Source organism: Pinus tabuliformis, chromosome X (genome assembly GCF_031772625.1).
Source record: "Pinus tabuliformis cultivar Carrire ecotype Pingquan chromosome X, CPIR1, whole genome shotgun sequence".
In the NCBI taxonomy this organism is placed as follows: Eukaryota; Viridiplantae; Streptophyta; class Pinopsida; order Pinales; family Pinaceae; genus Pinus; species Pinus tabuliformis.
Window position 1 is genome coordinate 984,998,271 of NC_142308.1, and position 72,089 is coordinate 985,070,359.

Below are 72,089 nucleotides of genomic sequence, written 5' to 3' on the forward strand. Positions count from 1 at the left end.
ACAAAATAATTTTTCGTTTGCTCCTCCATTGGTGACTTGACTCAAGTGCCAAGTGATATGACAAAATCACAACATGAACATGCGGTAGAAATTGGAAAGACCCAGAAAGCTATGGAGCTCTATGAGAGTGGTTGGAGCTGGCCAATCCAGAATGACTTGGATCTTTGCTAGATCCACATGTACCCCCCCATTCGTCAATAATGTATCACAAATAGTGAAATTGGGTCATGTCAAAAGTTCCTTTCTCCAAATTGGCACATAACTTGTGTTGCTGCAATGTTTGGAGAACTTGTCGGATGTGATGGAGGTGCTCTTCCCAACTTTGGTTGAAGATCAAGATGTCATCCAAGTATACCATTACAAATGAATTGGTGAATGGCTGCAATATGTCATCCATCAGCCTCATGAAGGTTGCAGGAGCATTCGTCAACTGAAAGGCATAACCAACCATTCAAAAAGCCCCTCCTTGGATTTGAAGGCATTTTTCCACACATCATAGGGTTCAATTGGTACCTGGTGATATCCTGACTTCAAGTAAATCTCGCTGAAATATTTTGCCCCCGTCAGTTAGTCCAGAAGGTCATCAATTCATGAGATTGGGTACCTATTCTAGATAGTGATCTTGTTCAGCGCCTAATAGTCAATACAATGTCTCCAAGTCCCATCCTTCTTTTGTACCAACATGATCGGGCTCCCATAGGGCAATGAACTTGGTCATATGTGAAATTTCTACAACAGTTCTTGAATCTTCCTTTTAATTTCATCATTCTCTAGAATGGAGCACCGATAGATTATTTCATTGGGTAGTGGTGCACCTGGGGTCAGATCGATGGAGTGCTTGACCTAGAATTGCAGAAGCACCCTTGTGGGGGAGGTGAATATGTCCTCGTACTCCTCCATGACCTTGTTCATCTGTTGTTGTAATGCAGAGGGGCCCTGTCTGGAGGTTGTGGCCACCATCTTCTTCTTTCCTTGAGGGGTATCATGAGGAAAACAAATTTCCCAATTTTGGAAATGGGCTTACTACATTATTTTGTAGTGATCGAAGAGATGGAAGTAGGCGGTGCTACCTATGGTATCATGTACAACTTATTTCCAAAAGTAACAATAACAACACAAGGCCTTGACTCATACATAGCATGTCGCTTCCACAAGTATTGTTGGCCAAATAATACATCACAAACATTAAGCAGAGAAATGTCACACAATACCTCATCCGTGAAGGGCTTGATTTTATATGGAAAGCGACATTGCTGGCTCACGCAAAGATCTCATCCTTGGTGAAGCCACCTGATGGTTTATGGTTGTGGATGTGCTGTGGCCTATAAACCCAGCCTCTTCACAACCTCTACCAAAATGAGGTTCTTTTGGCTCCCACTGTCGACAATGAACTATAGCAAGCAATACTTTACCCACATCTGGGAGTGGAAGAGGCGCTCCTCCTCCTATGGATCTTCAGGTTCCTCTTTCTAGATCTTCGTCGTGGCAACAGTGGCATTGGGCTTCGCACCGATAATATTCTTCCCTTTGTCATTCCCCTTATCAAGTTTTGACTCAGAGTCAGAACATGCATCTGATTCTGAAGACTTTAGCTCGGCCACCAGTGACTGCTGGGCCCGACACTCACTTGTGTTGTGAGTGGAGCTCTTATGGAACTCACACCACTTTCCCATGTCCTTCTTTGGCTTCGCGGTGTTGTTCTTTGCTTGTGGCTTTGGCAAGTTTTCCAAGGCCACCTCGCATTGACTTTATCCTTTATTTAGTGGCTTGGGGGCACCTTTCCCTTGCTTCAGATTTGCAAATCCAAAGTCTCACTTCTTCCATTTAAACTTCTTCTCGATCTTGACAGCATATCAGTACACCGTGCCAAGCGAAGAGATTTCTAGGAACTCCATCTTGTCCTAGATGTACCTATGTAGGAAGTTGCAGTATTTGAGTACCAAATGCAACTCAGAATCCTTAATACAAAAATTTGTGCAAAGGGTATGAAAAATATTAGTAAACTCCAGCATGTCTTAGTCCCTTCCCTGCCACAGCGTGGTCCACTTTATGTATTTATCCTTATAGCTTCTAACAGGGTAGTACTGCTCATTGATGGCATTCCAAAATGAATTCCAAGTGGGTGTACCTAAAAACAGTGAGGCCATACCTTTATCCTTCTACTCGCAGTTGGTTTTCCACTAGTCCTTAATGTGGGGAGTGGCTTTGAGAGGAGAGAAATTAGTATTTTCCCGTGTGGAAAAATCATGGACAAAAAAATACCCTTCTAGTAGATTTAACCATTTATCTACAACATTTGCATCTAACTGACCCTCAAATATTGGAATGTCAAAGTTAAATCATACCTTAAAGGGTGTGGCGCTTCCAGAGTAGCTGTTGGAAGTAGATGTGTCGCCCCTGGGTAGTCACTGAAGGATCCGGGCAAAGTTGTCCATCATCGCATTCCTTTGTCCCTCAAGGGCCTCTTCGAGCAAGATTTTGATAGGATATCCTTCACCCTCATCTTTCTTTTCATCTTCCATGGGAGGACATTGGGATTTGTGAGGTTGTTGTTGCAAAGGTTCGACTAGCTCAAGCCCTAACTCCTTATATCCCAACCTCGTTGGGGACATGCAAATAAAAACAGAGGAAGAGCAGACTGCTCTGATACCACTTATCTAGATTTACACATGAAAGAAACAAATTATAGATATAACCATAAATACAGAGAGGCAACAGAAATAATACTTCATTTCATTGATGTAAAATATTGAAATATGCTTAGAAACAGAAATGGAAATAAACTAGCTGGGGCGATGGTAGCTTATCTCTGAGAAGAGATGTGGTGCCTACATGCCTATGAGTTGTCTTACAATGAGGCTCGAAGGCCTATTTGTTGTTGAGAAACAATGAAAAACCATAAACATCCAAAAACACAACCCTAGGAGATGAAGTGCCAGACTATGGGCCCCGTTTTGGGTAAATTCGTACATCAACTTCCCCAGGTCGTAACTTTGGCATACGATCTCTGTTTGACACACACAATGCCTCATTAGAAAGATCTATCCAAGGACTACAAAATTTGGGTGAGGAACATTGGGCCATGGAGTCATGTTACTCCTAGTTTTCCCAAAAAACATCATTTAGGGCCTCAAAACGGCTCCGAAAGTTTAGGACCTGAAACACTACCAAAAAATAGTAAATTGTGCTACAAATAAAGAAAATGAAAAACTAAAAGAAACAATGGTGAAGGTCCAAGTGGAATAGGCAAGTCGCCACCAATATCCACCTAGATCATGTGCATTCATTTGTATGTTTATATCTTGAATTTTACACAAAATGTCCATCATACTAAATATGATGAAAAGTGCACTTTTCATAGATCCACAGTGAGCAGATGAGGGAAGGTTATAAAAAATAAATAGAGAAATGTTATTTTTCAATATGTGTACCTATCCTATTCCAAAATCAATTTTCCATAATAATTTCATAACAGGGGTTGGCTTGAATTTTTATTAAACTAAGGGGATATATCTCGGATACAAGATAATATTTAGGTGTTTTTTTATCAACATGAACCTTTTTAGCCAAAATTGAAAAATTAGGTGTATATTTAGGTGGAAAATAGTAGAAAAAACAATTTTCAATTGAAATCACTTAGAAATAAGGAAGAATGAGGATACGGCAGACATTTTTCTGAGCTGGGTAAAACTAGGTTAAAAAATGAAAAATTGTAATTTTGTCAAATCAATTGCAAGAAATAGACACATAATTTGAGGAATGTGAAAGAGGCTTTTATCATAACTAAATTGGTATTAACCCTTGTAGGATTACATCCAATTAATGAGATTTTTATAGTCTTCGACGGGTATATTTGTAAGCCTCGTTTTATACATTTTCACTTTTTTCTTGACAGAACAATTGAAGAACTTAAGTCATTAGTTTTGAATTTTGGCCAAGATACTTACAAATTGTGTACAAGTATTAAATAAATAATTCACTCAAATATAATTGTGTAACCTTGGCATGATTTTCTATGTTTATTGTTTTCATTTTAGACCAAATGTCCATCATTGTAACAATTGTTAAAAGAGCACATTTCATAGATCGATTGTGAGCAGATCAGGGAAGGTTATAAAAAATAAATAGAGGAATGTTCTTTGTCAATATGTGTACCTATCCCATTCCAAAGTCCTTATAATATAATAATTTGATAATAGGGGCTAACTTTCCTTTTTATTAAACTAAGGGGATATCTCATGAATACAAGACAAACCTAAAGGTGTTTTTACTCAACATGCGCCTTTTTAGCCCAAATTGAAAAACCAAGTGTACGTGCACTAGAAAATATTAGGAAAAACCATTTTACGCTGAAATCACTAAGAAAGAAGGAAGAATGAGGGTAGGACATGCACTTTTTTGACCTGGGTAAAATTCAGTTAAAAATAGAAAATTGTCATTTTGTCAAATCAATTGCAAGAAATAGATACAAAATATGAGGAATGTGAAAGAGATTTTTGTCAAAAATACATCTATGTTGAGTCCTATAGGATTTCTTCTAATTATTAACATTATATAGTCTATGGTGAACCATTTTCGAAGCCCAATTTGAACTTTTTCTCTCTGTTGTTGATAGAAGAATTCATGAAATTGAATCATTAGTTTTGTATTTTTACCAAAAAATTACAAATTGTGCACAAGTGTTAATAAATAATTCATTCAAATATTATTGTACATTCCTTATGCTCATTTATCTATTTATGGTTTTCATTTTACACTTAATGTCCATCATAGTAAAAATTGTTAAAAGTGCAATTTTCATAGATCCACTGTGAGAAGATGAGGGAAGGCTATAAAATGTCAATAGAGGAATGTTATTTTGAAATATATGTACCTACCCCATTCCAAAATCCGTTTAGTATAATCATTTCATAACAATGGCTGGATTGAATTTTTATTAAAATAAGGGGATATCTTATTAATACAAGACAAACCTTAGGTGTTTTTGCTCAAAAGGAACGTTTTTAGTCCAAATTGAAAAATTGGGTGTATAGTGAGGTGGAAAATGGTATAGAATGCAATTTTGAATTAAAATCACTTAGAAATAAGGAAGAATGAGGTTATGGAGAGTCTTTTTTTGAGTTGGGTAAAACTAAGTTAAAAACAGAAAAAATGTTATTTTTTCAAATAAATTGTAAGAAATAGACAAAATTTGTGGAATGTGAAAGATGTTTTTGTCACACATACATATGTCTTAATCCCCACAGGCTTATTTCCAATTATTAACATTTGTACAATCATCAAAGGGAATTTTTCTAAGCCCAATTTTCTACATTTGCACTTTGTTCTTGAGACAAGAATTTAGGAGCTTAAGTCATTAGTTTTGAATTTTGATCAATATACTTACAAATTGTGGACAAGAATTAACAAATCATTTATTCAAATATGATTTTGCAATCAATGCATTCATTTGTGTGTTTACAATTTGCATTTTACAGAAAATTTTCATCATAGTAATTGTTTTCTAAATGCCACCTTTCATAGTTCTATTGTGAGCAGATGAGGGAAGGATATAAAAATCAACAGAGGATTTTTATTTCCATATATGTTCACCTGTCCCATTCCCAAATTCATTTAGTATAATTGTTTCATAATAGGGTCCGACTTGCATTTTTAATAAACTAAAGGGACATCTCATGAATAAAAGACAACCCGTATGTGTTTTTGCTCAACAGGCGGCTTTTTAGCCCAAATTTAAAAACCTGGTGTATAGTGAGGTGGAAAATAGTATGAAAACCCATTTCCAACTGAAATAACTCAAAATTAAGGATGAAGGTATGGTAGGTATTTTTCGGAGCTCGGTAAAAATTGGTTAAAAACTAAAAAGTTGCCATTTTTTCAAATGAATTGCAAGAAACAAACACATAATTTGAGGAATATAAAAGAATATTTTGTCAAAAATACATATGCCTTTATCACCATCAGCTTATTTGCAATTAATTAAATTTGTATAGTATTTGGCAGACTTTTTTCTAATCCCATATTTGTATATTTTCAATATGTTATTGACAGACAAATTCAAGAACTTAGGTCATTAGTTTTCAATTTTGACCAATATACATACAAATTGTGCACAAGTGTTAATATATCATTCATTAGAATATGATCACACAATATCTTCCTGCATTTGAATGTTTATGGCTTGCATTTTAAACCGAATGTCTATCATAGTTAAAATTGTTAAAACTTCCATTTTAATAGATCAACTGTGAGGAGATGAGGGGAGGTTATAAAAAATCAACCGAGGAATGATTTTTCCCAATATGTGTACCTATTCCATTTCCAAATCCATTTACTATAATAATTTCATAATAAGGGTTGGATTACATTTTTATTAAACTAAGGGGACATCTCATGAATACAAATACCATTGAGATGTTTTTGCTCAATAGGAAACTTTTTAGCCCACCATTTTAGGAAATTATTTTTCTTTTTATTTGACACATTTGTTTACTTTTACTTTTCTAATTTTTGATTAAAAAAAACCCATTGTGTAAGGAAAATAGAAGGTTACCTTCTAAAGGTGAAATCACCACGTAGTTGACTAAAATGCAACCATGAGTTTTATCCTTGGGTATTTCTAAGTGTTGTCAGTTGTATAGAATATTTTTCCTCCTCCCATGGTCTTAAACAAGTCCAAATTTGTATAATAACATTTGCATGAAGTCCATAACTTTATCTATTTTCCTAATAACTATACAAATGGGCTTAGAAAAATTCTAGCCACGAGCTTTATAGAGGAATTTTTTAAAACATAAGAGAATATACCTAAAGGTATATAGGTACTTGACAAAAACATCCTTACTAATTTTAAAATTCCTTATAACTTGTTTGAAGGAGTGTTTTCAAAATTTGTATTCCTCAGTTTTTCACTGAATTTGATTAGCTCAATAAAATGCATATCCAACCCTCATTCTTGAGTATTTTTTAGTGATCAAAACTGGAAATTATTTTTCTTTTAATTTGACACATTTGTTTACTTCCAGTTTCCTAATTTTGGATTTAAAAATCAGGTTGTGTAAATACACTACAAGGTTACCTTCTAAATGTGAAATACTCGATCAATTGACTAAAATGGAAGCTTCAGTTCTTTCCTTAGGTTTTTTTTAAGTACTTTCAGTTGTAGAAAATATGTTTCATCCTCCCATAGTATTAAACAATTCCATATTTGTTTAACCGCATTTTTCATGAAGTCCATAAATTTATCGATTTGTCTAATAACTATAAAAATGGGCTTAGAAAAATGTTAACCATGAGATTTATAGAAACATTCTTTAAAACATAAGAGAATATACATGGATTTATATATGTATTGGAATAAAATATCTTTCAAAATTTTGAAAATCATTCCAAGTTTTATGCAAGAATGATCTCAAAATTTGTATTCCTTAGCTTTTAACTGAATTTGACTAGTTCAGTAAAATGCATGCCCAACCCTCATTCTTGAGTATTTTTAAGTGATCCTAGTGATGGAATTTTTCTTTTAAGACACATTCATCTACTTTTTTATAATTTTGGATTTAAAAATTCATGTTGTGTACATACACTACAATGTTATCCTTTAAATCCAAGATTCATAGTAGATTCAACATGACATCATCTCACATTTCCTACCATATTTAGCATGATTTCATCCAATATTCCTTCCAGATTCGTTCTCACATGTGTAGCAACTAAACAAGTTTCAATGGAGTTTGGGGACCCATTTTTGGCATTTTTTACAAGTCACTATACAGTTCGTCCCTCATGCACCATAGAAACTAATTTTCTAAATTAACCAAATTTTGAGCCCAAATGTCATAACTTAAACGAATGAAGTGTTTCCTATTATTGATTCGCTAGAAAATACCAAGGCAAAACTCTTTTGGGCCAAGGATCACATCAAGGGAATAAAAAATGAATTGGAGCTTTTGAAGATAGAGCACACCAACAAACCTTCCCATAAGGAAATCAAGAAAATTATGGGGACGAATAATAAAGATAGTAAGTAAGCATTGGAATCAATCAAAACTCATCCAAGAACTTATCCAAACCATTAGAATATACCATTGTGAAATGGAAGCCATAGTAGCACTATTAGTGAGTCTCCCTTTAAGACATAATTGATTATAGACTTTATTAATAGAGTTCCTAAGGAAGAGGTGGTGAGGGTAAACTTTAAGAGGTGGTGAGGTGGTGAGGGATAGCCAAATGATGATAAAGAAGGAGTTGTTGATGATGGTCAAGGATGAGATAGATGCAATAATAGAGGAAATAGATGGTTTCAAAGAGAAATGCAAAGTGGTCTATGGAAAGGGATTTCTAGCCTTGTTAGATAATGATGGAGACCTATATCCCAAGGAAGATTTCATACAAAGCTTGATTGCAGTAAATTAAGATCACAAGGGATTTGGAGAAAAAGGATGTGCCTTTCACAGAAAGTAAATAATGAAATGGTACAAGGATAATCTTGAAATTTTATTTATACTGAATAATATTTTCAAGGAGCAAGGAAGAGTTCATTAGGATGTCATCAGTAACCTAGAAGGAAACATAATAGATGTATGGTCCTGTGATGTTCCTCATTTTAAGGAATGGAGGATTTTTATGAATTTATATGAATGGACTAGTCACAGTGGAATTCCACCAGTGACACAGATGGCATCAAAAAATGTTGGTTCTAGCTCAAAGCCTCCACCACAACAACATGCGCAGTCATAGGTGCAACCTCAATAGTCGGCACTAGAATTGGCATGACCATTAGCACCACCATGACCATCAACAACTTAGCTAAGGTAGCACGTAACTCTGGTAGTTCCCAATGAGGAGAGACAAGCCCCAACATACATTCAATCGAGAGAGGGATAACCTAGTATAACAAAATTCAAAAGGTCCCACCCTATAGATAGAATATCTTTCAAGAATATTCTCGAAGAAGTTTTTAGAATAGAACCAATATTTTTTAAATATTCTTGGTAGTTTTTCAAAATGCCACTAGTGGTTTAGGAGAGGGTCTTTGAATTAGACTACCTATATATTGGTCTCATTTTTTATTTTCAAGGGTGAGATTGTGGGTTGTAGGTTAAATGCTGCTAGACTTTTGTCAAAATTTGTTGGGATTTTTGAAGCTTTTGAGGAAGGAATTTCATGAACCCACCTTTTGTTTTGAAACTTTGCTAAATATAACAACAATTTCAAATAATTTTCATGGAATATTGTGTTGTGAACTTGATTTATTGTGATGATGAAATGTAATTTTCAAACTAAAGTGAATTCTACATAAGTATGATGGTTTACTTAGTTTTTCCAAAATTAATCAAAGTTTTTTGAAGAGTATCATGGCTTCTTTGATGTTGTAAACTCATCCATAAATATTTCCAGACAATCATTCACCATATCAGAAAACATTTGTAACACTTCTAGCTGAAAGGTTGTAGGTTCATTACAAATTCCAAAGAATAGGACCTACTATCCACCAAAAGTGGGTGACCCCATAGGCGAATGTTTCCTCCTATACTTGTCATCAACCCACATTTAGCAACCCCTAATAGTCACCAGTGTAGCCGATGTATTGTGCCATTTCGTATATACTCCCTAAGACACTCATATTTTCTCTCACCCATCTATTACTATCATATGTTTCAAGGTGGGATTTCCAGTCGTGAAGGTATGTTTTTCATTGTGTAATCTCGCACTTATGCTTATCTTTTCTTGGGCACTTTTGGCATGGATTATTCGATGCATTGGAAGAAGGAAGGGTTTTGACTGTAGTTTTGTTCCTTCACCTTAAATGGTGGGTTAATCCTCAATTATAGTCATGTGGGATCTCAATTATTGTCTCATAGCTTCAAGAAGTGCAGTACTTGGGAAACCATGATTTTGGAAGTGCAGTCCTATTTTCCCATTTCATATCTTTCACTCCTCTCCACAAATTGCAAGCCCTATTTCATCATATTCCTTGTTTAGGTCCAAAAAATGATGGGGTCCATAAGGAACTGATACACCCCCGTCCCCTTGTCCACATGTGTGGGTTGGGTCTAGAAAGCTTGCCTTGGAGGTTGACAAATTTCCCCACCTTTAACGGGGTAATAATTTCCTATATCACACACAACATTCTCTCATATCTTGAAACCCTAAATAGTAATATGAAGAAAAATAATGATAGTAAAAAGGATTGGAAAAGCACACGCTAGTGTAACTTGTAACCACTCCCCATCTTAAACACTGATGAAGAGTGTTCAGTTATTAGTCCAATCTCCCTTGTTTAGTTAGAGAGATGGGATAGTAAACCATTTCCTTTCTTTTATCTATAAAACTTAAAATGAATGTCACCATTGTATTTGTCATGTTGAAATGTCCCTGATGATATTAAATTTTACCCCGACCTAACCTCTAAATTGAGAGTTGTGATGATTTGAATTTATAATGAATTTGATGTGCCACATCATCGTCTTGCCATGTGGTGCCCTTGTGGTCATCCTAGATAGCCTTCTTATGCCACTTGGCAGTGTCTCATTAGCTAATAACCTATTCGTTAGTGGGTTCCATAATCTCGTGCTATGCACTAATGTATGGTCATATATATATTCGAGTTATCTCAAAAAAATCCTTACTAAGGAAAATCACCGATTAAGTCGGGAGGTCAATCCCATCCTCAACTCACTCAATAAAGCAATAAGATCAACCTGAAGTCCTCGACCCAACCATTGCTTATGAGCATTCAGTCATGTGTCCTTTCACGAGGGCTAGAGGAAAGAGAATCAGTAAAGAAAGGGTTTCATATAAAGGAACTTCTAGGCGTTCCTTATATGATACCTCACGATCGTCTATTGAGAGGACCTTTGAGACATTCCATCTTTCGCTAGATTGGATTAGATGAGGCATAATTGGAACATGCACTTAGCCCCTTCCATGTAAACACTTTGTGAAGACTACCAGATAAGGTATATGAATAATATTCCAAGGTTGATCCTCACACCTATGTCCACAGAGAGACCATTCAAAATCAAACTTCATCTAAAGATTGACTATGATAGTTGTACCTAGGACTTCGTCTATGAGAGATACAATCATGATTGGATCAAATGGTTCTCATAGAGAATTTCTCCCACTCTAAGTTATGCACTCTTTACAAAATAATTCAAACATTGCTTGGTTGTTGTGGTTTTACGAATGTTTGGACATGCGCCAGAGTCCAATCATGACCACTAGGATCTTATGAGAATGTTCTAGTGTTATCACTCCTAATATTTCAATGAGGTCACCCTCTCTGAGTATGCAGTGACTGTAAAGAGGAATATTGAAAAAATACTTCTCTGTTCAAGCTAGAGACTTACCAATTAAGTCGTCATAGTTTAGTAGTCCCTTCAATATTTCATACCTTACATGAGATAGATAGGTCTTAGCCCAAAAATCCAAAGGATGTTCTTGAATCCAAGCACAATGAGCTTATAAGAGCTTGTAGATAGTATAAGGTGCCAAAAAGGACACAAGGAGATTAACACTCTCCAAATCATTAGGAATCCTTCCTTATAAGGAAAATCAAAGGCATACACAATAGATATAAATACATGAGAGACAATATTAAGATCCTATAATAATTTCATTATTTTAGACAGAAATTGTAGGCATGTGGCGCACAAGTTTCTGTTACACACACCTTTCTATAAACTTGGTGACTCTTGAAGAGCCTCCAATACTCATACCGCTCACCATACTTCTTCCCAATGCGTACTACAACCACACAGGCGGAGCACTAATCAGGTTGAGCACCATAGATATAACTAACCTTTCAAGCAAGGAGTTTCCATGTCATATCAACACTCGTACAACATAGAGAATATGGCTCCTAGCCCTAAGATGTTCAACATCAATGCATACATAGTAGAGATGTAACTTTACTGGAATGTATCGATATTTTATGTCATTGTACCTTGGAAAGTAGGAAGTGTTGACAAAGGGCTGTTCTTTATTGGTGATTTTACCTGGAGATTTACAATAGGGAACCAAAAAGTAGTAACCAAGCTACTTACCATTTTGTTCTGCCTAAAATCTTGAGGGTTTTGTGTAGCTATTAGAGGCCTATTTTTTTGTGATTTTTGGTTAAGTAGATGGTTGCATATAAGGATAGAGGAGCATATCCTACGGACTAATTTTGACTAAGAGTTCAGGCAAATGAGAGGGACATAAAGAACCATGTGACGGGAACTACATGGGAAGAGTGTAGAGATGATCATCCTCAGTATACTAATGATATCTAAAGTGAAAGAAAACAAACAAAACCACCAACAAAAAAAACCTTGGCTATAGGAAGAAGCACACGAACAATCAACTTGATCCATGGGATTTCGGGAAACTAGAATAATGATAAATGTAGAAGACAAAGCTTGTATTCTATCTTATTGAACTAGACTGGAGAGGGATTTCAAATCCATTTGGTGTAGAGGTGTATCAATTTGAATCTACAAGTCATGATGAAGAAGCTGGCATGATGAACAACTAACAAGTAGGAACATAGGATGTGAAAGTTTATCAATTACTAGCCTTGGGATGAAGTTTGGTATAAGAAACAATAGAGAAGAATCCGCAATGTATGAGAGCACAGGAGAATAAAGTAACTTATGAGATAGATAAGATAAGTAATAGGAGGATGGTTTTGGCTATTGGAGCTATCATGATATATTGATAAATAGAGTTGAGGATCTGTAGAGAGGAGGCATCCATGTTGCTAGCCATTGCAAGGTGACATGGCTATTGAGGAAAAGACTACGTTGGAAAAACTCTAGATAGAGGGAGGATAATTGGATAATTCACTCATGGGGATGGTCGCATTGTGCTAGGTCACTTGGATAAGGGAGGGCCCATTTTTCTCAGAAGAGTGGTTTACATGGTAGATTATAGTTGCAACCTTTTTTTTAATCATACACAAATTATGAAATGGACATGCGGCCATATATAATAGATCAGCATTGGTACAGTCCCCATCATGGGTGTTGTAACAAATGGAGGACAACTTGTCTCTATGCATGATGGGGTGGGACAGACATACCCACGGAAGAACACTATTGTGGTGGGTAGAAAAACTCGAACTAGTCGCACATGCAGGGGGACACAGGTGGGGCACAACCTCCCCTGTTTGGAGGTTCTAGGGGGGCAGTAGCCCCTCTGCACGAGCTCTGGGGCTATGGCCCGAGAATTTTTTTTGGACACTATACTAGGTGAGCAGAACTACCTATGATTTTGTGCATGGGTTTTGCACATGGTTTTCGACATGATGGTTTTTTGTCCATAGTATTTTGTAGATCCACTCAAGGGAACTATGGCTATGTTCTAATCTAGGGCCAATGGATTGGGGTCTATGAATGCTTCCGCATGTATACATATGTATTGTAACATTGAAAAAAATATAATGAAAGATCAAATTGGTAGTACCAGTTTTGGGATCCAGGGGAAAATCTCTGTGTATATTGTTTAATGTTTTATTTTCTCGCCATTGTTTATTTTATTTTTTTTAGAATTCATCTGTAGTTAATTTATGTATATGATTTAAACCTACATTTGGTATCAGAGTTGTTTTAGCTTCAAGGGGGTGCATTTTCTACTGAGGGGTTTCGCTCGGGCATAAAGTAGACACTATTCAGTGGGAGATCTGGGGGATCGATCCTTGTGGTGAAAAAAGATGGTGAGAAGTGGAAAGATAGAGATCAAGAAATTTAATGGTCAGAGTTTTGAGTTGTGGAAGCTCAATATGGAGGATCTCCTGGTGGATAAAGATTAGTGGATCATAGTAGATTTGGGTTCCAAACCAACGACAATGTTAGCATAAGACTGGTCGAAGTTGGATCACAAGGAAAAGAGCATAATACGGTTGTGTGTCTCAGATTCAGTATCGTTGAATGTATTATGGGAAGCTACAACGAAGGGTTTATGGGTAAATTTAGGGACTTTGTACCAATCTAAGTTTTTGGTGAAGAACTTGTTCCTGCAGAAAATGTTGTATAACTTGAGGATGAAGGATGGAGAATTAGTGGTAGGGCATCTAAACACGTTTATTATTGTGGTAATATAGTTTTTATCTCTTGATATAAAAAATTTAGATGAATATAACTGCATCAGTTTGTTGTGTTCTCTACCAGATTCGTGGGATAGTTTGGTTTTTTCAATAGGTAGAAATACAACTACCTTGAAGTTTGATGAAATAGTAGCATCCTTGTTGATGGAGGATATGAGATGAAAAAATATGGAGATCTGGAATGGAGATGCCTTGTTTGTACGAGGATGGTCCCAAAATAGAAACAAGAATAAGTCCCCAAGTGGGAGATCTCTATCTAGAGAAAAATCTAAATCTTTAGGAAAACCTGTAAAGGTATGTTGGAAATGTGGAAAGGAAGGGCACTACAAAAAGCAATGTAGATCTAAAGCTCTAAAGAAAGGAAAGGGATCTGATGATGCTCCTTCTAGAGAGGGAAAAACTACCTCCGATGAAGGTGAGGATTGGTACTTGGCTTCTTCTTCAAGTACACATGTAGATCATGAGGCATGGTTGATTGACTCAGGTGCATCCTTTCACTTCACTCCCCATAGGAAGTGGTTCTACGAGTATGAGAAATATGATGATGGTGGGTATGAAAATAAGGTTTGAATCATCAGACATGAAAAATTAAAGATGACATTTCAAGATGGAAGGATTAGAACAGTTCTTAGTGTTTTGCATATTGTGACATTGGCTAGAAATATGAATTCTGTAAGAAAGATGGATGATACAATTGTAAAAATAGTGTTTGAGAAAGATAACTATAAGATGGTTCACAAAGCACTGGTATTAATGTGGGGAGTTGAGACTATAACTTTGTACAAGCTTCTCAGTAATACTGTTATTGATGGGGGCAACAATTTTGTGGTTCTTGAAAGTGGAGTAGAAAATCTCGTGGTCTCTAGAGAAAAGACCATACTATGGAATCAAAGGCTTCAAAATATTAGAGAGAAGGGTATTTGAATACTTAATGGTAATGGTATCTTAGATGCTATGTCTAATTTCTCTATGGATTTCAATTTTTGTGAATATTGTGTATATTGGAAACAGAATCAGGTGAGTTTCCCCTCTAGTTCTAAGAGGGTGAAAGGGATATTAGAGCTTGTGCACAATGATGTGTTTGGACTTGTTAGAGTCCTATAAGTTATAGGATCTCAAGGTAATTGAGTATTGTATCTTATGAATCATATTTTGTAAATACTTGTCAATCTGCCAATGATTTCCAAATAAAAGAAAAGAATAGATAAAAAATGAAAAGAGGTTATAAATAAGAAAAATAGAAAAAGAAGAATATTGAAAAAGAAGAAAAGATTGAACCCCACCAAAAGAAAGAAAAATAAAAAAAATGAATAATGTTGAAAGTGTTGCAAGTTTAAGTGCTGCCAACGATAGTTATTTTTCTTCATTATTGTTAAAATAAAGGTTGTGTGTAGCTTGTTCAAAATTCCACAATCACTAGATTTTGGTTTAATCATATAGTGTAATCATGATTAAACTCCTTTCAATTGTTGTAAATTAGGTTAGTGAATAAAGATTTTCCCAACAGTTTAATCTAGGTAAATCAATAGTTAGATAGAAAATGACATTGATTCAACTATTCAATTTGGATCAACTGGAGAAATAAGGGATAAGCTAGATAGTTTGTCATTCTGTAACAAAAGAAAATAAAGTGGGTTTGCTAGTTTCATTGCACCCTAGAGAAAAAAATAAAATGTTAGTTTAGTTATGGGTAGGTAAAATAGTTGGTTTTGTAAATATTTGCTTATTTTATTTTTATCCTAAAGTTTTAAGGATATGGTGAAAAGGGCCAGATATGTGCCATGGGATAAAGAACTTTCATATATTTCATTATTTATCCTTATCCTAAGTTCAAAAAATGAAAAGTGAGAAGTGTAGGGCAATAAAGTTCTTTTGTCATTTTCGATTAAAGCATGGCGTAGTTGAAGCATCGATATTCACTCCTAGTCCTCATCCACAGCCATCATCTACCTTCACGCCCCCATCTCAGTCCCGCCTTTACCGTAGGATGGGGGGTCAGAAAATTTGTTTCTCCAGCTAGGGCCCATCCCTACGTGTCATGCTATCATGTTTTCACACCCCCCTGGCCATTCCCTCTTACCGTTTCCTACCCCCTCCGAAACTGTCATCCCCTCGCCCGCTTTACCATGCCACACCATGAATCCTCCACCTCTCTCCTCCTGCCATGTTGCATAACCTTTGGACAATTGACTTCCCTCCCAGAAGATAATCATTCGACATTAATTTTATTATCCTAGGTAACCGTTCGAAAACTAACGGTCCCACTCCATTTTCAATGGAAACTTCCTGGTGTTCAAAACCTGTTGAACCCATAACTCTCCTTTCTTTACTGCTCATCCTATCACTCTCTTTCTTTTTAGTGTTTGTTTTATGTTATTGATAGTTTTGCATAGTGATCACTCTTAGAGCTATTCTATGACCAGAACATGACAGAAAACTAACAGATCCCTTTTCTTTCACCTGACAGTTCATTATCCAAACTCTTTCCCAGTAAGCTCATCTGATTAGTTTCTTCTTATCTTTCACTGATACACTCATTCCTGTGAAGACTAAGATTGAAGATAAGCCTTTTAATCCTTTGATTCCCCCTTCTATAGATTTAGATCATATACATTTAGCCGATAGGGATTACAGGATTAATGAAGCCTAATGTGACTTTGATTTTCTTGAATTATATTGCTAGTTATAAGTTCAACATCTAGATAAGACGAATGAAGTTGGGATTTTGGAGTCCAATCTTCCCCATTACACTTTCCCCGTGACATTCCAAGCACGATATTTTCCCAGAAGGTGTCAAGAATGTTATGTCCTTGCTCAAAGAGATATCATCGCCCTTACAGGTGACATTCTCTTCACAATTACTGCCCAAAAGGGAAAATTTTAAGCATAGAAAATTATCTTGAAGTTTAAAAATATTGGTGAATCTCACTAGTCTGTAATATGCACACTATAAAATTTTTATTGATATATTTGTAAGCTTTATTCAATTTTATAATGACTTTGTATATAGTCTCTATATAAGGTTGACGATTTTTAAGGTAAAATAATTTTTTATTGTACAATTTAGGCGAATTGTTTAAAAAAAAAAAATGGAAATTAGTGAATCTTCTTTTTGAAAAAATCATGGAAAATTAGCCCACTTGCGAATATTAGCCCCTGAGATTTTCCATGCTGCCCAATCCATTGAGCAAATGATGTTGCCTCTCACTGTGGAAAATACTTCTTCTTTCTCCCTAAAGGCCCTCACCCAGCATTATCAGAAGCTAGATTTCACCACCAGAGTCAGAATCTTTGATATCTTCTTGCCTGAGAATGCCCAATTGCCTAAAAATAATCCTCCAAATCCTTCCTCTATCTTTCTTGATCAAACCAAACAAATTATATCCACGATTTCCTATATTTTAGGTTATTTTTCTAATCAATGGATAGATGAGCACATTTTAGGATTCCTCTCCATATTTTCCACAGATAACAAGCCTTCCATTGTGTTCAATTTCAGATAATTATTGGTTGAAACTATTCATGAATAATTCATAAAGTTTCCCACATAATAGGTGTTTAATTACACCTCCATTTTGATTTACATGTTCCTTTACTGTCAGTTAGACAAATTCAGTTTTGCAATGCAGAATCTTGATGATGTAGGAAATCAACAGCTAGTGATCTTTTGGACCTCATTGGTTATCAAGGAACAACATGAGTTTTATTATAAGAAGTTCATTGCATGTTTTGTTCACCCAATGATGAATATTTTGAACAGTGCAGTACAGCCCAGGATTAGTGAAGAAATCAAGAGAATTCTGCACCTAATAGATCAAGAAAAGATTGGATATTGGTATTTATACCAAAATATATAGAGGTATGGTTGTGAATTGGCACCCTACAAGCTCCCCAAATATCTCTAAATGGTGATTTTTTCCCTGGAGTACATTAAAGATATGCTAAATTTGAATGATATCCATTTTGTAGTGGCTAAGAAGAAATCATAGTTCAGAATAAATATGTGGGTGGGCCCATTTGTATGTAACACAAGGACAACAAGTGAAGAAGGAGATATAATGCTTAAAGAAATGAAGCTAAATCTAAGATTTACATGGTCATATGACCCTTGTGGAATTGTTTCAAAGCTTAGAGTGGAGAATAAAAGTTCTCCTTACATTAATACTTCAAGGCCTGAAATAGAGAAGTATGCCAATCAGCTGGAATGGATAGAAAACATGTTACAGGAAGATGAAGAACAACCATTTTCCACTTCCAGTTTGGAGACTCCTACTCCTCAGGGAAAATCAAGCAAAAGATAGATGGAGGAAGGATATTCATCAATGACTATGGGTGAAGCCAAAGACTTCACGATTAGCTACAGGAAGAGGACAAAGTTGACTCTTGGAGTAGAGTTGGACAAAGAGAAAGAGGAGTAGGTTTCCATCATAATCACAGATTCACCACTTGCAACCAACAAATTCACAACATCTCCTACTAGACCTTCATATTCAGAGGGTCACAAGGAAACTAAGCTAGAATCACAGAATGTCCAAACAGAAAAGGAGAAGACAGTTTTTGATAGGTACAGGGAGATTAAGCTTAGAAATGAGATTCTAAAAAATAGTACCTATAATCAATTATGGAAGAGGATCTCCAGCTCACAGAGTAGGTTGTTGTCAGTCTTTGACACAGAGCATGGAAAATGCAGATGGCCTTTCTTGAGGCCCAAATTCCACAGCTAAAATTAGCAGCAAACTACAGGAGCACTACTTTTGAATTCAACACTAAAGAAATAAGTCCCATTGATCAAATGGAGATGAAAAAGAAATATGGTGAAATGATATCCTGCACTTTGACTAACACTGCTATGTCACTCTCTAAATTGCAAGTTTCATTTGCCAATGTTCAGTCACAGTTGAAAATGGAAAATGTGTCCTCCTTAGGCAAAGATAATAGGATCAAGTCTTTGGAAGACTTGGTGGTTAAGATAGGATATGATCAAAAACATGTCAATGTTTCTGAGGAGGTTATTAAAAATAAGAATCTAGACATTGTAGCCTTGAGAAGGAAGCTCAAGTTGCCATCTACAGAGGATCCATTGACCAAGGACATTGAAGAAATTGAAGCACAAAATGCAAACATGATGAAGTAGATCATAAAGTAGAATATACAAATTAGGCAGATGGAGGTAAGCATGAAGAAAATGATAAAGGAGAAAGAAGAGAGTCAGAAGATGGACATTGTACCCCTAGATTCCATAATCATTTCTTAGCTTCCAGCAATAGGAACAACCACTGGAGCCACTTTTTTCACTCAGAATGTGAGTGTTGAACAAGTAAAAAAGGCACTAGAGAACATGTCACTCTAGTCAAAGGAGATTGAGACTTTGCAGGGCCAACTCAAAAATTTAGAAGTGAAGAAATGCTAAAGTTGAAGTTGCTCAGGTTACTGAAATGAAAAAATCTAAGAGATTGTTGGAGAAGTTGCAGAAGGTAGAGAGAGACACTTCAAATGGTCAAAATTTGGCCCAAGCCAAGGAAACCATTTGGATGAATTTACTAGACTCTATGAATTAGATTTGGCCTTCTATCCAAATCATCTTTGAGCAGAAGGATCTCATAGAAAATTTATAGACACTATTTTTCACGGAAGAGAGAAGCTTGGAGAGATGCCCACAGAAGCCTGCAACACTATTAGGTACTTGAACTCTAAGTCCAAGTATGAGATTGAAGAAGTAGGGATCAATGACCAGACTGCTACTATTTTAGAAGTCAAGAAAGTCTTGATTGATCAGTTGGAAGAAAGATGTGAAACCTTGGCGCTGCAAGTAAACATGTTCACTAATAGAATTGAAGCATTGATCCATAAGGGACTGCCCAGTATTTATTTAATAAATGACAAATTAATCACTCGGGAAGACTATGTCCTAAAGATGAAATAAATGGATAGAATTTGTATCATAGTTAGTGGAATAAAGGGTAGTATGACATCAAGGTCGTTTTTGGAAACCATGTCAAATGCTTTCTACATATGGAATGAGGTAAAACAAATTTTTACTGTGAAGCTGAATTTTTCCAAATACATAGAGGTAGATGAAATTTACCATAGGGTAACAAAATTGACCATACCAAATGAAAAGAGACCGGAAGAACTAGTCAATTTACTTGATTGAAGGGAAATTTAGAAACAGTGAAATAATTTCCAGTGTAGCATTGAGCATGACAATCAGTTTAGCAATGCAACACCATTTCAAGTTGACTCAGCAACTGAAACCATCAAAACAAGGCCAACTTTCCTTTTCACCTGTCTATGGCCTATTCTTCTGCCAGGATTAGATCATATTGTTTTTAATTAGGTTAATAATAAAATGTCGCTTTGACAACAATTTTGTAAAGGATTTTTGTAATTATCAGTATATATACTTCATTGTTTCAACTATTAAGGGTTGATTTTTCTAAATACAATTTCTTCTGCATATTGTATTTTTCAAAGTAGTGGAGCATCAATAATACAAGGACATTTTACAGTGTTGGGTGTGGACCCTGATTATCTTCTATATTCAAAGGTATCACCACATTGGACCCTATTTCGTAATGAGGCGGCAATGCCGCCCGTAAAATATTCATTGTAGGGGGGTTCCAGGGGGGCGGCTGCTAAAAATAGATGTAAAATGGCCTTGTAAAATGTTGTAATTTCATAGTCAATCTAGGCTGTTCATTAGGTGGAGATCTAACGGTAGAAGTTATGTTTAATTTAGGGTTTTTTTCCCTAGAAAGCAACTGCTCGCTATATATGAGGGAATTGTATTGCGTCTATGTAGATCTATATTCTGAGTGAAGAAGAGAGAGAATATTGAGAGCAAAGAGGGAATTAGAGCAGATCTGCTGTAGGTTGCATCTCTTTAGTTTGCTAGATAATATAAAAAGAAGTACTGGTTGTTTCTCCATGGACGTAGCCCAAACTCGGTGAACCACGTATATCTGTGTCTCTCTTGTTTTATGTGTTTTCTATGTTTATATTTCTGCAATATTTTATGTGTTTCATCGCTCTGTAATATATAATTTTCTAACAACTGGTATTAGAGCCGAAGGTCTATTTGGCTGATATTCTCGCAGAAGAGAAGGGTTCTTGGTTCGAGTGAGAGCACTAGTAGAAGATGGTAGGTTTAGGGTCAAAAACTTTAACGACCAAAACTACGAGCTGTGGAAGATGCAGATGGAAGATTATCTGTATCAGACAGATTTGTACCAACCATTGAGTGGAAAGGAAAAGAAATCAATGTGTATGACAGACACAGAATGGGATCTTCTCGACAGAAAGGTACTTGGAACAATACGACTGTGCCTAGCGACGTCGGTAGCATTTAATATTTATAAGGAAACGACAATAGAGGGTTTAATGTCGACATAAGCCAAACTATATGAAAAACCCTCGGCCTCAAATAAGGTATTTATTATGAACCGTTTATTTACTATGAAAATGTTAGAAGGTGGATCTGTTGCTGATCATTTAAATGAATTTAATACAGTTACCAATTAGTTAAGTTCTGTAGGGGTAACTTTTGATGATGAAGTTAGGGCTCTGTTATTTATGTGCTCATTTCCAGACAGTTGGAATGGTTTAGTTATGGCCATTAGTAACTCTGTCTATGGATATAGTACTTTAAAGTTTTATGATGTTGCCTGTGCAATCCTTAGCAAGGAAATGCGATGGAAAAGCTCCAATGAGATATCAGGGAATGATTTCACTGCAAAGACTAGAGGAAGAAAAATGGAAAGAGGAAAAAGCCCAGGATATCGTAGTAAGTCAAGGAAAGGCATATCCAAGTCCAGATCGGGGATAGTGTGCTAGAAATGCATGAAGAAAGGACACCTGAAGAAATATTGCAAGTCTCAGAAGGGAAAATAAGGAGACACACAACAAGAAAACAATCATGGAGTGAACGTGACAGGTGATGTGTTGCAAGATGCTTTGATTCTTTATTTAGAAAATATTATTTATGCCTGGGTGGTAGATTCAAGGGCCTCATTCCATGCCACACCTGATAGGAAACATTTTCATGATTATGTTCAAGGAGATTTTGGACAGGTTTGATTGGGTGATGATAAACCTTGTAAAATCATTAGAATGGGTACAGTTTTCATAAAATAGAAGAATGGAAATCAATGGTTATTGAAGTAGGTAAGGCATGTTCCAGATCTGAAAAAAATCTTATTTCAACAAGGCAGTTAGGAGGTGAAGGTTGCATAACTACTTTCACAAATAAAACTTATAAGGTCACTAAATGAGCCCTCGTAATAGCAAAAGGAGATAAGGTTGTTACATTGTATTTATGCAATGGTATTTCTAATTATGTTAATGCTTTAACCTCTACAGGAGAAGATACGAAATTGTGGCATCATAGGCTTGGGCACATGAGTGATAAGGGGATTCATATTCTTCACTCAAGAAGTTTGTTGCCAGGTTTGAAGCATGTTGATTTAAAATTTTGTAAGAATTGTGTTTATGGAAAACAGAAGAGAGTCAGATTCCTTAGAGTTGGGAAAGAAAAGCAGAGTGAAAAATTAGAGCTTGTGCATAAAGATGTATGGGGACCTACTCAGGTATCTTCTATTGGTCGCTCTAGTTATTATGTTACTTTTATTGATGATGCAACCAAAAAAACCTAGATTTATTGTATTCGAAATAAACCTGATGTATTTGATACTTTCAAGAAATGGAAAGCTTTTGTTGAAAATGAGACAGGAAAAAGCTTGAAGTGTCTTAGATCAAACAATGGAGGTGAATATTGCAACAAAGAGTTTGATAGGTACTATTCAAAGAATGAAATTTGCAGAGAGAAGAGAGTTCCAGGAACACCACAAGAAAATGGTGTGTCAAAAAGGATGAACAAGACAATCATGGAGTGTGCAAGGTGCATGAGATTGCATGTAGGATTTCCTTTACAGTTTTGGGCAGATGTTTTAGATACTGTTGTTTATCTAATAAATAGAGGGCCTTCAAGTTGCTTGGATTGTGGTATTCCAGAGGAGGCATGGATAGGTAAAAAGATAAACTACTCTTTTTTAAAGACTTTTGGTTGTGAAGCTTTTGTCCACATTAATAAATAAAATAGAACAAATATTGAGGCAAAATCAAAGAAATGTACCTTTATTGGATATGGTGTTAGTGATTTTGGTTATCACTTTTATGATTATGACAAACAAAAAATCATTAGGAGCATAGATGTCATATCCAATGAGAAGGTTTTGTATAAGGATCAACTATAGGAAAGGAAAAAGAAAACAGAGAATACACAGTGCTTGACGAGATCACAAAAAAGGTGATGGTGCCTGAAAATCATAATGATCAACATCCAGAACAACAACCACCACAGCAACAAGCACCTCAAACACCTGAAAGTGGTGTTAGAAGATCTACCAGGATAGGTAGACCCCCTAAACGATACTCTCCTTCATTATATTATGTATTGTTGTCTGATTCTAGTGAACTAGAATGTTATGAAGAAGCAGTACATGTAGAAACCAAGAAGATGTGGGAGCAAGCCATGAAAGAAGAGATGGACTTCTTAGCACATAACCAGACTTGGGACTTATTCAGGCTGCCTGCAAGTAAAACAACGTTGCACAATAAATGGGTTTACAAGTTGAAGGAAGAAGATGGAGGTAGAAAAAGGTATAAAGCTAGACTTGTGGTGAAGGGTTTGCACAGAAAACTGGTATAGAATTTGATGACATATTTTCTCCTATTATTAAAATGACTCAATCAAAACTATTTTAAGTCTAGTAGCAGCTGAAGGTTTGCATCTTGAGTAGTTAGATGTAAAGATAGCCTTTGTGCATGGGGATTTTGAGGAAGAGATATATATGCAACAACCACAAGGATATGAGGTAAAAGGGCAGGAGAAACTAGTGTCCAGGTTGAAGAAGAGCTTGCGTGGCTTAAAACATGCTCCAAGGCAGTGGTATCTAAAATTGGACAGGTTTATGTCTGAACAAGGTTATACTAGATGTCACTCTGATAATTGTGTTTATCTCAAAAGGCAAAATGATGGAAACTATATTATATTTTTATTTTATGTAGATGACATGCTTGTTGCAAGTTCTAACATGTAGGAAATAAATGTGCTCAAAAGAAAATTGGCGAACTCATTTGCAATGAAGGATTTGGGTGTTGCAAAACAAATCGTTGGTATGAGAATAACTAGAGACAGGAAGAATCACAAATTAACATTGTCTCAAAGTGAGTAGATAGAAAAGGTGTTGAAAAGGTTTAATATGCAGAATGAAAAACCGGTTAGTATAACTTTGGCTAGCCCTTTCAAATTAAGTAAGGAGGAGTGTCCCAAGACTCAGGAAGAAATGGCTCATATGTCTTAATTTCCATACGCATCAGCATTTGGAAGCTTAATGTATGCAATCGTCTGCACAAGTCCTCATATTGCACATGCAGTGGGAGTTGTAAGCAGGTACATGAATAATCCAAGAAAAGAACATTGGATGGAGGGGAAACGGATTCTCATGTATTTGAGAGGTACCACAAATCAAGCATCATACTTTGGTTGTTTAAACATTACTCTCTAGGGATATGTTGATGCAGATATGGTAGGCGATAGAGACAACAGAAGGAGCACAATAGGGTATGTGTTTACTATAGGTGGAATAGTTGTCAATTTGGTTTCAAAAATGAAAATTTTTGTTGCAATCTCAACAACATAAGCAGAGTATGTTGCTGATACAGAGGCTAGTAAAGAAATGATTTGGTTACAAAGGTTTTTGGATGAATTGGGTAAGAAACAGGAGTTGGGCAGGTTATATAGTGATAGCCAGAGTGCCATACATGTTGCAAAGAACTCTGCATTTCATTCCAAGACTAAACATATACAGATTAAGTACCATTTCATACAGTCAGCGTTGGAAGATGGACAGTTGAAGCTGGAAAAGGTACACACTAGCTAGAATCATGCAAATATGTTAACAAAAGTTGTAACCATGGAGAAACTGAGAATATGCTTAGTTTCAATTGGTCTTCAAGTGTGATGAAGAAGATGAGAAATAACCATGTCCAAAGTGGAGTGATTGTCCAGCAAATGAAGTAGTGCTGGAGTTGCTATAATCAGTCTCCAAGTGGGATATTGTTGGGTGTGGAGCCTGATTATCTTCTGTATTCAAAGGTATCACCAGATTGGACCCTAGTTCGTAATGGGGTGGTAATGCCACCCATAAAATATTCGCTACAGGGGGGTGGATGCTAAAAATAGATGTAAAATTGCCTTGTAAAATGTTGTAATTTCGTAGTCAATTTGGGTCGTTCATTAGGCGGAGTTCTGATGGTAGAAGTTATGTTTAATTTAGGATTTTTTTCCCTAGAAGGCAACCCCCCACTATATATCAGGGAATTGTATTGTGTCTATGTAGATTTGTATTCTTAGTGAAGAAGAGAGAGGAGATTAAGAGCGAAGACGGAATTACATCATATTTGCTCTAGGTTGTATATCTTCAGTTTGCTGGATAATATAAAAGGAAGGACTGGCTATTTCTCCGTTGACATAGCCAAAAATGGGTGAACCATGTATATCTGTGTCTCTCTTGTTTTATGTGTTTTTTGTGTTTATATTTCTACAATATTTTATGTGTTCCATTGCTCTGTAATATATAATTTTCTAACACACATGATTCATGTGGTGTACAAAACAATCATGTGTCTCTTCTGTTTATTTGTTTAAATATTGCTTTTCTTTCTTTGTTATCCTAAATATCTTAATTATTCAACAAAAATTGTTATAAATAGGATTTGTTATTTAGAACACCCTATTTTGGCTATTGGTAATTTTAATGTTTTTTATTGAAGTTAGATCAAGGAATTCTTAATTGCTCCTTTATTTCTACTGAACCTTACACTTCTGCTATTTCACCATCCATTTAATTTTTGAATAGATCAAAACAGTGCAACCTAGCTTGCCCTATGAGAACTCCTCTATAAATTGATGCGAAATCCAGTTTAATTTATAGACTCCATAGCCCAATGGAATTATAACACTCACATCAGCCAAACCTTTCAAATAAAAAAAAACAAGTACAATCATAAGTAGCTTAAATTTCACATAAAACAAAGCTAAATTAAATAGAGAGATCCCTCTCTGAAGCTGGAAGGGCTAGATCCAAGCTTCCAAAGTGGTTTTAATGCTGTCGTATGTATCTACTCCCTCAACCTCAAAAATATAGGACGACAACAGAGTGGCGACCATATTGGAAAAAAAAACTCTTTAGATTGAAAAATCTTATTCCCTCGTATTTAATCGGTATTTCTATAAATCAAAGCTTATTTATCATTATGAAATACATGATTTGAGGTTGTTATTTTGTAAATATTTTAGTGTGTAATTTATTTTGATTTTTATTCGTGTGATGATTTTTAATAGAGATGGCTCCCAAAAGAATTTTCACTCCAACTCACCCTAATCCCAACCTTGTTGAATTTGTAGATAATCTAGAAAAATTGATGAGAAAGAGAAGTCTTACAGAGAGTCAAGGTAGTAATAGTCCTTTATCTAGATTAGATTCTCTTCCTGAGAATAGTCATTTTTCAAGGTCTAACTCTCTTCCAGAGAAATTTGAGACTATTCAGGATATAGAGTTTGATTTTCCTTTCCAGCATAGTTTGTTTAGAACAAAATCTAAGACTTTGGTAGATCAGACTGTCATTGGTAAAGCCCGATTGCAACCAAGCACACCCCAAACCCAACTTCTTGAAATAGATCTTGATCTAGAATCCCTACGACAATTTGACAAATTACAAGGTCGAGTTTAAGTTTTGGACCAAGCTATTGAAGAAGCTTATATTCAACAATCTATTGAATTTTCCTCTTTAACAGTTGCAGCAACCTCTTTGTCTACCCAATATTCCTAGTTTGTCCATCTACAACCTCCTAGTCCTACTCATTCCATTGTCTCAACTTCCTCACTTGTGATATCTCAAATTGTTATTCCTACTATCCCTGTACTTATCACAACTACACCTACATCAGGTCCATCTTCCAGTCAATCTTCCAGACAAGTTATGGAAGGTAGGTATGCACCTTTGGTGTTACCAGGCAAGCTAAATGTTATGCCTGGATATTACCAACCTAAAATTTTGACCTCTGATAACACTAGTTCTCATATTGCTCAGAAGCACGTGGATAGAATGAATGATATGTTTGACCTTTAAGAAGTAGATGAAGCCAATGCTAAAATGAGATTGTTTTCTCAAAGTTTAGGAAGTGATGTCAAAAAATGGTTTAGGAGTTTACCTGCAGGAAGTATAGCCAATCTTGATGCATTCCATCAAATTCTCTTAGCTATATGGGAGATCAAGAAAAATCTGCTTCAACTCCAAAATGAATATGAAATACTGAAAAGGAAATTGTTACACAAAAATATCGTCACCATGATTATTTGCAGTCAGTATGGGTCTATCATCACTTGTACTATCCTCCTAAGCAAGTCTCAGACCTCAGCTCTTCAAATCAAGCTTTGGAAATGAGAGAAAGACATTAAAAATCAATATAACTCTGGTTCTGCACTTTCTCTCATGGTCACCTGTGGTCCCGCACCTTCTGTGTACAAAACCTGCGGACCTGCCCGCTCTGTCCGTAACGGTGTAGGTGCGGACCCCTGTGAAAGTCAAAAGGCACAAGTTTTATCTTAAAAAACTCACTTTGGGTTAATTCTAGAGGTTTCTAGAAGGAATTTTGAGGTGGATTGTGTTTGGTCAATTTAGTGTATTCTAAATTGCTATTTAAAATGTCAATCCGGGATTCGTAAACTAACGAAGTGAAGTGTACTATATGTACTAGATAACCATTTCCTTAGTCCTTTGTCGTTTTTTTGAGTTTTTTAGTTTATTTTTGGATTTAACTTTTCCTAATGTGTGATAGCAAAAATGAAAGTTAAGTGTGGATGGTGATGGTGATTTCTATGGTGATTTCCCCAAACTTAAAAGTGATCAAAAAGAAAGCTTTAAAACAACTGTAATGAAATCAATTCTTAAGACGAAGTAAATGTATCAAATAGTGAGCTAATGACAATGGCCCAGTATCCTTGCTGCTGAATGAAAAGAAAGTAAAAACAGAACTTAAAGCAACTCAAATTAAAAGCAAAGCAACTAATTCACACTACTTCAACTCTTCAGATCCTTTACCCTTCAGCTCAATCTACCTTGTGGGAAGCAATCATGAACAAGTCAAGTAATATGATATCTAAATGGAAAGAAATTAAATTGCATAAAGGAAGCTAATCACACTACTTCAACTCTTCAGATCCTTTACCCTTCAGCTCAATCTACCTTGTGGGAATCAATCATGAATAAGTCTAAGCAATATGATAACTAAGTGGCAAGAAATTAAATTGCATAAAGGAAATTAATCACACTACTTCAACTCTTCAGATCCTTTAGCCTTCAGCTCAATCTACCTTGTGGGAAGCAATCATGAACAAGTTTAAGCAATATGATAACTAAATCACACTACAATAAGTAATATTCTGATTCCTTACTAATAGAGTCACTTGACTATAGAAAGAAACCATAAACAAATGAGTAGTATGATGTCTATGTAGCAGAAAAAGAAATAAGCAAATCACAACTTGGAAAAGGACAGTGCTGGAATTAAACTTCAGAAAATGGAAATTAGCAGGAAGGACAAGATGATCTCATATGTCAATAGTTATCAAAAAGATGAAAATTTGCCCAGGCTGCCTAAGAAAACCTGCAGAAAAACGTTGATCAGCTGACCGCTATAAGAAAATAGAAGTGAAAATGTAAACAACAGTGAATTAGAAACATCAAAACAGCATGTTATATACAAGCTAGTAATTATAAAAACAGAAACATAATAAAATCAAATGACAACTATACAGGGCTTTAGTGCGCAGGGGCCCTCTGCCACCTCAGCCAGTCAACGAACAGTCACAAGAACGAGCTCAAGAAAGTAGTCTTCTCATGTATTAAAGCAGCAGCAACATATATAAAACAGAGTACAGTGGGGTGATAATAGAAAACAGTTCAAAAATTACATTCCAAAAAGCTTCTTTACAGCGTTCATCAACGCGTTATTTATAATGAAAAAGTGTTGAACTGACTAACTGAATCCTATGCTATTAACTGCGTTGCCAAAGACACGTAGATCTCCTCAGCCGAGATCTAGCGTAACTGTCATCATGCCTATTAAATCTTCGGAGTGGTAGCTGTTGGATTCAGGTTACGGGGATGATCTCCAGGTGTGCCGATGTCTCCGTGGGCTGAGGACTGGACCACGTAAACTCTCACATGCTCCAAATAGAGACGTGCCACCGCTAAATACCTTGGTTGGCTTTGCCTTTGACCCTTGTTGACATTGACCTTCTATGGATGATTTGGCAGATTTGAAGGGACACGTTCCATGTACCCGTCACCTGTAGCTTGCCCATGTGGCCCATTTCTTCATAGGACACCTGTAGCATAGCTTTTAACAAAATAGCTGCGGAATCTTGTGATGGCTGTGGAAACCTGTGCTGGCTGCGGAAACTGACAAGTTTCCGCCGCTGCCTGAACAAAAATCTAAACCAAACAACAGTCATAAGCATAGTTAGAAAACCATGTCAGAAGCTCTTTTTAGACTATAATGCAATGATTTAACAGCTTGATGGATGAAGTGAGTGGGAAAAAGAAGGTTGAGAGGGTGTATAGGAAGATGCAGGTTTGAGGCTCAACAGATTGTTCGCTCTGAGGTGATTCATGCATCCCAAAAGAGAAGGAGCTAATCCCTTGATGAGAGGAGCTATCCCTTTGAAGGAGGGCTTTATCCCTTTGAAGGAGGACCTAGTAACCTCCCTCCACTGCACTATAAATACAGGCATTGGGCTGGTTGCTAGAGAGGTTAGAAGCTGAACATTTTTTAGGGTAAATGCTGGTGAAATCAAGACTTCCTAGTTGAGCTTAAGAGGAGAGATCACACATCTTTTTGGCTTCATTGGGGAGTGAGTGAAACTTGTCAAAGTAGAGGAGACTTCTTGCTGGACCCTGGGAGGAGCTTGTACAGTGTCAAGGCAAAGGTTGTAAAGTTCTTCTTCTTTTGAATTAATACAATCAAACTCATTTTTCTCAACAAGTATCTCATGTTATTTGTTTCATGGACTCCTTGACTTTCATGTTAAATATGTTTTATGAAATTGGCTTTTTAGGTGCTATTTAATTTGTTTGCCTTGTTTGTGTTTGCAGATTCGCAAAAAAGAGCTCATTTGGATCGAAGGAGCGAGGGCATCCACAAGCTTGCGTTGGACCTAAAGTAGGCCCTAAAAACACTTGTTTGCTATTGTTTATCAAAGCATATTTAGAGAAAGATAGTGTCTGGTTGGTTTGCTTGTCATTAGGTCTTCTTTAGATTCTAGGAAGGTCTATCTTGTCCGCAAGATCAACTTATTCCATGTGACAAAATGGCGACTCCACTGGGGACTTGATTTTTTTCCTTATTTTACTTTGACCTGAGAAACTCTATTTTTGTTTCTGTTTTTGGCTTGTTGTGTGTAAAATTGGGTAGAGTTTGGAGATCCAGGGTTATTTTTCGTTTTTCATAGCTTTGGGAGAGGACCGCACCCTAGCCATTTGACACAGTGCGTACCTACCCACAGCTTGGCTTTTAGCACAGAGCGGGACCGCACCTGTGCCAACTATGGGCCTGCGGACCCTGTCAAAATTTTGAAAACCCTAAGATTTCCTCTGTTAGTCAGGTTAGTTTGTGTTTAGAAATTGTTATCCGCTGCCCAGACCTGCATATAACCAGTCAGAAGCTTTCCTTGGATTGATTTCGTTAGTGTTAGGGTTTTAGGTGAAATTCCTAGGAGTTTTGCTTGTTGGGTTTGTTTTTCATTGTGGTTGTGTAGTGGCTCTGAGCTTAGAAGCTGTAGGGACTTCAGATCACCTTAGTGTCTACCATCCTTCTTATGAGTCTGACCATTGATGAAATCTCCCCTTGTTTGAGGAATCCGCTTTGAATTTTCTCTTTACAAAACTTTGAAAAGCTTGTGTTTAAGAGTTTGGATTTTCATTCTCAAAAAGAAAATGAAATTGGTTGTTCTTGACTGATTTGTGATTCTGCATAAATTAGTCCTTAGCTTGCATCTAGCTGAGTAAAACATCCTTAAAAAAGACTTTTAGTAGGCTTTGACTTCAAATAGGTTTTTATAGTTTGTAGATCTCAAAGTTAGTCATTTGTATTAGTTTTGAGTGTTTTATTAAAAAATATAACAAACACTTTTGGGAAAAAGTTTGCTTTTGTAGTGATTGAGTGCTTTGAAACAAAAAAGGGAAATTTTTGTGAAATAACTAGTTGTCTCATTTTTTTAGTGCTTTGGAAAGGAAAAGCTCTTCTTTTAATTTGTTTAATTGAGAATGATTTGTGTTTACAAAGTATTTGCATTCTCAAAATCTTTCTTAGTTTAGAATTTCATCGAAAAAAAAAAGATTGTTTAGATCATCTTAGGTGCATTTTTAGTGATTTTGAGTCGAGTCTTCATACCACGAGTTTCATCTCCGTACCTTTGGACTTCAACAAAAACCACTAAAATTAACGCTTAAAGTAAAATCCACCTAGTAACATTTTTATTTCTAGGGCTCTGATACACGAACTTAGCTTAGGCTAGTGTCTTGGAGCAGGAGAGTAATTAACTCTCCAAGACAGTAAAAACAAACAAGTAGCTGTATCTTATGGTATGGAAGAAATCCAATTGATGCATTTATGCTCTGGGAAAGCTCCTCTTAAAGGAGAAGCATGAGATCGTGTCTGAACCAGTGTGGGAATCAATCCTTCCTCATTGGGAACGATGCCAGATATTCACGTATTAAAAACGGTAAACCTCGGATTAACCATTGTCGAGGAGCCTGGGGTCACTTGTTGGTAAACCTTGGATTATGTCAAGGAGCCTTCAAGGGGATTGAGCTTGCTACTCTGCCCTTGCGTGTGTATTGGATCATAGACTGTTCCCCCAGGTATATTTGTCTCAGTTGGTAACCTTAGTGGCCATATTCTTTAGGACTCTTCCTGAGGTGACAGTGGTGGGAAGATCCCACTGTACCTGGAGCAGACGTCGGCTAGACTCACTTGGATTTCCTGGGGGGTTATCTTCACTTGAGACGGTTAAGTGGAGAAACTTGTGCCAGTCTATTCATTAAGCAGGTTTCCGGGGTAACTGTTGCAACTGCCATTTCTGTATTGAACACTGCGATGTTGGATTTCATCACCAACTAGTGTTTTCAGTCCGGAAAGTTACTGTTTGTGTGTGTTTGATCTTCTAGATTCTTTAGGCGTGTGATTCAAATTTGTTTGGTTCTTTAGAGACTTTAGGTGCTTTTCATTGAGATTTTACTTTGTTTGTGTGTGAAGTAGTTAAAAGTTTTTAACTGTGGCTGAATTACCAAGACAGTCCCGTGGACTTCGGGGCCAGTCTCCTGAGTTAGTAAATGTGGCTGAGTTACTGAGGAGGTCTTGCAGACTTCGCAGCCAACCTCCTGAGGAAGTACCGAGCCAGCTTGAAGGCTTGAAAGTCCTCGTAACTCCTAGATACAGTCGAGTTGGGTCACTTGAGGAAGGAGAATCTTCTTTGATAGTACATCCTGATTTTCAACCGTTAGTAGCAGAGTATAATCCACAGTCAGTGTCTGTCTCTGAAATCACTGGTAGCTTTTCATCTACTAGTGATAGAGGTGAAGAACCCGAAATATCCAAGCCTGAAAGTGAATTTGCTACTACTCTGACATCAGGGTTTGTTTCTTCAACTTCTAGTGGTCCTGGTTCACCTAGGGTAGAAAGAGTAATCACCCAAGATCTTCCTTCTGGACTTATTGCTATTGAAGAACTTGCTCCAGAAGAAGAAGTAGGCATCCCTATCCCTGAAAATCAACCTGTTATTGAACTAAGGGAGCGTGAATCAATTTTTTACAGTCCACCTAAGAGTAGTTCTTGGTATCTTTCTTTGACTAATTTTCTAGAAAACTCAGGGTTAAGTTTTTCACCACCTCGTGCTCCTTATCACCTAACACCTAGAGGTTTTTATACTCCCGTCAATATGGCAGGATAGTCATCCATGTTTACTCAATCGCCTGAATCTTTTTTGTACGGTGGTCCTTCTGTTCCCTCCGGGTATCAGTCACTTTCTTGTACTTTTTCGGGAGCATCTCCCAACCCATTGAGCAAGGGTTATTAATTGGAAACAATGGTACTAAGCCGTTAAGTGTAGAAGACATTCTTATGATGTCAGGTTCTATTCCCAATCCTCAACCTCAAGGTGGCCAGTTACCGCCTGGGGGGCGGCCTCAATTAACGCCTGGGGGGCAACCTCAAGGTACACAATTTGCATCTGGGGGGCAACCTCAAGGACAGTACATTCCTCAAGGTCAACCCCAGACTCAATATGTGCCCCAAGGTAAACCCCAGTATCAATTTATACCTCAAGGTCAACCCCAGTATCAATTTATACCTCAAGGTAAACCCCAGTATTAGTATGTGCCTCAAGGGTATCAACCCCAAGGTCAATACTTGAACCAAAGTTTCCAACCACCCCAAGGTCAAACATTTGTTCAAGGAACGGGAAATGTACCTTTCAATTATCAATCCTACCCTCAACCGGGTTATGGTCCTGAATATTCTCAACCTGTTATGGGTCAGTAGCCCGGAATGAATATAGTGTGGGATCCATCGCAAACCCAACAAGTGTTGCAGCCAAGTTTACAGTTGTCATCTCAAACTGGACAACCCTTAGTTTTTGGTTCACCCCAGCAACCAGTCTAGTCTAACATTCAAACTTTTGTACCTTCGGTAGTTTCTCAGCCTGGGCCTAGTACACCTCGTACTCCACCTCAAACGACTGCTACAACTGCCGCAACATCTGTTCAATCTACCCCACCTACTTCTGGAGTATCGACAGTTCCGGTTTCTACTGTTCTTGTATCTACTCCTTAGACATCTTTACCACCGTCTGGATCTATGATTCAAACTTCGGTTCAGATGCCTGTAGGACAACCTAGTTTAAGTATGGTTGTCACAAGTCAACCACAATTCACTTATCAACCGTACCAGGGACAGTACCAATTCGGACCTTCTATGCAGTAGCCAGTTTATCAGTATCAACCGTACCAGGGACAGTACCAATTTGGACCTGCTATGCAGTAGCCAGTTTATCAGTATCAACCGTACCCTGGGTACACTTATCAACAACCTCAACAACCCCAGTACGGTCTGGTTAATCCTGGTTTTCCAGGAGGATACAATATCCCGAACGCCATTCCTATTCCTAGTTATCCTGGATATCCTCCTCCTGGGGCTGGTCTCATGACCCAGAGTTTTAGGGATCCTAATCAGCAGTTACCGTTTATCGCAACTTTTGACTTACCTGACTTGTCGCGCCTAACGAACAATCCCATTAATTATCTTCCGTTTTAGCTGCCAATGTTGAATAAGTTGCCTAGTGACATTCCCAAGTTCGAAGGTAAATCAGGAGAGGACCCGTCGGACCATGTGATGACTTACCACCTCTGGTGTGCGTCTAACTCCATTACAGATGATTCAATCTGTCTTAGACTTTTCCAACGCACTCTAATTTGTCTCACGGCCAAGTGGTACATTGAGTTACCGCGAGGCACTTTTTATAATTTTAGTTAGTTAGCGACCTCGTTTTTAACTCATTTTCAGTTGCCAGTCTGATATGACAATAGCACGGAATTGTTAACTTTGCCAAAAAAATCGACATCCACTTATATTTCAGATCATATTCATGAGTGGAGACGTCGACGACTTTTAGTGAAGGTATTTATTCCGGATCAATTCTTGGCTGAGTGGTTTGTAAAATCTTTGTTGCCAAATATCACTGAAGATGTTGCTAAAGCAGGAGTTGTTACTGAGGAGCAAGTAATTGCTCAAGCACAGTACCTTGACTTGGTCTATACTCAGTTGGGTACGTTACATGAAAAAATCCCCGATCTTCCCAAGAAAAATCAAATCGCTGTAGCTCCTTCGGGATCTCATGCCGCCGATGGTATGATTGGCACGACTAACACTAAAAGTAAGAAGAAGTCTTCCAAGAATTCTTCCCCTATCATAACCTTGCCTGATTCCCCAACAGGAGATTCTTCTGCAGAGATTTCCATCGACATTGATGTTGTAGAGTCATCTATAGCCAAATCAAAATCCAGTGGGAAGAAGAAAGGAAAGAAGAAGAATAAAACGGACAAAAGTTCAAAGGAGAAACCCAAAAAGGCGAAATCCAATGATGAAAAGCACAAACCTCGTTATCCTTGTCTCATTTGTGACGATGAACATTTTACAAGAGACTGCCCTCATTGTGCAGAGGTTGCGAAGATTGTGAAGGGTTCCCAAACTCCTACTGTTTTGAAGGATCCTTTCCTGGCTCAAGACAGTAAGATGATAAGTTCATCCTCGAATGCCAATGAAGAACCCATACTGATGATGTCCCATGTTCGGATTGCGACTCGATCGCAAGATTATGGTAGTAAAAGTCTTGTTGATGGTAAAGAAGCAGAATCTTCTCATTCTAATCCATCAACCTCAGCTCCAGGTTCCGATCCACTACAGATCGAGAAACCTAATCCAGATTTGGTAATCAAACTGCCCACCAAGGGTATACTTCGAAAGTCAACTTTCAATCCACATGCGAGAGCAGCTCAGAATTATAACATTGTTGAGGATTTAGCTGTTTCACCCTCAGCAATGTCGGCTTTGGAAGTGCTGCAATCATGTCCAACATAACGTAAATTACTTTTGTTGGCTATAGGAGCTGTTGATGTTCAAGACCCGAACCTAATAATCTTCGATCTAGAAAATAGTACACCGCGTTTGCCTCATCAAATGGCTTTCTAGATTCCAGTGATAGTAAAAAACAGGCCTATTCATCGGACTGTAATTGATGAGGGAGCCTCAACGTGTATTATGTCGATACAGTGTTGGAGATCGCTTGGTTCTCCTTCGCTAAATCAATCCCCGATGATTCTAAAGGCCTTTGATGGCCGTGGGTTTCATACTTTTGGCATTCTACAGGATTTTCCTATAGGGGTTGAAGGAAAAACCGTTAGTCTAGATGTGGAGGTGGTTAATGCCCCTCTAGATTACAACCTTCTCTTGGGTCGAAGTTGGTCTTACGCTATGACAGCGGTCGTTTCATCGGTCTTTCGAGTAATAAAGTTTCCACACACTGGAAAGATCATAACAATAGACCAGTTGGCTTACTTTTCATCTGACCCAGCCTCTTCGGAGAGTATTCAGCATGTTGGTAAAACGACTATCCCATATAAGGATGTTGGAGTAGGACTAGTTAAAGATGCCGGTTTACTGGGAACTTTTCCTTTTCCTCCGATCAACACATCATCTTCATTTGCAACCATTCATATGATTACATCAGACACCATTATTTATGACGATCCTTGGATTGTCCCTTCTGAATCTGAGATAGACTCGTTTGGTAATTCCACGCCTTTAAGTCCATATGAACTTGCCTATGAAGCCGTGCAGGCATTTGTCGACCCATCTTCAACCGAAAATGACTTAATGAATGTGGTCCGTGAGGAATCACTTTTCACATCAACCTCAGATTTAACTACGTTTTCTGAACTTGTTCACTCTGACGAGAAAATTCGTGAAATCCTATGTGTAGATGATTTACCATGGGAAGATCTCCATCACAGATCTTTGTTTTTACCTAAGGATGATCGTTTTGAAAATGATTTCTCATCAATTTTTACAACTGAATATGTCAAGGAACCTTAGAATCCAATGAAACATCTCGATTCAGAGTTAAATTTGGGAAACATCTCTCGAACTGTTCCTATTGACATTTCGGTTAAGCCCAGAATTGTTGAGAACATTCATATAGGTGCCTCGTGTACAGATGACGAAATTCAATTATATAAGGCCCTATTTCAAGAATTCCGCGACATGTTTGCCTGGTCCTATGAGGAAATTCCAGGAATTGATCCCACAATTGTTGTTCATGAGATCAATACTTACCCGGATGCTAAACCCGTCCGGCAACGTTTGCGTCAGATTCACCCAAGAAAAGCTGCTGCAATTAAAGCAGAAGTTGAAAAATTATTGAAAGCAGGTTTCATTTATCCGATCCCGTTAACGGATTGGGTATCGAATATTGTTCCGGTTAACAAAAAGTAGGGAACAATAAGAATATGCATCGATTATAGGGACATTAATCGAGCCTGTCCAAAGGACAATTACCCAACTCCCTATATCGATCAAATCATTGATGATTGTGCTGGTAGCGAAATATTTTCCTTTATGGACTGTTTTTCTGGATACAATCAAATCAACATTCTACCTGCCGATCAACCAAAAACGGCTTTCATTTGTCCATGGGGGACATTTGCTTATTGCAAGTTACCTTTTGGGCTTAAGAATGCTGGAGCAACTTTTCAAAGGGCGATGTCTTATGCGTTTCATGACATCAAACACATTGTGCAGCCGTATCTCGATGACTTGCCTGCTCATTCCTTACATCGAGCTGATCACCTCGTCCATTTACGAGCAATTTTTATGAGGTGTAGGCATTATCGGATTCGGTTGAACCCACACAAGTGTGTCTTCTATATAGAAACGGGTCAATTACTGGGATTTGTAGTTTCGAAAGCTGGCATTCGCGTTGATCCCTCGAAGGTCGAAGCTATCATCAAATTGCCTCCTCCTTCGAGTCCTCGCCAACTCCAAAGTTTGCAGGGGAAAGCAAACTTTTTACGACGATTCATTCCTAACTACGCCGAGGTTACAAAGGGTTTTACCCAGTTGTTAAAACAAAATACACCATTCTACTGGGATGAGATAGCTCAGAAATCTTTTGATGCACTCAAACATGCGTTGACCCATGCACCGTTGTTGCATCCTCCCAACTACAACCAGGATTACTTCTTGTATCTCACAGCCTCTCATTCCACCATTGGAATGGTCTTAGTTCAAGAAGATGAATCAGGAACGAAACATGTGATATATTACCTTAGTCGAACTTTAAATCCAACTGAGCTAAAATACTCACATGCGGAGAAATTGGCATTGGCAGCTGTTCAAGTTGTCCAACGTTTTCGTCACTACATTTTACTACGTAAAACTACAGTAATTTTGGATTGCAACCCTATGATCAACATTTTGACCAAGCAAATGCTAGGGGGCAAGTACTCTAAATGGATCGTTATCCTGCAAGAGTTCGACTTGGAATTTGAGAAATCTAAGTCTAAGAAATCTTTAGTTTTTGCGGAATTAATGTGTGACTTCCCGTGTGCTGACACGGAAACTGCGGTGGAGGAGCCCATTGCAGATGAATCCTTGTTTCTAATCAGCAGTTTAGATCCATGGTATGGGGATATCATCGTTTATCTCCAGACCCAATCCTTTCGGCCAGAAATTTCAAGGTCAGAACGTCGGAAAATTCGATTCCAGTCCCAACAATTCAGGATTATTGTTGATAGTCTTTATTGCCGTGGGGCGGACTCTATTTTTCGACATTACTTAACTCACGAGGAAGCTGAAAGGGTTCTAAATGACTATCACTCTAGAGCGTGTGGCGGTCATATGTCTGGGTTTGCCATAGCCCAAAAGATATTGCGCGCTGGATACTTCTAGCCGTCTTTATTTAAAGATTGTATTACGGCTGTCCAAAAATGCCACAACTGCTAAATTTTTTATCGTAAGATGCGCGCTCCACCTGCTCCTCTCCACCCTATAATTACCGTTGGTCCTTTTGCCAAATGGGGTATCGATTTTATTACATGTAACCCTCACTCGGCCGGGGGGCATGCATATATCATCCTTGCGGTAGATTATTTTACTAAGTGGGCTGAGGCGATGCCTACATTCGAGGCAGACGGCAAGACAACTGCAATTTTTGTGCTCAATCATATAATTGCTAGGTTTGGTGTCCCACAAACGATAATCACTAATCATGGGCATCATTTTCGAAATGTTATGATGACCGAACTTACAGGCCAGCTTGGTTTACGTCATGATAGTTCAACCCCTTATTATCCACAAGCGAATGGTCTGGTTGAATCCATCAGCAAAGTTTTAGTTATCATGATCCGACGAATCATTGGGATTCATTGGTCAAATTGGCACAACATGCTATTTTCAGCGCTTTGGGCATACCGAACTTCAGTAAAAACATCAACAGGGTTCACTCCTTTCCAACTAGTCTATGGTTTGGAAGCTGTGTTACCCATTGAATGCGAAATCCCGTCACTGCAAATGGCCATCGAGTTACTTCCAGCCACTTCCGAAGAGGAAAAGCGTTTGTTATACTTGGCTCAATTAGATGAGAATCAACGTGATGCTTCATTGGCGATCGAGACTCACGCAAAACGAATGAAAGCTCAGTATGATCGAAATATGACCCCTCAAAATTTTTTGGAAGGAGATCTAGTCTTAGTTTACGATCAAGTTAATGATAAATTTGGCGCTGGAAAATTCGTTCCTATGTGGCATGGTCCCTATGTTGTCAAGCGAAAGCTAGCCAAAGGGGCTTATGAATTGGTAGACTTTGACGGGGACTCTTTGGGTAAACCCAGAAATGGCCTTTACTTGAAGAGGTATTATGCTTAAAAGAATGGGTATGGAGATTTTTAGTTAGGATAGTTTTTTCTTTCTAGCTGGTGTGTTTTAGTTTAAACAGTGTGCTTAGCTTAGAGAGAGTTTTTCGTCATTATTCCTGCTTATCTTGGTTTTACTCTTGATATTGCAGATGTCAGTGCCTCTCCAAACATACATTGGTTTCGCTGATGGTGCTTGTCGTAATACGCGGAACATCTCTTCCGCAACTTGGGTTATCTATTCGCCCTCTGACGAGTTAGTATCTATGCATGGGGTAAGCCTCGGTCAAACAACGAACAACATTGCCGAGTATAGTGCAGTGATTGAGTTATTATCTGAATCTATTTCATTTGGGATTTGGAGTTTGATAGTGAGGTTAGATTCTGAACTCGTTGTATTACAGCTTAATAGAGTGTATGCCATTAGAAATCCAGTGTTATTAAGATTATTTTTGAGAGTGCATCTCTTGGAACGTGAATTTGATTACATTGAATATCAGCATATTCCAAGATCTTTAAATACATTAGCAGATGCAATTGCTTCTCGAATGTTAAATAGACATTTGCAATAATCATACATGTAAATTTAAAACCATTCCATAACATGATTTACAAGATAAACCGGTAATAGTGATATATATATATATATATATATATATATATATATATATATATATATATATAGGAGTGTGTCAAAAAATACATCGTCCTCGATCATAGGTTGAAAAACACCTTATGATCGACAAAAATGATAAGTACAAAAAACAAAAATGTCACATGTGCCCACAATAGGCGATCATCCTATCACTGGTGATGATCTCTATAAGAAACCATTGCACGGGCCACCTTGCAAAGGAACCTCCTAAAATGTCCCGAGACTCCAATCACATAGCGCTGAAGTCAACAAGGAAAGTCGTCTATAGTGGTCTCAGGAATATCTCCTGTCAAGCGCTCGAGATGACCCTCCAACTTGGCCAAAACCTCTACTGATTTGTCCTGTGGGGCTGGCGCGGGTGCAACTGGTTGCCTCCTCTCGTAAGGCCGGAGAGAGGCTGCTCGTTGTGGACCCACATCTGCATTTGAAATTTTTACTATCAGTTTTGAGATGATGAAAAAATAACAAAAAATTAAAATAAAAATATGTTGAAAAGGATTTTACCTGACTCGTCCCACTGCTCTCCTGGTGGAAGAACCATGTCTGGGTCACCATGAAAATCTATCCCAGCGTAAGGGAAGTCCTGAATAGAAAAGACCTGGTTTTCCGGCCATTGGAAATACTCAGGTTTGAACCGAGCAACCTCTGTCCTCTCGTCCGGGTGACGGGCCATGACTACGACCCATCGCATCAGTTTGGGCTCTCGAGGAAGCCCAACTCCGATAGTAAGGTGCTGTGGGATCAGCATAGGAACCCTCTCCAGGCCAAAACTCATGACCAAAGCCCCATAACCAAAGGTCGTTAGTCATCCGTTCTTGGCCCTGGTTAGTTGGCCTTTCACATTGGCCAACATAGCATCGCACCAGTTGAAGATGGTGCCTCGGAAGCAATCAACTGCCATACGCATCTGGGATCCAGTGGCAATATGTAATGCGACAGCTCCGCAAAGTCTGGTGACAGTGAATGTAATCACCATGAGCTCAGGACGAGATATCGTCTTTATGTCTATCCCTTTGTCTCTAGCTTGGCTGTTGCAGTACTCTAGCCGGAGGCTATCGACAGACGGGCCACCTGGCCTAGTCCCGTGCAGAGTCAAGTCATCGCCTCTCTTAGGCAAACCAGTCAAGAAATATATGTCCGCCAGATCGATTTCGAGCGATGAAAAAACATTGGTCCTGTATGCTCCATCTGTCAACCAGCCACTGTAAGAAATCCACCTGAGCCCTCATGCCAGGAATGACCCAGAATTTATACAAGTTGCATGCCCTTAAAGCATCAAGTGAAGGCTGATGATTCCATGTGGCAGCATCCACGTCCTCGTGCTCTCGTTCACACCAATCTAGCATGATGTACTCTCTGCATCAAGTATAAAGACAAATTAAAATGCTAGAAAATATTTTGTGTTGTCCATTTTTGAGAATTTTTGGGTTAAAAACCCTTGCGGCGGGGACCGCACCCTCTAGGTTAGACACAATGCGTGGGACCGCACTTTGTCTACATGGAAGGTGCGGATCCCGAGCTTTTTTCCCAATGGAGAAAAAGTCGGGGTCTGCAGGCCCGCAATGGTAAACCTGCGGGCCCCCGCACGCGGGTTTTGCGCCTAAAAACCCTCCCAAAAATGAAATAAAGGACTAAAACAAAAAATTAAATGGTTAAAAATGAAGAGTGGGATGATGTGGATTACCTGGAGAAGATGGCGTTCGATTCTGACGGTTGGATTTTTTGCAATCTTCACGGGAAGTTTTCTGAGAAAAAGCACTATTTTCTCACCCAAACTCAAACGGTAAAAATGAATTGACAAACGCCCTTTTTATAAGTTTTTTGAGTAAATAAATTGCAAATTTGTTTATGTTTCACTTTGAAAAGGTATTTTGCGACATTTTTATCCATTTCAAACAGGTATGAGTAATGTTTGTGTTTTTGTGTAAAATAAAGGATTATTCATGCGAAATCTATCATTTTCAACGAAAAAACATGTAGAGTCATCTTTAAGCTCTTTTCTGACTCCTAAAACATGAAAAGATTGCAGAGTGTTTCTTTTAAACTCGTTAAAACGGAATTAAAAGACGGTCCACTTACAGCTCTTTTCTGACCGTAAAAACATGAAAAGGTTGCCGGATTTTTGTCGTTTCAAATTCGATATTGGTCATAAAACGACGTGTTGTTGATCGCTTTTTTACTTTTTCGGGTCAAAGGCACTAATAACGAAAAGTACTCCTTGGTTGTAAAAGATCAAGCGGTTCTCTCAAGTATTATTTTATACTTTTTCGGGCTTGGGAGACACAAATTTACGAAAAAGGTCAACCTTGGAGTCTTCTTAAGTTTTTTCGGACTCTCTAAAAATGAAAAACGCCGAGTTTGTCCTATAATGGACTCGTTAAAATTTCACAGTAAAGGACCTATTCAATTACAAACAGGAATGAACCACTCCTTCTTAGGGTTCGAATTTAAACTAAGTTGGACTCATCCGAAGGATGAGCTTATAATCAAGAAAATGTTATCCTCCTCAAACTTGTCAAAAATAAAGAGGTACTTGCCAGAAATGGTGGGGGAAAAGAGAGAAAAATGAGTCTGTTTGTCATACTTTGTAACCACTCTTGAACATGACACTTTCATTCACCTGGATTGGGAAATCCTTTGCCTAACAGTTGATCAAACCACATTGAAAGTCTTCAGCCGGTTTCTGGGTATTAACTTTGGGTCAATTGTCACCAAGCCATCTGTCGTGTCGTTATGTGTTCAAGAGGTCACTGCCAATAAGCCATTCATTTGCAAAATATCTATCATCCATTTTGACCATCCCTGAGTTAGTCCTTGCAACTAAATTTCTTCAACTTGATCTATGATTTCGTGTTGTGGGCTTGCCTATGATGGATCGCTTTCTATCGACATCAGCTCATTATCTAGAAAGATGATCTAGGAATCGTCAGTACCTTGAAGTCTGCATGCCTCAATGGCAGGTTTCTCGCCTTTGACGACAGTTTACATCATTGACTTTCGATCAAAGGATTCCGTGACCCAACACATTTATTCACATCTCATGGATTGTACTGGGTACTTTGAGAGCCATTGACATCACTGGTGGTTTCTCTCACACTTGTTAACAGTTTACATCATTGACTGGTAATCAAGTGGTTTCTACCATGTTCGACATCAACACATTTATTCGCATGGATAGAATCGTACTGTTTCGGGAAGTAGAAATGAAGACCCTGGATCTAGTTTCTACAATTCAGGCTACGCGGAATTTTGTATTCATTATATAATGGACTATTCATAAACAGATGGTTGCATCCTTACTGTGTCCACATGAGTCTTTACTTGTGATGTTTTACAATATCATTCCTGTATCAGAGCAGTAGTTAGTTTTCTAGTCAGTTTTGATTTGAGTATGGGAATGCCAGCGATGATATGATCTCATATATATATCTTACATTGAATGTTTTTATAGGTTCCAACCGGGCTCTCCACAAGATGATCCTCGAAATGATAAAGTACTTCACTCTTCCTAAATGATAAAAAATCCTCATCTACTACAGACTTCGCACTTTAGGGGGCAATCTGTTACACAAAAATATCGTCACCATGATTATTTGCAGTCAGTATGGGTCCATCATCACTTGTACTATCCTCCTAAGCAAGTCTCAGACCTCAGCTCTTCAAATCAAGCTTTGGAAATGAGAGAAAGACATTAAAAATCAATATAACTCTGGTTCCACACTTTCTCTCATGGTCACCTGCGGTCTCGCACCTTCTGTGTACAAAAACTGTGGACCTGCCCACTCTGTCCCTAACGGTGTAGGTGCGGACCCCTGTGAAAGTCAAAAGGTGCAAGTTTTATCTTAAAAATCTCACTTTGGGTTAATTCTAGAGGTTTCTAGAAGGAATTTTGACATGGATTGTTCGCTCTAAGGTGGTTCATGCATCCCAAAAGAGAAGGAGCTAATCCCTTGATGAGAGGAGCTATCCCTTTGAAGGAGGGCTTTATCCCTTTGAAGGAGGACCTAGTAACCTCCCTCCATTGCACTATAAATACAAGCATCGGGCTGGTTGCTAGAGAGGTTAGAAGCTGAACATTTTTGAGGGTAAATGCTGGTGAAATCAAGACTTCCTAGTTGAGCTTAAGAGGAGAGATCACACATCTTTTTGGCTTCATTGGGGAGTGAGTGAAACTTGTCAAAGTAGAGGAGACTTCTTGTTGGACCCTGGGAGGAGCTTGTACAGTGTCAAGGCAAAGGTTGTAAAGTTCTTCTTCTTTTGAATTAATACAATCAAACTCATTTTTCTCAACAAGTATCTCATGTTATTTGTTTCATGGACTCCTTGACTTTCATGTTAAATATGTTTTATGCAATTGGCTTTTCAGGTGCTATTTAATTTTTTTTCCTTGTTTGTTTTTGTAGATTCGCGAAAAAGAGCTCATTTGGATCGAAGGAGCGAGGGCATCCACAAGCTTTCGTTGGACCTAAGGTAGGCCCTAAAAACACTTGTTTGCTATTGTTTATCAAAGCATATTTAGAGAAAGATAGTGTCTGGTTGGTTTGCTTGTCATTAGGTCTTCTTTAGATTCTAGGAAGGTCTACCTTGTCCGCAAGATCGACTTATTCCATGTGACAGAAACCAAATGAAAGTGTGAAACAATAATTTTAATGGTTTGATATCGTTTACAATGCCATTCCACAAGACATCAAGCCCTCCCCTAGCCTAAATTTAATTGATTTTCCTGATGGCTTTGATGTAGACATGGAATATAAACTTAAAGAGAGAGGCATGAAAAATTTGGAATAAATGAAAACTAATGCTATCAAAGTTGAAGCTAACATCTTAGCCAAGGAGGCCAAAGTAAAATCTAAATGCGGGGTTACTATAAAATAAGAGCCTTCTACTTTTGTTATTGATCATAAAATTGATAGCTTAGTGAGGTAGTGAATCAGATGATACAAAGAGTAAACAAAAATGACGAAACTCAAGTGAGAGAGAACCAAAATTCTCCTCAAAGTAGAAACCCAAGCTTTAGGAGAAATGTTCCCCATATCAAACAAAGAGAACAAAAGGGGCTAGACTAGCAGGTTCTGCCTCCTTTTCAGGAAAATTAGACTGATGACGAGGGAAATATTATTGAATATTTATAGGAAAATCAAATAAATCTTATGAGAATAAATGATGATGAAACAATTTTCCTCACCCCAGAGGAGAAATAACTTTTTCTCCTAGCTGAAACTGAACTAGATTCTGAAGAATCAGATGAATATAAACAAGGTTTTGAAAATGCCATCATGGAAGTACATAGGCAGTATAACCTTAGGAGAAAAAAGAATTCAGAAACTCTCAACACCAAAAACTCTGATAATCCTGCTAAAAACTCCTCTGAAATTGATCCTAGGAAAACCACAGACAATCATCCTAAGAAAACTGTGGATAATTTTGGAAAGAAAAAAGTAGAAATAGCTATCAAGAAGATAGTTGATAGTGTTTCTAAAACTACTGAAATAGATATCCCAACCTATAGTCAACAAAAGGATCCCATAAAAAAAATTTCACAGATCAATCTGAACTTCCCAACTTGATTAAGATTCAAACATTGTTCAACATTGAGAACGAATTGATAAAATTGAAAATCCCTATTCCCCTCACAGAGTTAATGAGTAAAAACATGTACATGCCCCAAGTAATGAAATCTATAAACATAGGGGAAAAAAAAGACTTTGTAAATCTGAATGACGACCAACCTAAACTCGTATTTGGACTAGAAGTTGAGGGAAAACCACAAAAAGGAGGTGTTACTCCATCCCATGTTAGCCTAAGTATACATGATAAAATCCTCCATAATGCTATGTTAGATTCAGGATCTTCCCACAACTTAATTCCTAAAGCTCTTATGGAGAAATTAGGTCTTGATATTACCAGGCCTTATAAAGACTTATACTCCTTTGATTCCAGTAAAGTAGGATGTCTAGGTCTCATCAAAGGCATGTGTGTTACTTTAGGACAAATCCCAACTAAAAGTCTGGTAATAGATATAGTGGTTGCGGATATTTCCCCTAAGTATGTCATGATGTTGTCATGCTCATGGGGAGAAAAATTACAAGGAACCCTACAGATGGATATGACCTTTTCCACCATACCAGTTCTAGGCAGCAAATAATATTATATAGGGAAACCTTGACGAAATTCAAGGTGAGCAGTCAAGAGAAAACTCAAAACTATCCTCTTTATTCTGTTCACTCAGATTTATATTCTTTCATTCTTTATAATGATGGTGATATAAACACTCAGGCGATCAATGCTGAAACTGAAATTTCTAAAAATCACCCCGCCCAAACACAAATAGGAGAACTAAATACTCCTCTTGAACCTCTTTGGAACATGAGTTTTGATGGCTCTTGTAGCAAAGATGGTTCTACAGCAAGAATTTGGTTGGTTAACGCAAGAAATAATCATGTTGAGCGTCACTCATATAGGGTTAATTTTCAATGTACCAATAACATAGCAGAGTATGAAGCCGTTAAATTAGGATTGTAGTTGTTGAAAAAATTAGGTGCCAAAAGAATCTCCATTCAAGGGGATGCTGAATTAATTATCAAACACATTAAAGGAGAGTATTCAGCGAAACACCCTAGGATGAGAGCATATAGAAATGTTGTGCTTGACTTTCTAGAAAGTTTTCTTGAATATGACCTTTCTGCACTTCCTAGAAAACAAAATATCATTCCAAACAATCTGGCCATTTCAACCAGCTCCTATAAAATGCCTTATCCTAATCAAGAATATGTACTAGAGGCAAAGCATCGACCAGCTATATGAGATAACATGAGGTATTAGTAGGTGTTTGGAAATGATAAACAAATTAAACATTCTTCAATCTAAAGATGAATTTCAATATGATGGTATTGATTTGGAATATGAAGTAGATAGTCAAATTATTGTACATTCTAATCTAGAAAGGAAATTATATATTTTATATGTCAATATACTCATAGATAAAGTTGTAAATAAATTAGAACTACTTGAGATAGACCCTGAAAGAGAAGAATTTGAAACACTCCATCTAAAATATAATGTTTTGCCTAGAGGTCTAGTTCCATTAGAAGAATTACTTGATTTCAATGATGTCACTAAAAATCCTAAGATTGAGCCCACATGAACAACAATTGAAGAATGTAATTTAGGTACTGAAAAAGACCCCAAAATGATAAAACTATCTAAATAAATCCCAGTTGTTGGAAAACAAAAATATATTTATTTATTCAAGGAATTTAGTGATGTTTTTTCGTGGAGTGATGAAGATCTTAAAAGATATGATACAAAAATTATACAACACAAAATTCCAATTAAGGAAGATCATAAACCATTTAAACAAAAAGTTCGCATAATAAATCTGGTTCTGATGCCTTTAATTGAGAAGCAAATCAAAAGAATGTATGACTCTAAAATTATACTTCCTCTTAGGTACTCTAAATTGGTTTCCAGTATTGTGCCAACGAGGAAGAAAACAAGTGAAATCTGATTGTGCATATATTTTAGTAACCTTAATAAAGTCTCCCTAAAGGACAACTATCCTTTACCTAAAATGGATCATATTCTGCAAAAGGTAGTTGGATATTCGAAGATTTATTTATTATCTAGTTTCTTAGGTCATAATCAGGTCTTATTCCATCCAAAGGATCAAGATAAAACAACCTTTACTACTCCATGGGGTACCTTCATGTATGTGAAGATGCCTTTTGGATTAATGAATGCTGGAGCCACATTTCAAAGAGAAATGGATATTTCTTTTGCTGATGAAATTGGTAGATTTATTGTGATCTATCTAGATGACATCACTATATATTCTAAAACTAATGAAGAACATCTACATCTGAGAAGAGTATTTGAGAAATGTAGAAGGTTTGGGACTTCACTAAATCCTAAGAAAACAATGTTTGGGCTTGAAGAGGGAAAACTTCTTGGTCATATCCTTTCTATGGAAGGTATTAAAATTGATCCTAAAAGGATTGAAGCTATTATGAAAATCAATCATCCAAGAAACATTAAGGAACTTCAATCATTTATTGGTAGAATAAACTTCCTAAGGAGATTTATCCCTAACCTTGTAGAACTTCTCAAAAACATAACAAACATCCTAAAATGAGATTCTGAAATCAAATGGAACATTGTGTTAGGCCCCTATACTACTAGTGTAAGTCATTATTGTTATTAGTACAACCCCCTTATTATATTGCTGTAGCCATGTAGTCTCCATATTGTTACTATTGTGCCCCATAGAAGCCCACTATTGTTATTATTGTGCCCTTACATTATTGTTCTTATGTCGGCTCTGATTATATTATGACCCCATAGACTCCTATATATAGAAAGGAGGTATTTTCATTTGTATCATCCAAGAATTGTTCATTTCTGTAATGTAAAGGAGGTTGTCCCATTGAAGAGGCTGAATTCTAAGGCGTTGATCTATCTTTTCTATCTTTTTGTGAGCTAGTTTCATAACATTTGGTATCAGAGCTTTGAATTCTAGGGTTTCGCTGCTCCAAACAGGTCATCATGGAATTTGCACTATAGCTTCTTTTCTGTGATGTTTCAAGCGCTAAAAAAACCCCATTTGGGCAGAAATTGTTTTGAACTACAGGTCCAAATTTCAAAGCTTTTCGTGCTATATTTACGGAGATACGATTTGAGGAAGTTGGCATTTTTGCAGACTCCCGATTTACATTCCAAACAGGTGACCTGGGGAAAATAGTCATAACTTTTTTTCTGAGCATCAGATTGAAATTTCGTAAGAAGTTATAGAAAGAGGATGGACTGTAGTTTCCTGTGTATAGTTTTCAGATCCTAAGGTCGAAACGGTGACACGTGGCACTTCCTACAATTTCGCTCTTCTGAAAAGATCTATAATCAGGTCATCTTAGGAGATTATGCATAACTCTGCCTTGGAGAATCTAAATTAGATCAGACTGGTGGAATTGGAAAGAGGACATAGAGGCTACTGCAGATTGCAATTTCAGAATCGGATGATCCGAAATTACAGAGATACATCAGAGGCAATATCGAGCTCCTACAAAGTGAAAAAAGGTGTGTAGATTTTTTAAAATTTTTGCTTAATCTTGGTTTGAAAAATTATTTTGAAGGAATTCAAAGGGCATAGTAGAGAATTATTATCGGTAAATGATTCCCCGAGGAAAGAAAATACAAACACCTAGTAAAAAACCTGAAAGCTCTACCATGACTTATGAAGAAGAGGAATAAATGCAACATGATATATCAAAATTACGAGACTGAGTGCAACAAATGTCACTTGGACAAAAAGTAACAGAATCTAATATGGATGGTTTAAAGAAAGATGTAGAAGCTAAGATGAATGACACGGAAGCTAAGATGGATGCTTTGAAGATAGATTTGAAGACAGATTTGAAGACAGGCATGGCAGATTTGAAGACAGATTTGACAAATGTTCTACAAGAAATACCTACTAATGGTGAAAGGGTTGTAAAGGAAACTCATGATGAGAACAAAAAAAAAGTAATCATGATTTAATAGACTCTAATGTTGGATCAAAGACCCACCATATTCCAAAAATCGATATGAGGAAGTTTTATGGAAAGGATCCCACAACATGGATATTAGATATGGAACAATTTTTCAATCTCAATAATGTGCAAAACACACAAAAGGTATGTATTGAAACTTTATATTTGGAACCAAATCAGTTTGTATGGTATCAATGGATTTGCTCTCATAAACAAATTATCACCTGGGAAATTTTTACGAAAGAATTGACAACACATTATGAGGATACAAAAAGCAACACTTTTCTTAGCCAATTGATAAGTCTCAAACAAAAGGGTTCAATAATGGAGCACATTGAGGAGTTCCAAAAATTGAACATAAGGGTAAAAATATTCTGGAGGAGCATAGGATTGATGTGTTCATAGGGAATTTAAAGGATAATATCCAACATGATGTTCACCTTTGGGAACCTGATTCATTAGAGAATGTATTTAGGTTAGCAAGAAAAATGGAAAGTAAAATTATGGAAACTAGGAAGCATACCACACACAACTATAAAGATGGAAGTGTTGTTGCCCCTTGCCTTCCACAACCTATAAGGTTGACACCACAACAATTGGAACAAAAAATAGCAAAAGGGCTTTGTTATAGTTGTGATAGCAAATACAGTAAAGGTCATAAGTGTGCTGACAAGAAATTATTCTACATAGATTGTGAAGAGGAAGAAGAAAAGGAGCAAGAAAGGTCAAAAGAAGAGGATATACTCTAGGAACAAAGCCTAGATAAAGAAGAAATGAATCCGACCATATCTTGTAATGCATTGGTTGGAAATTACCACTCCTCAAACCATCAAGATAGAAGGACAAATCAAGAAGAAAAAGGTAATATTGTTGATTGATTCAGGAAGTACCCACAATTTTATTCATTGTAAGATAGCAAAAGAATTGAATTTCTTCCTATATCTAGCACTAGAGCATCAAGTGATGGTTGAAAATGGAGGAATGATCAATTTCTCTGGAAGGTGCCATAATATCAAGCTATCCATGGAAGAATATGTATTAACTAGCCCAATGCTTTCCATTCCAATGGGAGGTGTTGATGTTGTACTAGAAGTCCAATGGCTACAATCCTTGGGTACAATAGCTTTCAATTTTCAAGAACTCTTCATGAAATTTTCTGCGAAAGGATAGGAAGTTGAATTAAGGGGTATTTTAGGGAAATTGAGAAAGATAATCAGCTCTAACGATATGACAAAGCTTGTAAAAAAGGAACAATGTGGTGTAATTGCACAATTATGTTCACTAGATGTTTCCACACCGAAATCATTTATCTCTCTAGATCTCCAAAAAGTCTTGGACAATCATTCCAAGGTATTTGAGACTCCCAAAGGCCTCCCAACTATTCGTAATCATGATCATGCTATTCATCTAATTCCAGGAAGTGTTCCTCCAAACATCAGGCCGTACAGATATCTTTATGGCCAAAAGAGTGAAATTTAACGTATGGTTGCAGAAATGCTAGAGGAGGGTATAATTCAACCTAGTCAAAGTTCTTTCTCTGCTCCAGTAGTATTGGTGCACAAGAAGGATGGATCATCGTCCATGTGTCCAGATTATAGAGAGCTAAACAAGCTCACTATTAAAGATAAGTTTCCCATTCCTATCATTGATGAATTACTGGATGAATTGCATGGATCAATTTACTTCACCAAGTTGGATCTTCATTCAGGATATCATCAAATCAGAATGAATACTGAAGACATTCAGAAAACAACATTTAGAACTTATGAGGGTCATTATGAATTTTTGGTCATGTCTTTTGGCCTTACCAATGCACCTTCAACATTTCAAGGTTTGATGAACTCCATTTTCAAACCCTTCCTTAGAAAATTTGTGTTAGTATTTTTTGATGATATACTAATCTACAGCAAGTCTTGGAAGGATCATGTTGAACATGTTGACAAGGTGCTACAACTATTGGAGGAGAAACAATTATATGCAAAAAGATCCAAATGTTTCTTTGAAGTACATGAGGTGGAATATTTGGGTCATATTGTCTCTCATGAAGGAGTTAAGGTAGACCCTAACAGAATTAAAGCCATTAAGGAATGGAAAATCCCCACATCCATAAAGCATCTACAAGGATTTCTCAAGTTGACAGGGTATTATCGCAAGTTTGTTAAGAATTATGGGAGAATAGTAGCGCCTTTAGCAACATTATTGAAGAAAGATGCATTTTCATGGACCCAGAAGTAACAAAGGCCTTCAAACATTTTAAAGAGGCAATGCACCAAGCATCGGTCTTAGCTACACCGGACTTCACAAAAACTTTTATTATCGAATGTGATGCTTCAAGAAATGGAATTGGTGTTGTTTTAATGCAAGATGAAAGACCCATTGCTTTTGAAAGTCGTCCAATCAAGGGAAAGTTTTTACACAAAGCTATTTATGAGAAGGAAATGTTGGCAATACTACATGCACTTAAGAAATGGCGAACCTACCTACTGAAAAGACACTTCAAGGTAAAACAGATCATGATAGCCTTAAATACTTTTTAGAACAAAGATTATCCTCTCAAGTGCAACAAAAGTGGGTCACGAAGATGTTGGGTTATGACTTTGAAATCATCTACAAAAAAGGGAGGCAAAATGTGGTGGCAGATGCACTCTCAAGAAAGGATGAGGATGGGGAAGCATTGTTGTCCACCATTTCTATTATCCAACTAGATTGGATAAATGAAGCAAGGGATGAATGGAAGAAGGACAAAGAAGTGTGGCCACTCATTCAAAAGTTGTAGGATATCCCAATTCAAATAATATTGCCATAACTTGAAGAGGAAGTAAAAATCATATTGGAACTCAGAGCAGTCACAGAAAAAAGAACCCGACAACTACAAAATCGATCAATTTTAGAGTATCTCATCAAGTGGAATAACTTACCCGCTAAAGACTCCACATGGGGGGACAAAATTTTTATAAAGAAGCATCAAGAACTACTCAAGCATTGAGGACAACACTTTTTGAAGGAGAGGGGCATGTTAGGCCCCTATACTACTAGTGTAACCCATTATTTTTATTATTATGATCCCCTTATTATATTGTTGTACCCATCTAGTCCCCATATTGTTACTATTGTGCCCCATAGAAGCCCACTATTGTTATTATTGTGCCCTTACATTATTATTGTTATGTTGGCTCTGATTATATTATGACCCCTTAGACTCCTATATATAGAAAGGAAGTCTTTTCATTTATATCATCCAAGAATTGCTCATTTGTGTAATGTAAATGAGGTTGCCCCCTCGAAGAGGCTGAATTCTGAGGCATTGATCTATCTTTTCTATCGTTTTGTGAGCTAGTTTCATAGCACATTGAAGCTAAGAAATAGTTTGATCAAGTTAAACAAGCATTGACAAAAGAACCAATCCTTATCAGTCTAGATTTTACTAAGTATTTTATAATCTTTTCATTTGCTTCTGAACATACTGTTGTAGTTATCCTTTTATAGAAAAATAATGAAGGATATGAACAACCCATTTATTTCTTTAGCAAGGCTTTAATGGATGCTACACTCAAATATAATATAATGGAAAAATAGGCTTTCGTATTGGAAAAAGGAATTAAATATTTTAGAGTATATATCCTTCATTCTCACATAATTGCTTATGTACCAAATGTTGTAGTTAAAGATATTTTGACATAGAATGGACTAGATGGAAAAAGAGGAAACTGGATTTCCATTATTCTTAAATATGATATGGAAATCAAACCAACCAAGCTTATCAAAGGACAAGGATTAGCTAAATTGATGGTTGAATCTAATTTTAATTCTTTAGATATCAAATTTGTAGTTGAATTGGATGATCGAGAGGAACAAACGACTCCATAATTAGATGAGGCTTTCATGACCTTAGCCTGGTATGCAGACCTTGTTTATGTTTTATTCAATTTAAATGCTCCTCCTGGTCTAACAAAGAAAAAGGCTAGATTTCTAAAGTTCAAAACAGTTAAATTTTGCATCATAGAAAATGTTTTATATTGGAAAGATGTTGATGGTATTCTACTAAAGTGTCTATTGATAGATGATGCAGAAAGAACAATGCAGGAGTTCCATGAAGGTGATTGTGGTGGCCATCTGTATTGGAAAACCACTGCTAATAAGATCCTTAGAGCTGGTTTTTACTTGCCTAAAATTTTCCCAGATGTTCATAAGAAGGTAACCACTTGCCACAAATGTCAAATCTTTGAAGGAAAAAGAAAGATTTTTCCTCTACCTTCCAAGCCCATATCTATTGAAAGCCCTTTCTAACAGTGGGGAATGGATTTCACTGGAGAAATCCATCCACCATCTCTACTCAACATAAATGGATCCTTACCGCTACTGACTACTTCACCAAATGGATTGAGGACACTCCTTCTAGACTAGCTACGGATGCTCTTATTATCAAATTCTTAGAATCCAATATCTTGTCTAGATTTGGCTTCCCAAACAAACTTATTACAAATAATGTTGCAGCCTTTAAGTCTAAGAAAATGATAGATTTCTGCAACAAATACCATATCACATTAGGACAATCAATTGCTTATTACCCATAGGGTAATGAGTTGGCTAAATCTTCAAATAAAAGTCTTGTAAATATTATTAATAAGCTGTTACTAGAAAACAAAAAGTCATGGAACAACGAGCTGATAAATGCACTTTGGGTCGATAGGCTCACCACAAAGAAATCAATTGGCATGTCACCATACCAATTGGTTTATCGAATGGATGATGTCTTTCCATCCTCTTTGGGATTTCCATTCATGATTTTAATTCAGGAATTGTAGGTTGAACCAAATGATATTCAAAGGAGAATTGATCAGATAATCCAGTTGGAGTAATCCAGGAAAGAAGTTTATAATAAGACTCTGGTCATCCATGAGAATATCAAGAAATTTTTTGACAGAAGAACAAAAGAAGATGATTTCACTTTGGGTGATAAAGTTTTGAAGTGGGGTTCCATAAGAGAAGACATAGGGAAACATGGAAAATTTGACAATTTATGGATGGGGCCTTATGTCATTTTTCCTTTCAGAGGTCATAATGATTTTTTTATCAAAAATTTAGATGGGACAAAATAACCTAGTGGACTTGTCAATGGAAAGATTCTCAAACACTATTTCTTTTAGCAATATAAGTTTTTCTAGCATTTATCACTGTAAATATCGTTGTCTTTATTATTCAGATTGGGTGACCTATTAACATGAGTTGAAGCCCGCAGAGAAGGTTGTAAGCTTCTATTGATATGTTACAATAAGTACTACAACAAAGAAATCAGTGGTGGATGTTGCTGAAATAGAACACTCAAGGCGACTAATCAAATGTTCTTGGCACCTCACAGGGAGAGTGCCATCCCCAGCTAGAGCCACTATTAGGGTCCTATAAGTTATAGGATCTCAAAGTAATTGAGTACTGTATCTCAGGAATCTTATTTTATAAATTCTTGTTAAGCTACCAATAATTTCCAAATAAAAGAAAAAAATAAAATAAAAAATGAAAAGAGGGTATAAATAAGAAAAAGAGAAAGAATAAGAATATTGAAAAAGAAGAAAATATTGAACAATATTGCAAGTTTAAGTTCCACCACTTATAGTTAGTTTTATTCATTATTGTTAAAATAAAGGTTGTGTGCAGCTTGTTCAAAATGCCACAATAACTAGATTTTGGTTTAATAATATAGTGTAATCATGATTAAACTCCTTTCAATTTCTGTAAATTAGGTTAGCGAATCAAGATTTTCCCAAAATATCAATCTTGGTAAATCAATAGTTAGGTATAAAATGACATTGATTCAACTATTCAATCTAGATTAATTGGAGAAATAAGCGATAGGGTAGATAGCTTTTCATTCTGTAATAAAAGAAAATAAAGTGGGGTTGCTAGTTTAAGTGCACCCTAGAGAAAAAAATAAAATGTGAGTTTAGTTATGGGTAGGTAAACTAGTTGGTTTTGTGAATATTTTCCTATGCTATTTTTAACCTAAAGTTTTAAGGATATCGTTAAAAGGGCCAAATATACACCATAGGATAAAGCACTTTCATATATTTCATTATTTATCCTTATCCTAAGTTCAAAAAGAAAAAGTCAAAAGTGTAGGGTGATAAAGTTCTTTTGTCGTTTTCAATTAAAGGACGATGTTGTTGAAGCATCAGGATTTGCTCCCACTCCTCTTCCATGACCCTTATCTGCCTTCGGCCCCCCTCTCCATCCTTCCCTTACCACTAGGGGGGCGGGGGTGGGTGGGTCTGAAAATTTGTTTGTCCAGCCGGGCCCCATCCACTATGTGTCACCCTCTCATGTTTTGGCATCCCTCCAGCCATTCCCGCTTAATGTTTCCTACTCCCTCTGAAATCGACATCCCCTCACCCAATTTGCCATGCCCCATCACGATGACTCCACAAGTCTCCTCCCGCCATGTTGCATAACCATTGGCCAATTGAATTCCCTCCCAACAAATAACCGTTCGACATTAATTTTATTCTCCTAGGTAAATGTTCGAAAATTAATGGTCTCGCGCCATTTTCAACGAAAAATTCCCAGTGTTTAAAACCTTATGAACCCATCACTCTCCTTTCTTTACTGCTCATCCTATCAGTCTCTTTGTTTTTACTATTTATTTTTCTATTATTGAGAGTTTTGCACAGTGATCACTATCAAAGTTATTTTCTGACCAGACCAGGACAAAAAACTGGCAGTTCCCTTTTCTTTCACCTGATAGTTCGTTATCCAAACTCTTTCCTGGTAAGTTCCTCTAATTAATTTCTTCTTATCTTTCACTAATACAGTCATGCCTCCAAATAATAAGACTTAAGATAATCTTGTTAATCCTTTGATTTCCCCTTCTGTAGATTTAGATCATATACCTTTAGATGATAGGGATTAGAGGATTAGTGAAGCCTAATGTGACTGTGATTTTCTTGAATTATATTATTGGTTAGAAGATAAACATGCAGATAAGACCAACGAAATTGGGCTTTGGGAGTCTAATATTCCCCATTACATTTTCCCCCTGACATTCCAAGCCCCATATTTTATCGGAAGGTGTCAAGCATGTTATGTCCCTACCCAAAGGGCTATCATAGCCCCTACAGGTGACATTCTCTTCACAATTACTGGCGAATCCATTGACCAAATGATGCTAGCTCCCATTGTGGGAAATAAGGCTTCTTTCTCTCTAGAAGCCCTCACCGAACTTTATCAGAAGCTAGATTTCACCACCAAAGCCACAATATTTGAGATCTTCTTGCCTGAGAATGTCTAATTTCCTAAAAAGAATCCTCCACATGCTTCCTCCGTCTTCCCTTATCATTCCAAACAAATTGTATCCATGATTTCCTATATTTTGGGTTATTTTTCTGATTAGTGGGTAGATGAGCCCATTTTAGGATTCCTCTCCATATTTTCCACAGATAGTAAGCCTTCCATTTTGTTCAATTTTAGTCAATTCCTGGGTGACGGTATTCATGAAAAATTCATCAATTTTCCCACAGAACAAGTGTTTAATTACACCTCCATTTTGATTTATATGTTCCTTTACTATCAGTCAGACAAATTCTATTTTGAAATGAAGAAGATTGACGATGCAGGAAATCAACAGCCAGTGATCTCTTGGACCTCATGGGTTATCAAAGAACAACAAGAGTTTTCTTGTAAGAAGTTCATTGAATACTTTGTTCACCTAGCCATGAACATTCTGAATAGTGCAGTATAGCCCAGGACTAGTGAAGAAATCAAGAGAATTTTGCACCTAACATATCAAGCAAAGACTGGGGATTTCTATTTATACCAAAATTATACAGAGATCAGGGTATATGGTTGTAAATTTGCACCCTACAAGCTCCCAAAATACCTCCTAATGAGTATTTTTTTGCAGGAGTATATTAGACATATGTTGAATTTGGATGATATCCATTTTGTAGTGGCCAAGAAGAAATCACAGTTCAGAATAAAGACACAGGTGGGCCCATTTTTATGTAACACAAGGACAACAAGTGATGAAGTAGATAGAATGCTTAAAGAAACGAAGTTTAGTTTGAGCTTTACATGGTCTTATGACCCCTATGCCATCATTTCAAAGATCAGAGTGGAGAATAAAAGTACTCCTTATATTTATACTTCAAGGCCTGAAATAGAGCAATATGCCAATCAGCTGGAATGGACAGAAAACAATTTGCAGGAGGTTGAAGAACAACATTTTTCCACTTCTAGTTTGCAGACTACCACTCCTCAGGAAAAATCAAGCAAAAGATAGATGGAGGAAGGATCTTCATCAACAACTAGGAGTGAAGCCAAAGAGTTTAGGATCAGCTACAGGAAGAGGACAAAGTTGGCCCCTAGAGTAGAGTTGGACAAAGACACTGAGGAGTAGGTTGCCATCATAATTAAAGATTCACCACGTGCAACCAGAAAATTCACAACATCTCCATAGGGTCAGAAGGAAACTGAGCTAGAATCACAGAATGCCAAAATAGAAAAGGAGAAGAAAGTTTTTGATAGGTACAGGAAGATTAAGCTTAGAAATGATATTCTAAAAAATAGTACCTATAATCAATTTTGGAAGTAGACCTCCAGCTCACTGAGTAGGTTGTTGTTATTCTTTGACATAGAGCATGGAAAAATGTAGATGGTCTTTCTTGAGGCCCAAATTACACAACCAAAATCGATAGCAGACTACAAGAGTGATACTTTTGAATTTAGCACTAAAGACATACATCCCATTGATCAAATAGTGATGCACAAGAAAAGTGATGGAATGATACTATGTCACTATCTAAATTGCAGATTTCATTTGCCAATGTTCAGTCACAGTTGAAAATGGAGAATGTGTCCTCCTTAAGAAAATATAATAGGATCAAGTCTTTGGCAGACTTGGAGGTTAATATAGGATATGATCACAAAGATGTCAATGATGTTAAGGAGATTATTAAAAAGAAAAATATGGACATTGCAGATTTGAGAAAGCAACTCAAGCTCCCAGTCACAGAGGATTCATTGACCAAGGACATTCAAGAAAGTGAAGCATAGAAGAGAGACAGTATGAAGCTAATCATAAAGAAGAATATACAGATTAGCCAGATGGAGACAGAGATGAGAAAATGATAAATCATAACGAAGATAGTCAGAGGATAGCCATTATCGCCCTGGATGCCATACCAATTTCTCAGCTTCCAGCAACAGGAACGACCATTGCAACCACTTCTTCCACTTAGACTGTGAGTGCTCAACAAGTAACAAAGAAGTTAGAACATGTCACTCCAGTCAAAGGAGATTGAGACTTTAGAGGGCCAACTCAAAGATTTAGAAGAGAAATTGTCCAAAGCTAAAGCTACGAATGTTACTGAAACGAAAAAATCCTAGAGACAGTTGGAGAAGTTGCAGGAGATAGAGAGAGACACTTAAATTGGTCAGAATTTGGCCCAAGCCAAGGAAATCTTTTGGACGAATATACTAGACTCTATGAATGATATTTGGCCTTGTATCCAAATTATCTTTGAGAAAAAGGAGCTCATAGAAAAGGCTGATGAAACTATTGTCCAGGGAACAAAGAAGCTTGGAGAGATGCCCACCGAAGCCTCCAACATTATCAGGTTCTTAAACTCTAAGTCTGCGTATGAGCTTAAAGAAGTAGGGATCAGTGACAGGACTGCTACTATTTTGGAAGTCAACAAATTCTTGATAAAGAGGAATCTTATTGATCAGTTGGAAGAAAGATGTGAAACCTTGGAGCTATAAGTAAACAAGTTCACTAACAAAATAGAAGCATTGCTCCAGAAGAGACTGCCTAGTATTTATGTAATAAATGACAAATTAATCACTCAGGAAGACTATGTCCTGAATATGAAAGAAATGGCTAGAAGTAGTATCAAAGTCAGTGAAATAAGGGGAAGTATGACATCAAGGTCGTTTCTGGAAACCATGTCAAATGATTTCTACATGTAGAATGAGGTAAAACACATTTTTACTGTGCCAAAGGAGATGAGGACAGATAATGGTGGAAAGATCTGGAAGAAGGGATTTAAATATTTTGTAAGAAGAGTGCTATATCACGCTAGAAGACTTCTCAATACACACCTAGAAAAAAAGGAGTTACAGGAACAATGAACAGGATGTTGATGGAAAAGGAAAGAAGCATGCTTAGTGGTGTCGGGTTAGGACAAGAATTCCAAGTAGAGATGGTGGAGACTGCATGTTACTTTGTTAATAGATCACCTTCATCAATATTGGAGGATATGTCTCCAAATGAGGTATGGAATGGTAAGAAACCAAGTTGGATAGTGATTTGAAATGACCAGATACTAAAAACTGATGTAGAATTGATTAGCCTTTAATGAGTTTGAATGTTAACTAAAAGCACAAAAATCGAGGAAAACTTCTTGAATTGCTCACTTTACGACAGATGATAAACCATAATTAAGATGTAAAATAGAAGTGAAAATAGTGAACACACATATATACCAGACAACAAGATTGATTACAAAGTTTGTCCCTGATGGACTACGTCTCCAGGTGTGCTTTCAAGATGGGCGACCATTTTTATTAGGAATGAGAAGAAGGTGGCGATTACACAGTGAATTATACAGACTGAACTTCCACGTAGGAAATTCTTACCTCTATCATTAGATAGATCTCTGAACCATCTTTCCAACGCCACTTACGGTTTCTAAATCTGACTCCCGATGATCCCGAAACACTAAAAACAAAATCGCCTCTATCCCTCCTGAACCTGCATACAAAAGGTGAAAACCATTCTCTCCTTCTCAATGAGGGAAAACCTGCCTTTATACGCCTGAAGATGCATAAAAACCTTGTTTGGCTGACTTTGAGGTGTATGAGATGACTTTTGGGGTTCATATGGTTTGGTGTTGGACACCTTAGGGCTTAGTCATGGTCCTTGTATTAGTTTATAACCAAATTAATAACAAAAAAACCCAAAATAACCAAAGTCATACCCCGAAGCCGCAAACAGTTAGCTGGTCAGGCAGAGGGCTATAATCTTTGTATGTAAACACCTCTAACAAACAATTTGCTGGAGGTTACCTCAAAGGCTATCTCTTCGATGGTTCCCGTTGGCAGGACATGTTCACATGTTAACAATTTTACATTTTCTCCGTGTAGTTAAGGTCCGCAGTTCTCAAGCCCCGACGTGGTTTAATTGGCGATTAGTGACTTGACTGTTGGCTAACTCTGACGATTTACTCTACCACTGGTCACATGTCTTGCAGTCCCACCATAGTCAGATGCTGGCGGTTAGGACTGTTATTTTAATTTACAATGTATTTGTTTGTAATAACATTTAAACTGAGAGTTAGGTTTAGTTTATAGGACTTAGGTTTTTGTGTAGGTTTTTAGCACATAGCAATAGATTTGATGCGATAGGTGAGGAATAGGTTTAATGTATTTGTAGAACATGGTTAGGATTTAGGCATACGTTTTGATCTTAGGAATAGGTTTAGGATTAAGTCATTAGGACTGAGATGTTGAATTTAAGGTTTTCGGTCTAGAATTAAAGAAACCCTTTTTACATATTTCATCACAATGTGACATAAACCCATATGCCATGATAAACCCATGCACATCGTTGACTCCGTCTACCTTTGCAATGACAACCTAGATGATGAACCTATACCATGGATGACACATCAAACCTCCGCAATGGATGATACAACCATGTCGACACCAACCGTGTTTGTCGAACGACAAAACACATGTTGTTGACTAAACCCTGGGGAGCTATCGATGAACTCAAGTCAACATCCAAGCTCTAAACCATATCCGTTGGATGCCATGAAAAACTATGAACATTACTTGAACAACCTAATCATAACTAACACTGTCGAAACTAAACGACACCCATCAACACTGATGATGATGCTTTCAACACTTGTGCAATTGGATCGATGGATCCTCCTAGATCATTCCTCTCCACTTGAAATATTTTGGACCACAAAAGTTTGACTAATTAAATAGTCGATGAGGGTAGAGCTCCCTCTCTTTCGACCTTGACCTGACAATGTACCAATTCATTCGATCAATCACCTATAAGTGATGACCCTGATGATGCTGACCATGATGCCTTTCGATTCAGTGACCTATTTCTTCCATCCATAGTATGAAAAACTTGCGAAAAAGGGAAAACAACCTATTATCAACATGGCAATTGAATTCTTTCCAGGAAGAATCATGAGTTAGTGATTCAAAAACATCTTTGAAAATAGTATTTCTAGAACTTTGTTCAATACGTCTGATGGGTATTAACAATCTACTTTCCCGAATAACTAAAATATTTAAAGACTCCTTTTATTTTGACTTCACATCAATTACTTGACTTGATTTACTTTCCTGTTGATTGATTACTACTGAATTTGCTGCACATGACTCATCTAGCTGTGATGAAAAGACTACTACAACTTAGTTTTATTTTCGAAGTATCTAAGTAATTGTTGATTTACTCGAATGACTAATTCTTCATCCATTAACTTAAATTTCCTTTGACTAACACTTTCACTTAATGCATTATTTTTCAAACCATGATAAGGAAAATTTAGATCTACTTTCGAAAATGATTTGTCATGAAAACTTATAAACTTCCTCTCCACTTTAAAAGAGGCTTCATTACTTTTTAAAGCATAAAATGATGATGCAATACCAAAGAAATGCAACACTGACTTTCCCCAATACTGATCTGCACCCTTGAAACTGAAAATAAACATACCATCTGAAACCGGTCTCTGATTAGACTCATATGTACCATTCCCTGCAATACACTACTGATGATGATAGCTTCTAGAATTCAGTTGAATGAATGAATTGAAATTCGTTCTATCTTCAAGAAGATGTTCATAGGACATTAAATATATCGCATGTTGCTTATCCTGTTTATGAATAAGATTTCTTGGAAAAGAATTAACCACTTTGACCAATTGATCTATAAACTGAATCTCGCACCTTGAACAATCAACCTTATGTTGTTCCTTAATAAACATGAGTACATATTTACTTGAACTTATTAACTGCTTAACTTGATTTGTAACAATTAAATCCAAGTTTGATTTGACTTTATGTGCCCTAACAATAAATTCAACCCCTTCTTTCTTTGGGTGATATTTATTTTCTCTTCTGAAAAACACTGCATCTCTATCATAAAGATAATGACTTCCCAAGACAATTCCACTTATGTCTACTAGGACCACATCTAACTCCACTTCATCAATGTACTTAGATGTAAATGCAAATTTTAACCGACACTGCTTTGTGACATGTATCTGAGTTGATTTATTAATCCAATCTAATGGGTATGGTCTTGGATGATTCTTTGTTTCCAATCCCAATTGATTAACTATATGTTTAGATATTAAATTTTCTTGCGATCCACTGTCGAACATTGTGTCAATCTTTGTATGCTTAGAAGTTATCCTTATGTCGAAGAGTTCAAATCTTTTATCCTCATGTGGAGGATTTATGTTTGAGGAAGATACATTATTTTTCGAACTTGAACCTTTATCAGAAGTTTTACCTACCGTAACCATGGCGGTTATCCTCTTTTCATCACCTGAATCTGAACCTAGATCTTGCTGGACCACTACAATGGCCTTCTTTTCATCCTTCGCCTTAAGGAAGTTTTTGGGCTTAAGTTTTGGATGAAGTTTCTATCACTTTGATTCATCATGACCAATTATCTGGCAACGAGAACAAGCAGGTCTTTCCTTCTGAACGATCGCCGATTTCTTTCTCTTCGAAATGTTCTTCCCTTTACTGTCATTGGAATCTCTCATTTCCAAATCTTTGGGTGAATGAGATGAAAACTTGAATGATCTTCGATCTGATTCAATGAATGGTCTGAACACACACCTCATCAAAATCATTCAGATTAAAAATCAATAAAGTATGTTGCAAATATGAATGTAAATCACTAATGTATTTTAACAAAGTTTCACGTGTATCCAATGAAATACCAAGCGCCAATGCTTTCTTTCTGAACTCCTCAGTAAAATCCTAAACACTCTGCCCTTTACCTTGCCTCAGATGTTGCCAATAAATAATATCTTGCTACATGTATCCTAAAGGATATAACTATTTCCTAAGAGCTTTTAAGAACTTAGACCATGAAGAGATGACTTTTCCTTTACGCTTTACATCTAGTTGATTTTTACGTTCCCACCAGATTAAAGTTGCCCCCCCCCCATTCTAAGTGTAGCTAAATGAATTTTAGTTTTATATCTATAAATGCTCTGAATGCGAAAATACACTTCTAACTATTTTATCCAATTATCTAGCTTTTCAGGATTCATTTCGCCATCATAAACATGTAACTCAAATTTAACATCAAGTTTCAAAAGAGATGTTTTCCTAGGATTCTTTTCTGTTTCAGATTCTGCACTAGAAGAAGAAGAAGAAAGGATGATGGAGATGATGGAGGTGAAGGTGGTTTATCATTCTTCCCTTTACCTTTGTCCTTCTTTGATGCCTTTGAAGAAGAAGCTACATCTCTCGCCTTCTTGTCTTCGTACAATTCTCCCAACATCTACTGCATAGTTAACAATGCTTGCTGAAATTGTTCCTCACTCATCTTAGTCTCAATGTTTTCACCTGCATCATGTCCTGACATGGCCTATTTATGAATGACTCGTCGATTTGCAATCTCTGGATCGATTTGCTCAAGGATTCCTTCTCCTCGTTGCGACTTAGACTTGGTTAACATTCAATGGCACATTCTACAAATGCAACCTGCTTTGATACCAAATTATATGATCTGAAATGATTATATACTAAAAACTGTTGTAGAATTGATTAGCCTTTAATGAGTTTGAATTTTAATTGAAAGCACAGAAATCGATGAAACCTGCTTGAATTGATCACTTTACGACAACTGATAAACCATAATTAAGATGAAAAACAGAAGCGACAACAGTGAATACACAAACATACCAGACAACAAGATTGATTACAGAGTTCGTCCCTGATGGACTACATCTCTAGGTCTACTTTCAAGATGGGTGACGAAATTTTATTAGGAGTGAGAAGAAGGTGTCGATTAGATAGTGAATTATATAGACTGAACTTGCACACTGGCAATTTTCATCTCTATCATTAGATAGCTCTCTGAACCATCTTTCCAATGCCACTAACAGTTTCCAAATCTGACTCCTGATGCTCCTGAAACACTTAAAAACAAAATCTCCTCTATCCCTCTAGAACCTGCATACAAAAGTTGAAAACCACTCTCTCCTTCTCAATGAGGGAAAAACTGCCTTTATAGGCCTAAAGATGCATAAAAACCTCCTTTGGCTGACTTTGAGGTGTATGAGCTGACTTCTGGGGTTCATATGGTTCGGTGTTGGACACCTTAGGGCTTAGTCATGGTCCTTGTATTAGTTTATAACCAAAAAATAACCCAAAATAACCAAAGTCATACCCCGAAACCACAAACAGTTAGCTGGCCGGGTAGAGGGTTGTAACCGTTGTATGTGAACACCTGTAATAAATAGTTTGTTGGCGGTTACCTCGGTGGCTATCTCTCAGGAAGTTCCGGTCGGCAGGACGTGTTCACATGTTAATAGTTTTACATTTTCTCTGCGTAGTTAAGGTCTACAGTTCTCAAGCCCCGACATATTACTAGACTACTGATCACATGCCCCGACATGGTTTAACTGGTGGTTAGGGACCTGACCGATGGCTAACTTCGACAGTTTACTCTGCCACTAGTCACATGTCTTACAGTCCCGCCGTAGTCAAATGATGGTGGTTAGGACTGTTATTTTAATTTACAATGTATTTGTTTGTAATAACATTTAAACTGAGAGTTAGGTTTAGTTTATAGGACTTATGTTTTTGTGTAGGTTTTTAGCACATAGCAATAGATTTGATGCGATAGGTTAGGGCTAGGTTTAATGAATTTGTAGAACATGGGTAGGATTTAGGAATAGGTTTTGATCTTAGGAATATGTTTAGGATTAATTCATTGGGACTGAGATGTTGAATTTAGGATTTTCAAACTAGAATTAAAAAATCCCTTTTTACATCTTTCGTCATAATGTGACATAAACCGATATGTGATGATAAACCCACACACATTGTCGACTCCTGCTATCTTTGCAATGACAAGCCGGATGATGAACCTATGCCACAGACGACACATCAAACCTCTATGATGGATGATACAACCATGTCGACACCAATCATGTTTGTCGAACGACAAAACACATGTTGTCGACCAAACCTTGGGGAACTGTCGATGAACTCAAGTCGACAACTAGGCACTAAACCTTCTCCACTAAACGCCATGAAAAAATACAAACATTACCTGAACAACCTGATCATAAATAACACTGTTGAAACTAAACAACACCCATGAACACTGATGACGACACTTTGAACACTTGTGCATATGGATCGATGGATCCTCTTGGATCAGATAGTAAATATGAAATGTGCATCCTTATTGGTTATAAGGATGGGTTAAAACATTATAAGCTTTAGAACCTAGAAACAAGTGAGGATATGTATATCCGAGATGTGGTGTTTAGAGACGTTAAATATGTTATTAACTGTGAAGTCCTACGAAAGGAACCTGAGAAGATAGAGTTTGAGCTAAAGGAGGAAGAATCATACTATATAGTAGAATAAGAATACGAAGATGAAGAGCCACAGAGTCTAGGTGTTGGAAGATGATTTCGAGAAAGAATGTAGCGAGAAAAGTATAGTCCATTTGCTTTCTATTCATTTTTTTATTATCTATTATTGAGGATGATCTAAGAATTGTCAATGAGATAGTAGATTCAGTGGATGGAAAAATCTTGAAAGAGGCCATGTTTAATGAAATTACATCTTTGGAAAAAAATGAGGCTTAGGATATGGTGGAGTTGCTGTCTGGAAGGAAACCCATTGGAAGCAAATGGGTGTTTAAGAAGAAACAAAAGGCTTGGTTGGTAGCAAAAGGTTATTCCCAAGTGCCATGAATTGATTTTAGTGATATCTTCTCCTCTTCCCAATGTATCTTCTAGTAGATTACTTTTATCTGTTGCTACTACTTTTGATTTTGAGGTATCACTAATGAATGTGAAGATAACATTTCTTCACAGGGATATGGAAGAAGAGATCTACATTAATAAACTTGAAGGCTTTTTGGTGAAGGGAAAGAAGGAACTGGTATGCAGGTTAAAAATGTCATTGTATGGGTTAGGAAAGTCATCAAGTATGTGGTATCATAATTTGATACATATATACTAGGACTTGTTTTCACCAGAAGCAAAGGGGGTCACTGTGTTTATTTTAAATTAATTGGTGACCGTGTTATTTTTCTGGTCTTGTATGTGGATGATACGTTGCTGATTAGAAATGAAAAAGAAATTGTCTAGGATTTGAAGACTCGATTGTCCTCCAAATTTGACATGAAGGATATTAGTGTTACAAACTATATTTTTGGCATGGAAAATAAATGAGATCAGGAAAAGAGGAAGCTCTGGTTAAACCAGAGGAAGTATGCCAAGACAATACTACAAAGGCTTAATATGCAATATAGTAAGCCGATGAAGGTTCCTATAACTGTAGGTGTAAATTTATACATTGAATAGTGTCCCAAGACACAAGAAGAGGAATAGGACATGTCCTGTGTTCCACGCACAAGTGTAGTGGCTAGCTTGATGTATGCAATGGTATGTATTGGACAAGACATTGCAAATGCAATGGGAGAATTCAGAAGGTATATGTGAAAACCAGGGAAGGATAATTGGACAACAGTGAAGTAGGCTTTCATGTATTTGCGCGACACTAGTGATTATGGTTTGTGCTACGAAGGAATATCATGATTAGACGGAGTTTTGGACATATATGGCTTTATTGATGTAGACTGGGATGGAGATCTGGATAAGAGAATATATACAAGTAAGTAAGTGTTTAAACTATTTGGAGGTGCAGTAAGTTGGATGAGCAAGAGATAGTTTGTTGTGGCACTTTCCACCACAAAGGCAAAATACATGACAGCCAATCATGAAAGAAAGGAAGAAATTTGGTTGCAAATATTGTTTTCAAGTATGGGGTTGGTAAAGAGAGCTATAAGGATAGTCTGTGATAGCCAAAGTGCAATTTTACTCACAAAGAACCATTCCTATCATTCAAAGACAAAGCACATTTATGTTCAATACCACTTTATGAGGGATATGATTGAAGACAAAAAGGTATTGCTGGTAAAGGTGGACACTTTTAAGAATACTGCAGATGCATTGATGAAGTCATTGATCACTGAGAATTTTTCTTGGTTTAGAGAAACAATGGGAGTTTCACGGCTAGACCAATGAATAATCTCTCCTATGAACCCCTGTGTGGAAAAGAAACTAGCAAATGGGAGAACGTTGGATGTGTGCTATATCCTTTGCATGACTAGCCACATACGTAGGAGGGTCATAGGGGTGGTGCGCCCCCGCCCTGTCAGGGGCTTTTAAGGGGGCGATATACCCCTCCACAAGGCCCAGGGAAGCACCCCAATAATGTTTTTTTGGACACTATATTACGTTGGTGAACCTACCTATGGTTTTTTCATGGGCTTTGCACATGGTTTTGGGCATGATGCTTTTTCTGTCGATGGTATTTTGTAGATCTGGTCAAGGGGACTACGATTATGTTCTAATTCAGGGTTAATGGATTAGGTTTATCAATGCTTCAAAATATGTATATATGCATTGTAACATTGAGAGGAATATAATTAAAAATCAATTTGGTAGTCCCAGTTTTGAGATCCAGGGGAAATATCTTTGTATATCTATTTTATGCTTTATTTTCACGCCATTGTCTATTTTGTGTTTTCTAAAATACGTCTCCTGGTAATTTCTGTACAGGGTTAAACCCTACAAAAATAAATTTGAGGGTGGATTTGCAGCCATCTAAAAAGGGATGAACTAACCCTCACATTAACGCTCAAGGTACCTACCTTGGAGAAGGCAAGAAATCCAAAGCCTTGCCAATACTCGCTAGAGGAAGGAGTAGGTATAGTAGTAAGAAGAGGGAATTGATTAGGAATAAACATAGAACTTAGTCATGGAGTAGTAGTGGTGATTCAATATTTTTTTCTTGAGGAGCCATTGTGGGTAGGTGGATTATGACAGTCCCCTCTTAGTCAGTTTTGGAGTTCCAAGAAGATTAGACTACTTGATCGCTCCTGCAAATTATTTTACCAAACGAAGAATGACAACCTTAGTAAGAAAAAAGGTTTATGAGTGCATGGAGATAGGAGAAGGACTGAGTGACTGGGGATAAGCCATGATGCTAACTATAAATCGATTAGTATTCTTAGGAAGTTTGGCATTAAACATTGATCGACATTTGGTGTAACATGTAAGCCATAAACATACAAATGCATGCATAGATTGTGTGGTCATATTTGAATGAATGATTTATTAACACTTGTGCATAATTGGCAAGTCCTTTGGTCAAAATTCAAAACAAATGACTTGTGTTATTTAATTGTTCTATTAAGAACATAGTGAAAATGTACAAAACTAGATTTAGAAAAATTCCCACCAAAAACTCTACAAATGCCATTAATTAGAAATAAGCCTATGGGACTAAATATATATGCATTTTTTATAAAAACCTATTTCACATTCCTCAAATTTTGTGTCATTTCTTTTCAATTGATTTAACAAAATGAAAATTTATCAACTTTTAAAGTAGTATTACCGAGCTCAAAAAAATACTTGTTATACCTCATTCATCCTTATTTCTAAGTGACTTCAGTTTCGGATGGTGTGCTATATTATTATACACCATACTATACACTTGGTTTTGATGAATCATTTATTTACACTTGTGCACAAATTCTATGTCCCTTGGTCAAAATTGAAAACTAATGACTTAAGTTGTTGAACTGTTCTGTGAAGAACATAATACAAACGTACAAAAATGGGCTTAGAAAAATTCCTTCCAAAGACTCTACATATTGTAGAAATTCCCACTGTAGATCAACAGATTATGCAATATACTAAAGAAAAATACAAGATCTACTTCTACAACAAACTTTGCAGAAGCTTAATCGAATATGAGCAAGATCAATGAGAACACACATAACTGAGAATGATAAATCAATCACAGATAACACAAAAGAAATAACTCAGGGAAAGCCTCGGCCAAGAACCCCAATCTCTATATTATCATATAAGTTGAAATATGTTCAAGTTACAAAAGGAATCAGCTCTCAAGCTATCCTGCTCTCTCTGCAATAAAATAATACAGCTCACAGACTGAGTAGACACAAGATATGCCTTTTCTTCAGCCCTCCAAGCCTCATGTTTCCTTGTGTAGTTTTTCTTGGGGTCCAGTGATGCCACTTGTGTGAATTGGTGTCATCATAATCACTAAAATTGAAGAAGTAACTGGCAATCTCCAAGGAACGAATTCCTTCTGCATGAAAGAGATATTCACAATGGAATATTCCTACAACTGATAGTACACTATCCCTCCATCTGATCTCAATTGTGTCTCTGTCTGAACTGACATGCATGAGTTATTTATGAGAAAATATTTAGTTATCTGAAGTGCAGCAGTCACATGCATGCATTCATTAACTAACTGAACTCACAATTAATTCAACAAATTGTTTGAATTAATCTAACTAGACTTGACTCAGTTAACTGACCCAATTAATTACTCCTCATCCTTATCTCTTTAACTGATGGATAAATTCCTCAATTAATGGAGAAACTATTGCATGTCCCCACATAGACTTCATGTTTGATTTTCTACAACTAATTAATGCAAGATGAGTTAATTAATTATTTTACAAATAGCTGCTAAGATCAAATTCGAATTTTTACTTCTCTATTTTAGTTGAGGGAGTAACTAAAATAGGAGGGTATCCCGAAATGCTATTTATAGAAGTGCTAAATTTAGCACTTCTATATTTAGCATTTCTTGTTGCTAACACTCCCTCTCAACAAGAAAGGGATTATCAGTAACCCTAATCCCGTCTCTGTGGAACTCGAACTTGCATTTTTACAATGCCTTCGTCAAAATATCTACATCTTGTTCCTCGGTCGAAACATACAGCAACAACATGATCCTCTTGACCACATAGTCTTGAAGATGGTGATACCAGATATCAATGTGCTTGGACCTGTCATGAAAAACTGGATTCTTAGAGAGTTTGATACAACTCTGATTATCGCAGTAGATCATGATTGGATCCATCCTCTTAGCAAACAATCCCACTAGAATCTTCCACATCCAAATCACCTCACAGGGAGCCTGACTAGCAGCCATGTATTCAACCTCTTCTGAGTTAAGTGAAACTGACCTCTGTTTCCTACTGTATGAGGAAACTGCAGTTGAACCAAGGTTGAAGATTCCTCTTGAAGTGCTCTTTTGGTCTGATGGTCTCCCTTCCTAATCCGCATCTGTGAAGCCCTGAAGCTTCACTCCCTCTATCTGTCTATACCACAATCCGAACTGAGATGTGCCTCTGAGGTATATCAGTGCATGCTTTGCTACCTTCCAAAACAACTTGGTAGGTTGAAACATAGCTTGACTTAGCTGGTTCACCGCAAAGCATAAGTCAGATCGTGTGTTCACCAGATACATAAGTGAACCCACCAGCTGCCGATAACAGTAGTAGCTACGACCTCACCTGAAGTATCATCCTCCTTCCTCTAGTTCCCAGCTCGAGGATTCTGCATGGGCTTTCACATCTCCATGTGAAAGCACCTGGGTATCTCATTGGCATACTTGCCTTGAGACACAAATACTTCACCATCTTTCTGCCACACCTCCATGCCTAGGAAGTATTGCATAAGGCCCATGTCCTTCATTTCGACCTCTCTTACAAGGTCCTCCTTGCAAGACTATATCAACTGATCATCACATGTCAAAATCAGACCATTGACATAAAGAACAATGATCAATGGTTTACCTTCTATCATAATGTGGTAAAGGTTTGCATCTGCTTCACTCTTCGTGAAGCCCAACCTAGTGAAATAGTTGTCGATCTTGGTGTACAAAACATGGGGTGCTTGCTTCAGCCCATACAAAGCCCTCTTGAGTCGGTGCACATGTGACTCATGATCAATGGTCTCGAAACCCTCTCGCTGCTCAATGTACAACTCCTCCTCAATCTTCCCATTGAGGAATGTTGTCTTCATGTCCATCTGAGGATCTTGCAACCCATCTGAGCTAATAGTGGCAACATCGATCTGATAGATGAGTACCTTGCTATAGGAGCAATGGTCTCATC